General features: G+C 54.3%; 3 protein-coding genes across 6 annotated transcripts in view; all 3 read right to left on the bottom strand.

Moving 5' to 3' along the window:
* Positions 1-2,166: 2,166 nt before the first annotated feature.
* On the bottom strand, positions 2,167-43,170 carry PLS3 (plastin 3). Its single transcript, XM_029067937.1, is given in 21 exon segments — positions 2,167-3,484; positions 3,784-3,908; positions 4,045-4,168; positions 4,549-4,580; positions 4,582-4,683; positions 5,392-5,448; positions 5,450-5,512; positions 6,296-6,375; positions 6,585-6,780; positions 7,100-7,131; positions 7,134-7,180; positions 7,182-7,192; positions 8,768-8,910; positions 9,365-9,530; positions 9,709-9,790; positions 10,158-10,290; positions 10,639-10,768; positions 12,941-13,104; positions 18,263-18,348; positions 19,039-19,148; positions 43,110-43,170. Coding segments are annotated over 19 exon segments (1,950 nt in total). The 5' UTR covers positions 18,330-18,348; positions 19,039-19,148; positions 43,110-43,170; the 3' UTR covers positions 2,167-3,288.
* An 18,876-nt stretch (positions 43,171-62,046) lies between these two features.
* On the bottom strand, positions 62,047-65,233 carry LOC100088612 (40S ribosomal protein S23). Its single transcript, XM_001511220.5, is given in 5 exon segments — positions 62,047-62,239; positions 62,447-62,567; positions 63,122-63,186; positions 63,188-63,282; positions 65,230-65,233. Coding segments are annotated over 5 exon segments (432 nt in total). The 3' UTR covers positions 62,047-62,092.
* Positions 65,234-69,654: 4,421 nt separating this feature from the next.
* Positions 69,655-70,947, bottom strand: part of LOC103169924 (UAP56-interacting factor-like) — a 13,226-nt gene continuing 11,933 nt past the window's right edge. For all 4 annotated transcript variants that reach the window (XM_029067073.1, XM_029067075.1, XM_029067074.2 and 1 more), the window contains 2 exons: positions 70,359-70,470; positions 69,655-69,898 (listed from right to left, as the gene is read on the bottom strand). In XM_029067073.1, the coding sequence (XP_028922906.1) occupies positions 69,803-69,898; positions 70,359-70,470 (208 nt within the window). In that variant the 3' untranslated portion in view covers positions 69,655-69,802. The remainder of the gene's footprint in view (positions 69,899-70,358; positions 70,471-70,947) is intronic.

Here is a 70,947-nt window from a genome sequence, read left to right on the forward strand (position 1 = left end):
TAAGCCCTCATTTCCTCTTCTCCCAATTCCTTCTTCGTCACCCTTGCACTTGGATTTGCACCCTGTATTCACTCCCTTCCCTCAGTGCCAGAACATTTATGTCCATATCTGTAATGTATTTTTTTCTATTAATGTCCCCCCCGAGACTGTAAGCTCATTGTGGGCAGGGAACATGTCTACCAACTAGGTTGCACTGTGTTCTCCCAAGTCTTTAGTACAGTGTTCTGCAGACATACGGTGGACCAACTGATTCATCACCAAGGCTTTTCTGGGAGCCTACTTCCTCTAGGAGGCCTTTCCCAGCTGAATTCTACCACTCCCTGCTCCCCCACCCACCCACTCAGCCATTTCAACATTTAGGTGCACATTCAGTGCTTAGTATAGTGCCTGGCATATAGTAAGCCCTTAACAAATACCATTAACCCCACCCCCCCGTCAGTGACATGAATACTCAACTGTGCCATCGAGCTTTTACCCAGCTATTTCATCCAGATATGACTGTGGTATTTCCTGTTCTCCTCTTGCTTCAGCTTCCACTCCCTGGAAATAATCTGTGTTCGCCTGGAAGTTCCATGAGGGCAGGGGCTGTGTCTGCTAACTACTGTTCTCTCCTAAATGCTCATAATAGGGCTCTGCCCCCTCAGGTGCTCAGCAAATACCCCTGACTGATTGACCTCCATGAGGAGCTTGAGGCCAACCTTCTCAACGAGACAGGAGCCCTCAACCCCCACCCCCCCATCACAACTCAAAACCAAAGGTGGTGGACCAAGGCTCACGGCTGGATTGTAGAACACTTCAGCAGGCTCTATCTCTCCTCGGTGCCCACCTCCACCATTCTCCGGGACAGCAGCCCAGACCCCAGAAAGACCGATTGGTGCCAGCCCCAGACCCCCCTCCCGAACCCCCCAGAACCCTGGGTGGGGAGAAATGCCCAGCTGCAGACAATGCAACAGGGTGAGGAACACAAGCCCCAGAGGGCAGCAAGAGGAAGGGTGGCTGAGCGGGGAGCAGTCGGGAAGAAGGAAGAAGGGAGGGGAGACTGTCTTAAATGGCCAGTTTCCAGACACGCAGAGGGAGGGGAGCTGAAGATGCCAGACTTTAGGAGAAAGTCTGGGGGGACTGGCAGGGGGCCCGTGAGCATTTAGCAGCTGCTGGGGATACTCCACTGTTGATAGCTGCAAGTCACCAAGGTTGCTGGGCTGTGCGGGTACAGTGCTACAGTGCCCGCTGAGGTGCCGTGAGTCTCCATCTCCAATAGAGCCTGTTGACTGGAGCTCTTCCGTGGGCAAGCTGTCAATCTCTGCAGGGCAGGGGAAGGAGGTGCACTATTGTGATGGGTGGGCGGGGAAAGCGAGGCACTCTTATTGCACAGGGCAGGAGAGGGCATGGCACTATTACATAGAGCAGGGGAGGGGAGAGTGGGGCATCATGGGGCAGGGCAGGGGAAGTAAGGGCACTCTTGCTCAGGGCAGTGCTGAGAAGGTAAGAGTACTACTCCACAGGAGTGACAGAAGTGGGTAAGGTGCCACTGGGCAGGGCCCCATCGGTCGGGGGGGGCAGAGCCGGGTAGGGCACTCACACAGAGCTTCACGCACCGAGTTTTCTATGGGATGGCTGTCGGTTTCGGGCGCAGAGTAGAAGCTGGGTGCGGGTCTCCTTCCTAAACTAGTCTCTGATCCGGCACTCCCCCGGGGAGATCTCCGGGGAGCCTGCATCGGACCGTCGGCGTCCCCCGAGGGAAGCCTCAGCCGCAGAGGTCTGAGGGTCCCTGCCTCCAAGGGCAAAGGTCCCTATCGGCATCGCGGGTGCACGTGTGTGTGGGTGGGGGTCGGCGACGCCGAGTTGCCCACTGCAGCCTTGTCTGGGGAGGAACCGGGCCACGCCACGATGTGGACGACAGAGCTCATGAGAGCTGAAAGAGAAGCAGTGTGGCCTAGTGGATAGGATCCGGGCCTCGGGGGCACCTGTATTCTCATCTCGACTCCCACCACTTGCTCCTTCTCTCACCCCGGACAGTTCACGATTTCTCTCTGCCTCGGTTTCCTCATCTGTAAAACTGTTCTCCCTCCCGCTTAGACTGTGAGCCCCAAGCGGGACAGGGGCTATGTCCGACCTGTTGATTTTCTATCTCCCCGGCGCTCGGTATAGCCCGGCCCACGACACCACAATGATTAATACTGTTATTATTATGTTTTTACTTCAATGGATATGTTGCCACCATGCTACAGCAGCATCAGCAGCAGCAGCAGGAGGGATTCCAAGGCTGAGGAGCAGCGGCCCTGCCGGGACACCCGGCCGGCAGCGGCCGCCCCCGCTCCGGGTTCCGTTGTGGTGTAAAAATAATTTCATCTCTTTTCCCTGGAGGCTCCGAGTCGACCCGCCGGCTCTGCCCCCGCCGTACCCTCCCCCCACCCCCCCCACAACCCCTCTCCGACTCGTTCCAGTTAAGCAAGGGACCGAGCTCGGACCAACGGTGGACACAAAGCTCGGACCCCCGGGTTTCGCCGAGCGGGGACGTGGGGACCCCCGGGTGTCTCCGAATGGGGACGTGGGGACCCTGAGCGGGGGTGGGGGTCTCTGCTGGAAACACCTGGGTGTTAGCTGATACCGAGAAGATGAAGCGCAAAGGACTCCCTCATTATGCCGGGGATGAGGTCAGGGCGGGGGGGCGGGGCAAGGGCCCGGAGCAGGCCTTGAGGGTAGGTGTGGGCAGGATGGAGGTGGGATGCAGGCCGGGAGGAAGCCGCCAAGATCCCGTGGCCACGCTGGGGGCCGGCCAGCCGACTGCCATCGACCCCCGCGGGTGGATGCTCGACCCCAACGGGCCCCGACCCTCCGAAGGGTGGGGGGGGGGCCTGTGGGGGTGGGGCCGGCCCCCACCACCTTCGAGCCGGCCCCTGAAGGGGTGGGGCCAGGCAAGCTTGGGCAAGGGCGAACCAAGGGAGATGGGCGGGGGGCCGCAGGACAGCCACGATAGGAACGGGGCATGGGGTGCAGGGTCCGGTGGCCGCTCCTGCTGGCCGGCCACCAGGTCTGGGCTCGGACGGGGAGGGGACACAAGGATCTTGTTTTGCAAAGCAAAACTCAAAAGTCCTTTCAACGCTGACAGTTCTCAAGCCTTGGCACAGCCTTTGGGGCTGGAAACAGCCCCCGGAACACGTGGGCACGCCCAGGTGGATATGCACATGGGCATGCACACAGGCACATAAGGGCGGGACCACGTGGGCACACACAGGCGCACGAGGGCACGCGCTCAGGCGTGCGGGCACATGTCGGCAGGCACTGGGGCTATGGAGGGGGGAGCGGGGGCGGGAGGGGCAGTGGGGAGTTGGGAGGGGTCAGCCGGCCCCGCCTATGCCCGCTCATGCCCCGCCCCATCAGACAGGCAAACACGGTCATGACCATCTTGGGCTTGACCTCGACCAGATCCTCGGGCAGAGCGTACACACGGGCGCCGATCCTCCGGGCCATGGACACGGCATACCTGCGTGGGCACGGGATCACCGGTCAGTCTCGGCCAACCCCAACCCCTGCCTTGGGCAGGTCACGGCTAGACCCAGGGGTCACAGGCGCCAAAGGGGCAGATTTGTGAGCCAAACATGCGTACACGCAAACACATATTCTCTCTCCTCTCTCTCCCAGCCCCACCCCGCCCCGGGGCCAGACACTCAGGGTTCATCCACCCGCCATGACTTGCAAGTCCAACTCTTCCCCAGGGCTTCAGGGAGCCTCCACCCCCTGCTCCCATCCCCCCCCCACCCCCTCCTCGTCCCCACTGCTCACCTAGCGTTGCTGTGCTTGTCGTCGTCACTGAGGGTGCCCGTCTTGACAAGGTCATAGTTGATACAGCCAGGCTGGATGGCATCAATCAGGTCCACCACTGCCAGACTGGAGCTGATGGCTTTGTCCTGCGGGCAGAGTCGGGGCCGGGGCGGGGGGAGGTTGAGTCCGGAGCCTCCTCCCCCCTGCTCCTGGAGGTCCCAGCTGCTTCGGCTGGTCTGGCCACCCCCCACGCAAACATGCACACGCCAGACGGGACCCCACCTTGAAGCTCTGGATGGAGGTGGATTTCCCAGCCTCGCCCAGCGTCCGGTTGACCCAGGTGACAATGATGTCATCATTGGCTTTCTGGCCGTCACCAAGGTCTTCGAGCACGTTCAGGGTGTATCTGAGGGGGCAGCAGGAGTCACCAGGACCCCTCAGATGCTGGGTCCTCTGACTATGGCCCATCTCGGGGGTCTGACTGTCCCAAAGCCACACTTGGGGAGGGCAACGCTTCTCCCATTGACCCCATCCTGCTTGACTGCATCTCGCATGCTACCACCAGTGGCTTAGAATAGTGCCTGGAACATGGTAAGTGCTTAACAAATACCATAATTATTATTATTATTAATTCCCAGCAGTTCCTGCCCTGCCACAGGACCTGGGATGGGCTGCTGTCAGTATGTGCACGCATGCGCGCACACACACCTCACCATGCTCTCCCCCCCAGCCCCACCCACGGGGTGAATCCTGGGGCATTTCAAGGACACCGGCAGGGCACCCTACCGTCTCATCAACTGCCAGACCAACAAGCCAGTGCAGGGTTGGATTCCCATCATTCAGGTCCTGCCCGCCGATGCCAACCAGTGAGAATTTGGCTGGGTTCTTGCCCAGGTCCACGGCGTAGTTACAGTTCTCCAGCTGTGGGACCACAGACACACACACACACACACACACACACACACGGACAGATATCCAGATACGTGGACACACAGAGACACAGACCCACAGAGGTGCCGAGACACAAACATGCAGAGATACAAAGACAGATGCAATCATGCAGAGATACACAGAGACACAGACGCACAGAATCACAAAGACACACATACACAAAGACATAGATACACAAAGACCAGACAGACACAAGCAATCAGGTTGGTTAAGAACAAAAAGTTCCCTTTTCTCTCCCTCCATCCCTTCAGACAATCAACTGGCAGTACCCTGGGCTGGGGAAGGAGAGTAGGGGAAAAAATGGGGGTAAGATGAAGGGCGAGGAAGTGAGGAAGGGGAGACAGGACAGAGTTTGTAAATTTCTTGAGATCAGGGATTGTGTCTACAGCCTCTGTCGACGACCCCAAAGTACTTCATAACAGCTCTCTGTACAGGTAGATGCTCAGTTAATGATGACAAAAATAATAATGGTAATAATAAAGTTATATGTTGAGTACTTATTGTGTGCCAAGCACTGTACTAAGCAATGGGGTAAGTACAAGGTGATCAGGTTGGACACAGTCCCTGTTGTACATGGGGCTCACAGTCGATTGACTGATTGGCAGAGAGAAGCTGGAGAGGGGAAATGGGGAGGAGGACAGTGGTGGGGGAGGGGGCCAGGACAGGATTACCAGACACACCTTTTTTCATGTTGGCCCCGAGCTTGGGGTACGGGGCTTGTCTGACTTTGGTCCACGTCGACGGGGACTTTGATCCTCTCGTACAGCTGAAGGATGACCAGGGGGCGTCCTGCAAGTCCCTGATGGGGCGGGGGGAGCAGAAGGAGGCTCAGAGTGGGGCCTCGATGGCCCCCCACAGGAAACATTGCCGCAGATGCCCCCGGCCCTCACGCCCACCCTGCGCCCCCATAGACTGAGAAGGGCCGCCACCGGTCCAGCTGGGCTCGTGCCCATTGCCTGGTGGAGAGTATGAGGGCATGGGCCGGGGTAGTGGAAAGCCCCGGGTTCTAGTTGTGACTCCAGCCGGCCTGTTGTGTGCCCATCGGCACATCGCAGCACCTCTCTGAGCCTCCACTTCCTCATCTATCCAGTGGGGAGGACAGACATAAACCCTTCACTCTCTGGCACCCAGTCCTCAGGGTGCTCCCCGATACTGGGGGAAGCACTGAGCTCTGCTTTGTCTTCCAGGATGGGGGGTGATTCCAAGGTTCTGGGGTTTGGCTCTTTTGTCTAGTTCAGACCCTCAGCTTGCCGCCCAGTGTGGTGGTGTTTCCATGGCACCACAACATCCCAGCCCACCAAACCCAGGGAGGGGGGAAGCCGAGGCGAAAACGGTCTGGATTCGGGGAAGGGGAGAGGGGAATAGAAAGAGCCGCTAGTTTCTGTTTCTAGGAATGCCCAACTATTTATGCCCGAGGGCAAGAGGGGCCTGGTGCGCGCGCGCGCGCGCGTGTGTGTGTGTGTGCGTGTGTGAGAGAGAGAGAGAAAGGGACATGAGATGGCAGGCACTCTCTGCCCACCCAGCCTTCCCTCCGGGTGCCCCCTTTCTTGGAGCCCACCCCACGACCCCGGGCCCCACTCACGCCGTAGAGATGATTGACGTGGGACTCACTCCCAGAGAGTTCATCCAGTTGCCGGAAAGTCCTCTCTTCTCGGGTCTCCCCTGCCAAGCCAGCGCAGTGAATCCCGAGCCCCCAAACCTGGGGCCGAACTGTGCATAGCTCCACCCCTCCACCTGGCCAGGCCCAGGGGGCCCTGCAAGTGTGAGCTCCAAAACCCTCAACTCCGGAAGGAACCGCGGGGCAATGGGATGGGCAAGTGGGAGGGAGGGGACTTGGGGTTAAGAGGGGCCAAGGTCCACATGGCGGTCACCTTCCAGCAGTGTCCAGTCGATGTCCTGGCTGTCAGGCTTAGTGAGCGCCGGGTACTTATTGAACAGGTTGGCCACAAAGGCCAGGTTCAGCTTGGGGTTGCCGCTGACCACGTCTGTGGGGGTGACGAACTGTCGGCAGCCCAGCCGGTCCGCTTGCTGCAGCATGAGCTCGGCCCGCAGCAAGTCGTCCTTCTCCTGGGGGTGACGGGAGCTGGGTGAGGACACCCCTTGCCCACCTGCCCACCGCCCGCCTGCTGCAGCATGAGCTCAGCCCTCAGCAGGTTGTCCTTCTCACGGAGGAGGGCAGCCAGCTGAGAACATCCACTGCCCCTTGCCCCCTGGGTCGGCCCACCTCCCCCCCTGCTGCAGCACGAGGTATGTCTTCAGCCGGGGGTCCTCCTCTAGGGAGGGAGAGCAGCCACCGAGGATCCCATTCAGGCGGCTGCCCACAGGGTCAGCCAGCAAACACCATCACCCCCCCACGAATGGCCAGGCGTTGGCGTGGCAAACTCACGGCAAACCCAGACATGCTGATGGCGATGGGGTCTCTCCTTCCTTCTGGCCCTTGGGGGAGATCTGGTTTCAGGAGTGGAATAACCCGGGAATCCTGTGGGGAAGCACAGGGTCAGTCAGTCCTCTGGCCCCTGGCCAGGCCCCGCGACCCGAACCCTGGGCCTCAGACCGGGTCAGCCCCGGGCTGGCCCCTCTGACTTCACCGAGTTACTGAAGTCAACCAGCTGGGGTTGCTGGGAGAGAGTAAGCAAGGGAGCAGGGGTGGAAGCAGCAGTCCGGAAGCAAGAAAAAAAGAGAGAGTGCACCAAGTTCATCAATCATATTTATTTGACGCACCTTTGTGTGCAAAGCACTGTACCTAAGGCGTTTGGTTATTCCAGTTCCTTGGGTGTGACCATCCCAACGGCCGTGCTCGTTGCAGCCACCGGAGGGGCCAACCATGTGGACCCGGCTTCCAGCCCCGCATGACGTGACCAGGACTGACCCGTTGGCATGGACAAGTGGTCAGGGATGTGGGATCATGATAGGATCGCACACAAAGCATGTCCTGACCATGCACACACATTCCATTCATTCAGTAGTATTTATTCAAGCCTGTACTATGTGCAGAGCACTGCACTATTCAGACGCTTGTGAATGTACATTCAGCAACAGGATAGAGATAATTCCCTGCCCAATGACTGGGCTCACAGTCTAAATTGGGGAGACAGGCAGCAAAGCAAGACAGAACAAAACAAAAACAACATCATCAAGATAATAGAATCAAGGGGAGGTACACCTCATTAACAAAATAAATAGGGTAATAAATATTATACAAAGGAGCACAGTGTTGAGGGGAGGGAAGGGGGAAGAACAGGAGTGGGGGGCAAGGGAGGGGGGACAAGAGGGGGAGAAGGCCTCCTGGAGGAGGTGAGCTCTCAGTAGGGCTTTAAGAGGGAAGAGAGTTAGTTTGGCGGCTGTGAGGAGGGAGGGCATTCCAGGACAGCGGTAGGACATGGACTGGGGTCAACGGCGGGATAGGCATGAACGGGGAAGACCGAGGAGGTGAGTGGCAGAGGAGAGGCCCAGAAGCCCCCACACCAGCGCCCAGAGTGTGCAGGGCTTGCAGGAATTTTCTCCCTAAGAGGTGGTAACCAGAGAGGGGCGGCAGCTGAGCTTGGCATGAGGGGCTCCTGCAGCATCACCCTTCACCCCCTGCCCTACCACCCCCGGCCACCTCTCTGCTCTGTCCCTGGCAGATCCCATGGACAGCAGCAAGGATTCCCTGCAGTGCATTGGTGAGCATCAATGTCCACACACGTGTGTGTGTGCGCACATGTGCAGGCACCTGAACACCGGACCCCCGTGTTGGCACAAAGTGGGCACGCTGGGGTGAATGGCAGGGTATCTGCTGGGCAGCTGTGGGATGCCCCTGCCAGCATCCAGCAGGGGAGGAGAAGCAGGGAAGGGGGTGAGGGCTTCATAGGTGAGCTGGGAAGCCAGACCCAGCCTTCTGCCCAAATGACCATTTTCCTGTGTCTACAACTGGGCCTGTGCTAGGGTGGGGTCCCCTGGGACAGCTGAGGAGACTTGGCTCAGGAAGGTTGGACCCTGAAACTCCCAGCCCAGGGCTGGCAGGTGGTGTGTGTGTTGTGTTGTCTGTGCCTGTCCCCCAGACCGGGCAGCCCACCTTGATGTCTGAGCTAAAGTTGGAGATCTTGGTCCAGCCCGAGTTCTCCAGATGGAAGTTGGCCCAGCGCAGCAACAGCTCCTCGGGCGACAGCTTCATCAGCTCCTCCAGCGTCTCCCCGTCACGCAGCAGAGCCGCCAGTGCTGGGGCGACCACGGCACCGCCATCAGTGCCGCCTTCCACCCCGGCTCCCGGTCCCCCCGAGACCCGTTCCCCCTTAACATACTGAGTCTCCCCAACCCCCCAAACACTACAGCAATCACCCGCACCAAAGCCACGAGAAGACAGACGTCTCCTCCTCTGGCTGGGGGCGGCATGGATAAGGCGGAGGTGTAATTGGACCTGATGGGGGGAGGATGTGGACGGTGGGAAAGGGTGGCACCAGGTGGAAGTGTGGACAGAGTGGATGGATGAGGGGGTGGTGGCCACTGAGGATGGCAAGAGGCAGGGCCCAGCCACATCATCCCTTCTGGGCCCTTGGGTCAGCAGGGGCACTGAAGCTCTGGCCCAGCCCATCCTGTCCTTCCCACGGGCCGGTCAACACCCACCGTCTCCGCCCCCACGCCCAGCCCCCCAGCGGCTAAAGGGTCCTGGCACCTTCGTTGCGGCTGAGCTCGATGTCGGCGAACAGCCCAATCTTAATGATCTGCCAGAGCAGCCCCAGCACCAGGTGCGGCTTCCCGGCCCGCAGGTCCTCTGCGCCGATGTTCACCACGTGGCAGCCAATCGCAGAGGCCGAGTTCAGTGCCAGGTTCAGGTTCTCCTGTGGTGGGATGGCAGAGTGACCACTGACCTCAAACACCGGACCCCGGGGGGGGGGGGGAGGGGAAGCCCGGCACACGGCAGTCTGGCCGATCCAAAACGGACCGGGCAGGCGAGTATGGCAGGCCTCAGACCACCTCACCCTCCACCTCCACGGTCAAGCGGCAATCAGAGCCCACCTGGACGATGAACGGAGTCAGCTTCTTCTTGTTGATGGCCCGCTCGTCGATGGTGTCGGGCACAGAGAGGTTGATCATTTTACTAGGGAAGAGAGTGGGGCAGGAGGGACCCCAACAGCAAACCCTCAGCCCACCCCAGGGTTGAGCCCGGTCAGGCCCCAGTGCCCCCCATCACTGCTGCGCCTTCCCCAGGGAAGGAATTGGACCAGCTGCTGCTGGGGGATCAGGAGGGGATGCTGTGGGGAGCAGTCTGGGTGTCACTGGGGCCCAGGGGTCTAAGTTCGTTGTGAGCAGGGAATGTGTTTGTGGATTATTTTGTACTCTCCCAAGTGCTTAGTACAGTGCTCTGCACACAGTGAGGGCTCAATAAATAGGATTGAATGAATAATCCCTCCCTCTGGCCACAGCAGCAGCCCCAGTGCCCCGCAGGCGGTCCCACCGCCCCTCACCAGAGGACGATCCCGTCTCCAACGGCCTTGAACAGGTCATCCGTGTTGGGGTTCATGGGGATCACATGGCGGCAGTCCCCATCACTCTCCAGTGCCTTGTTGACCCAGTTCACAAAGGCAAATTTCTCCTCCTCTACAGCCGGGCACAGATGGAGTGGTCAATGCGCCAGGCAAGGGTGTGGGGCCAGAAGCCGGGTCCAGGACAATGGACCGGGGCACCAGGTCCAGCGGCTGGGCACGATGGACAGGGTGCACCATATCCACCGAGGTGCCCAGATTAGACTCCGGCCTGGCCCAGATACCCACCACGAAGAACCCGTCGGCCACCTCTCTTACCTTGCAGCCCACCCTGTTCAGACCGGGTGCCTGCACCTCCTCCCCCAGCTGCCCCCTGGCCATCTAGACCACCACACCCTGCCCCACCACACCCTGCCCAGAATTGTCTCAGCCTATGTGCCCCCCGCCCCCTGCCCCACCGCACCCGAGTAGGAATGCTGGGTGCCCTCGCTGGAGAGTTCAGATGTGCCCCCCAGTGCACAGATCCCCTCCTTCCTGTTGATGGCTTTGCGGAAGGTCTTGGCGATGTCGCTGCTCTTCACCTCCTGGAAAATCTGTAATGTAATGGTGGCAGTCAGCCCGAGGTGCCCCACCCCTTCTTTCTCCTCCTCCTCCCCGCTTTCTGCCTGACCACAGCCGGGGACCAGAGCCAGCTGACAGCTTTGGTCTGCCGGGGAGAAACCTTGGGCCACTTGAAGCCAAACGTTAAAGAGGAAGACCAGATGCTTCCTAAAGGAGAGGGCGTTCACCCCGGGACTGTGGGGGTCGAAATCAGGGTCTCGGGTCCCCGCTGAGCGCTGCACTAGCCTAACCATCGATAAACACTTGTTGGGGGGGACGGGGAGGGAGGAGGGCAAGGCAAGGGGAGCCCGAGGGCGAAGGGGCCGTGGCACAAACCAAGCGCGAGAGTGTGCACCTTCTCCCCCAACCTCCGCTATGAAGGAACTGCAGAGCCAGGGAAAGGGTCCAACCTAGATTTCCTGATGGGAACGTCACCTCCACCACAATGGGCGACTGAGGAGAAGGAGGGCAGTGCGGCCACAAGAGAGAGCAGGAGCTGGGAATGGAGATCGGGGTTGGAGCCCCACCTCCACCCCAGTCTTCTGGATGACCTTGGCTGAGTACTGGAACCTCTCTGGGCCTCATCAGTTCAATGGGGAGTCAGCACAGGCTCACTCTCCTGCCCTCTTAGATCAGGAGACACTGCAGAGCCCAGGACTTGGTCCCCAGTGAGCACCTATTTGTCCCCTCTTAGATCAGGAGACATTAGGGAGCCCAGGACTTGGTTCCCAGTGAGCATCTATTTGTCCGCCCGAGTCCGGGTCGGAACCGATCAATCACTGACTGACAGTGAGAGGTCGGTGTACTGGCTGTATGAGCTGGGGACTGGGGGGCCGCGGAGGAGGGCTGACCAGGCGGCCGGATTTGGGCTGGCCCATGCTGATTGACAGCCCTCCCCCTGGCAGGACGTAACGCTGGGCCGGCAGGCAGGTAGCTGTGCTTCCGCCCGTAAACGTCCCAGCCCACGCTTTCCCACGCCACAGTCCGGCTGGGCACGATAGCCAGCGGATCTCCAGAACCTGAGAGTCCCTGCCCCAAGGGCTCTGCCCAGCCTCCAGCCCATGTCAACGAGCTCAGGGACCAGTGTGCTCGATGGGGCTGGGGTGGGTTTGCTGGGGGGTGGGGGACCAGGGCCTGGCTTCAGTTTGAGCACAGAACAAGTTGTGGAAAAGCAGCTGGGGGGAGTAGGTGGGAGGGATGAGTTGGGGAAGGAGGGACAACTGGGAGGAGCAAGGGGGAAGAGGCATCCCTGAGCTGAATCACTTCCTGTCAGGCTGGGCTGGCACAGCTGGGACTTCCAAATCACCGGCTTCCGGAGGCAAATGCCTTAGGCAAATTGGGCTCAGATTTTCTGCCCCTGCCTGAGAACCACCTCCCACCCAGCCCCTTGACACGGCCCCTGTCTCTCTCATCCCCTCACTCCCTTCCACCCACCTGGGGATCCCAACCCTGCAGCTGTCTGCATCTATGCACAGTAACCGTCTGTGTTAGCAGGCAAGGAGGAGACAATCACACCCTCTAGAGTGGAAGCTTTTCTTTATGGTATTTATGAAGCACTTACTATATGCCAGGCACTGCACTAAGCACTGGGGTATATACAAGCTAATCAGGTTAGACACAGTCCATGCCCCACATGGGGCTCACAGTTTTAATCCTCATTTTACAGATGAGGAAGCTGAGGCAGAGAAGTGAAGTGAAGTGAAGTGAAGTGCCCAAGAACCAGCTTGTTCTGACTCCCAGGCCCCTAGTCTATCCACTAGGCAATGCTGCTTTTCTGGAGGGAAAGGACCCAGTCTACAAATTGTTCTGTGCTCACCCAAGTGCTTATACAGTTCGGTGCACACAGTAAGCACTCAGTGAATAATAATAATAATGATTATGCTATTTGTTAATCGCTTTACTACGTGCAGGCACTGTACTAAGCACTGGGGTTGGAGACAAGCAAATCAGGATGGACACAGCCCCCGTCCACATGGGGCTCACATTCTCGATCTCCATTTTACAGATGAGGTAACTGAGGCACAAAGAAGTGAAGTGACTTGCCCATAGTCACAGAGTAGACAAGTGGTGAGTCAGGATTAGAACCCATTACCAGGTGCAGGGCTGAGGCCAGGAGCCTGGCCAGGATATGGGGAAGGATGGGGGCAGTGGTCCGGGGCACTCACGGAGACGAACTCGTCGAAGCTGATCCTGCCATCCTGGTTCTTGTCGCCGTCCAGCACGAGTTTCTGGATGATCTCCCTCACCTTGTAGCCCGGCAGCGGCAGGTTGGCCTCCTTAAACAGCTCGTGGAGCTCATAGTCGCAGATGAACCCATTGCTGTTGAGATCTGGAGGAAGATTAACCACCTGCATCACCCAAAGCCCCGGGCTCCTCGGTGGTCAACTTCATCATCCACAACCCTGTACTGGGCACAGCCAGTCTGTAGACGTTATGTCTGCAGAGAGCTGTACTGAATGCCTGTCTACGGAGCACTGTACGGGGCACCCACTCACGGCAGAGTGCTTATACTGGGCACAGAATGTCCACTGAGCACTGTACTGGGCAACGCAAGTCTGCAGAGGGCTATGCTGAGTCCCTTCCGTAGGCTCACTCGAGATGCTTAATATATTCAGAGCAAGAGCCTAGAGTCAGAGGAAGCAGCGTGACTTAGTGGCAAGAGTCTGGGCTTGGGAGTCAGAGGTCGTGAGTTCGACTCCCTGCTCTGCCACTTCTCAGCTGTGTGACTGTGGGCAAGTCACTTAACTTCTCTGTGCCTCAGTTACCTCATCTGTAAAATGGGGATTAAAACTGTGAGCCTCACATGGGACAACCTGATTACCCTGTATCTCCCCCAGCGCTTAGAACAGTGCACATAGTAAGCGCTTAACAAATACCAACATTATCATTATTATTATTATTATTATTATTAATCCCACCTCTGTCACTTGTCCGCTGTGTGATCTTGGGCAAGTCACTTCACTTCTCTGGGCCTCAGTTCCCTCATCTGGAAAATGGGGATTGAGACGGAGCCCCACGTGGGACAGGGACTGTGTCCAACTTCATATGCCGTATCTACCCCAGCACTTACTACAGTGCTTCGCACATAGTAAGCACTTAACAAATACCATAATTATTATTATTATTTGGGCTCTGGTGCCACATCTGCTCTTGGTTTTCTGTATGATCTTAGACAAGTCACTTGAGCTCTCTGTGCCTTGGTTTCCTCATCTGTAAAATGGGGATAATAATCCCTGCTCCTCCCTGACTCACAGGGATGTTGTGAGGATAAAGTGAGATAAGGAATTTCAAAGGCTCTGGGAAAATGAACAGAGAGCTTTGCAATTCAAAGTATTAAATCCTGATGAACTTAGGACCAGGACAGGGAGTAAGGGAGGAAAGGCAGGGAGGGGGAGAGAAGGAGGACGGGGAAGATGAGGGAAAAGGAGAAGGGAGAAAGGGGAAGGAAGAAGAGAGGGAAGGAAGAAGAGGAACCTGCAGTGGAATTGGTGGCGGTCTGGGATTGAAAAGGGAACATAAAACCACACTAAGAACCCCAGGACTTGGCTCCATCTCCTTAGAGCTTCTAATTAGGGGGCAGTCCTGCCTTCAACACAGCCCAAGTCCTGTGAGGAGTCCTGTGAGGAGAGGTCCCTGCACTGAATCCCATGGGGAGAGGGGTTGATGGCCACCTCTGGGGGTCGGGCGCTATCTGGGGGCCAGGGAATAGCCGAGGAGGAGAGAAGGGGAGACTGCCAGACAGGTAGCTGCTCCAAGCCCACGGGTCCTGGCGTGAGTCCATGGGACAGGGAATGCATCATACTTTTATACACACATGCGTGCGCGCGCACACACACACACTCTCAAACACTCACATGCCCCCCTCCCCAAACACATACTCGTTAACATTTGGAAGAGTTGGGGAAAGGGGAAGGTCCTGCTGAAGGCCGGACAGAGCGTGTCCACCTGGGTCCCGACCCCTGGGCTGTGCCCACTGAGCCAAGGACTGGCCATCCTTTGGGATCGGTGGCCTTTTGACCCTAACCTGCCCACCAGCCCCTGCCGCTCCCAGCTATCTATTTCTGGGCCTCACGGATGGCTGGAAGGGTGGACAGAACAGTGGCACCCATTTCCAAAATCAATTCCACCACCTGCCCATGGGCCCAGAAGGGGTAGAAACGTGTCTGGGACTTCAGGAGGCTTGGTGCTGCCCTGCCCCCAGGTCCCCGGACCCAGGCCAGGCATCGGGGCGTCATGGAAGCACTCCACTGTACTACCACCTTCATGCTCACCATTTTTCCCCCTCCGATGTCCCCGGAAGCTAAGTTGAACAGGGATCATTATTGTCCCCAATCCTCAGATGCAAAAACCAAGGTCCAGAGAGATGTAGCGACTCTCCTGAGGTCACTGGGGAGTCATGCCAGAATTTGATTCCGGGTCTCTTGACCTCTGGGCCCATGCTCTCTCTACTGGGCTGTGCTGCTGACGACCAGTCAGATCTATTCAAGGAGCCTAGGGCAGATGGTGGCGCTGCTGCCTGGGGCTTCCTCATCTGGGGCTCCTGGGCCCCACTACCTAGCAGAATCCCACCCTTGGACCTCCGGGGAAGCTGAGGGCCACCGGTACCACTAGAAATGCCAGAAAATTCACCCCAGGGCATCTAGGGGAAGGTCCAGAGAGGCCTACTCCACCCCAACTCTGCTGGCCTGAAGTTGTGCCGGGTCTGCTGGGTCACAGGGCGGGGGCAGAGCGCCCATCTCTTCCCTCCCCACTTTTCTAACCTAGCCTCTGGTCTCCAGGACTCTGGACACTAGCAGGGGCCTGGGACAACCGAGGAGAACACAAATAGCCAATGGGCTAAGAGGGAGCAGTAGCAGGCAGCCAGGAGAGAGTCTCATTAAGGCAGCTGCCAACAGGGCATGGAAGTAACCAGGAGACTTCCATCTCCCAGGCAGAGGGTCTGCCCGGCATCAGCCCAGACCCAGGTGGAGGTCAGACCCCTTGGGCTTCTCTCTTTTGGGCCGTCTCTTAAAGTAATTGGAGATTTGCCCTCTGGGACCTGTTAAACATTTTATTCCAAGCAATGAGGAGTATGCAAGTCTGCCTCCCTCCATACTTCCCTCTGCCCCTAGCCCAGGAACTGTAAATTAAATAAACGGCGGGTGGGTAGGTGATCTGGACCCGTGGACGTCTCAAGCACACTGAGAGAACGGCCTTAAAAGGAAATGGGAAATGATTTTCTCTCCCTCCCTCCTCCCTCCTTCCTTGCCTCCTCCCATCCCTCCTCCCTCGCTCCCTCCCTGCCGTCCTGTCCCAGGCATCCTGTTATTGAAGCTATTTTAAGGCCCCGCCTGGAGCCAGCCGCCAGCCGCCAGCAGCCAGCCGCCAGCCGCCAGCAGCCAGCCAGCGCCCCAGTGGTTTGGATCCAGATTCAGATTCGAGGCCGCAGTCCTCCTAGCTTGGCCTGGCCCGGCCTAGCCTAGGCAGGTGGTGCCAGGGCACTCTAAGTAGAGGGGCGGGGAGGGGCAGGAGGGAAGGAGACTGAAGGGATGGAGGGGGGAGGGGGAAGAAGAGGAAGGAGGAGGAAAGGGAGAGGATAGGAGAGAGATGGGGGAAAGGAGGACATAGGAAGAGGGAGAAGAGGAGAGAGGGGAGGGGCCGAAGACAGGCGGGGATGGAAGAGGGAGGAGCGGGTGGGAAGGAGAGCTAGCTAATCACAACACTCATTGCAGTAGTCGGGTCCATTCCTGTGGAGGGCGGTCAGCCCGGCTAATGGGAGGGCAGATGGTGGCGGGGTGGACCTCGATGGGAGCGGGGCTGGGCTGGGCGATGCGGGGTAGGGCATGAGTGATGAGGCAGGACTTGGAGGGGCGGGGCAGAGGTAGATGAAGTCCAGCAGCATCACTGGTTGCCGAACTCCCTAACTACCTCAACAGAGTCATCAATCAATGGCATTTATTGAGCACTTGCTGTGTGCACAGTGCTATTCTAAGGCCTTGGGGGAGAAGGGCAGAAGTCGGGAGAGCTGGTGGAGCTTGGCATCAGGTGGGCTGGGGGTGGATGGGAGCGGGGCTGGGAGGACATATAGAGGCCAGATAGTGGGCAGAAAGCATAGTGAGCACCACCTGACCCATCTTTGCCAGTCCCAAGAAATCCAGCTCCTCGTCAGCCCAGCCTGGCTCTGAGAACCCCTTCTAGACTGTAAACCTGGTGTGGGCAAGTATTGACTCCCTCTATTGCTGAACAATACTTTCTAAGTGAGAAGAAACGTGGCTCAGTGGAAAGAGCCCGGGCTTGGGAGTCAGAGGTCACGGGTTCTAATCCCTGCTCTGCCGCTTGCCAGCTGTGTGACTTTGGGCAAGTCACTTAACTTCTCTGTGCCTCAGTTACCTCATCTGTAAAATGGGGATTAAAACTGTGAGCCCCTCGTGGGACAATCTGATGACCTTGTATCTCCCCTGTGCTTAGAAGAGTGCTTCGCACCTAGTAAGTGCTTAACAAATACCACCATTATTATTAAGCGCTTAGTACAGTGCTCTGCACACAGTACGGCTCAATAAATATGACAGAATGAATAAATGAACAAACCCAGAAACTAGGCCCCAATTGGTCTCTCAGCGAGCTGTGGGCAGGACGAGGCCCCGGTGGTCATTTGGAGCAGCCCTGGCCTCCCGGTCTTCCAGGGCATTGTGGGGCCTTGGGCCAGTCCCCTGCCTCCCAAACAGGTGAACTATATTTCGGGTTTGTGTTTTGTTTTTTTTTTTTTTACAGTATTTGTTATGTGTTTACTTTGTGTCAGGTACTGTTCTGAGTGCTGGGGTAGATGCAAGGTAATCAAGGTTGGGCACAGTCCCTGTCCCACATGGGGCTGATAGTCTTAATCCCCATTATATAGATGAGGGAACTGAGGCACCGAGAAGTAAAATGACTTACCCAAGGTCACAGAGCTCACAAGTGGTGTAGCTGGGATTGGCAAACCAGGTCCTTCTGACTCCCAGGCCCATTCTCTAACCACTAGACCACGACGCTTCTCTCACAGGCTGGAAACCCCCATTCCTCATTCCAGTGCTGATGTCAGGAGGATCTTCCTTATGTCCAGTCACAGTCCCTCCTGCTTTAATTTCAGTCCATTTCCTCTTATTTGGCCCCTGGGGCCACTGAAAAATCACCCACCCCTCCCTCCTCTGCTCCGGGGCCAATCTCAGAGCAGGTAGCCCGCAGACTAGGTCAGGCTATTTGTGGGTCAGACCAGAATCCCCCTAAAACTGAACCAGACTCCCCCTGAACTGGACTTGACCCTCCTCCTGCCGGCTGGGAAACAGAACAGCCTACAGGGTCCCTCCGTGCACGTGTGAGGCAGCCCCATTCCATTCCCACAGGTTTCAGAAGCAACCAGGACTCTATGCAGACAGGACTTAGAGCTCCATGGGCATCAGGGCCTCCCCACCTTCCCCGCCCAGATCCCTCCCCTCCCCAGCCCAGCCCCCTTCCCAAGCCGCGCTACTCACCCACTTTGTCGAAGGCCTCGCGGAGCTCCTCCAGCTCATCTTTGGAGATGTGCGCAGTGACAGCCATCACAGTGCTCGAGGGGGGCCTGGGGAACGTCAACCCCAGGATGACACCATCCTCCCTGCCCCCGATTCACCGCTCCAACCACCAGTACACCCTCAGTCTGACCACGAACAGGGACTGTGCGATAGTCCGATGAGGAGGCGGCTGGCAGGAAGGTAGAGGTCAATCAGGGAAGGTCACAGAACCTGTGGCCTGGTGGATTTGGGGGATTCTGGCCCAAAAGAACAGTGGGAGGAAGAGACTGGAGATGGAGGAGTTGAGAGGAGGGAAAGCTGGGAGGAGAAGAGTGTGAACTGGGGTGGAGTTATTGCAATAAGAGATCAGTCAATCATTGGTATTTATTGAGCACTTACTATGTGCAGGGCACTGTACTAAGCACTTGGGAGTACCAATAATTTGGTAGACACGATCTTTGCCCACAGGGAGCTTATCATCTAACGGGGGAGACGGACAAAATAAAATCCGGGTAGGGGAAGCGACAGACTATTAAATGAGGCACATAAATGCTGTGGGCTGCCTGGGGGTGGAGGGTAGGAGTGGAGTGGGGAAGCGGGGAGAGCAGTTGGCAGAGAGTTCAGGGGCCGGGGAGGCTGCTGGTGCTGCTGAGTCTACCAGCTCAGTGTGAGACCCCCAGGATGCTGCCCAGCAGAGCCCATGACATCAGGAGTTGATCCAGCCCAACCCCCAACCCGGAGACCCCAAACCTCCTTACCTGGGCGGAGCAAATGGCGATCTTCTAAACCCCCAAGCTCAACTGTTTCTCTGCTTTGGGTGGCAGCACTGTGGGACTCGTTTAGTAGCAAGAGTCAGTGGTCTCTGGATCTGTGGGGGATACGGGGTTGGTGAAGGAGGGTCTGAAGTCTCAGAGTCGGGGATGACCAGGGGAGGTCGGCAAAATCACAGAACTGAAGAATCCAGAGCTGCCATCAGCCTCTCCCTCCCCGGGGCAGCCTCAATCCAGTGGATTGTATCATAAGGTGTGGTGGGGGGTGAGGGGGTAGAGGGAGGCCTGCTTTGTCCCTTGCTTTCCTGGCTCCCCTGACTTGCCGAGATCCCCTCCCACAGCTCCACCCCACCTCACCCTTCCCGTTTCATGGCCTCCTAAGGAGCCCTCTCCTGCCAGAGGCAGCTGTGGCCCAGAGAGGCTGTGACTAACCTGAGCACCCCTGCCCCTCTACACCACCCGCCCTCCAGCACTTTCTGAACCCCTAAACCCGTGCCCTTTCCAGGATGGGAGCTCTGGCCTCTTGGGGGGTGGGGGACAGGCACCCGAAGCAAGTGCCCCGAGTGCTTACAGTGAGCAAGTGCACGCAGTGCCCAAGGGGAGTGTGAGCCCGGAGTGCACAGAGCAAGGGCCTGGAGCAAGTGCCTGGGGTGCCCAGAGCGAGTGAGCAAGCACCAGAGCATTGGAATACCCAGAGCATCCAAAGACCTGGGACACCGACGATGACAGAGCAGTGCCCAGTGGTCCCCAACTCTGACCCCCAGGCTGTGTGCCCACGCCTGGCAAACAGGTGAGTGGGAGGTTGCTTCACACTGCGCTGGGCAGGGTATCTGAGCAGCAGGGTTGGGAAGCACCTTGGTGGTGGGGAGGGGACCTGGCTGGGTGGGGGAGGGCAACAAGGCCGGGAGACACCATTTAGAGCCTCAAGGGCAGGGCTGGGTTGGGTCGCATCTACACTGGACAGTGGAGGGAGGGGGGCAGGGCAGCACCAGGCCTGATCCGGTTGGCCCAGACCAAGGCCTTCCTGTCCCTCACCTCACCCACCTCACAGACAACAACACAAGGGTCACCATTCACCCCTCCAGGCAAGGCAACCAGGTGACCAAGGCCAGGGCAGCCTCAGTTTTTCTTTCTTTCTTTTCTCTCTTTCTCTTTCTCTCACACACACAACCCCCCCCACCACACACACACACACACATACTCGTCCTCTTATTTGGGGAGAAAGGAACAGTCCCTGACCCACTCAGGCCCCTGTAGCAGGCACACACCTGTGCTAACAGCACTCACCCACTGGCCCAGCAGTAAACCTTGACACCTTGCGGGTCAGCTGCCAGGGCCCACTTCGGCCGTGGCACCGCCCAAATCAGGCCACCTTGCAGGGGCTGAGGGCTGGGGCGCGATCACACTCAACACCTCGGGAAGGAGCAACAAGGTTAACCCTTCGATCATCCAGCCAGCACGGCTCAGGGCGGAAGCTCAGACCTTCCCCGTGCCCAGCAGTCACATCAGTCAAATGCTTCTCCCCCGGCCACAGGACTCCAGAGACTCGGAGCATCTTAAGCCTGGCCAGACCGTGATGGACAAACTGCTGGGTGAACCCAGAGCTGCTGACCAGGCCTCAGTCCAAGAGGATGAATCGGGCCCTGGTTGCCCTATTCGACACCCTCCTTCAGAACTAGGGAGAGACCATCCCACACCCCTGACTCTCTGTTCTCCAACCCTGAACTCCTTCGGTGAGGCAGCACAGTCCATCTTGCACCCCATACTCTCTCTTCTGGTCCCTGACTCTCTCCAGTGACCCAACACAGACCAACCTACACCCATGATCCTGCCTCTCCATCCCTGACTCTCCCCCAGTGATCCAGCAAGGATCATCCAACACCCCCAATTCTTCTCTACTCCTGACGGTTCTCCCAGTATCCCAACATGAACCATCCAACCCCCCTGACTCTCCCAGCATGGCAAAGTGGATAGGGCACGGGCCTGGGAGTCGGAAGGTCATGGGTTCTAATCCTGCCTCTGCCACTTGTCTACTGTGTGACCTTGGACAAGTTACTTTAGTCTGGGTCTCCGTTACCTAATCTGTAAAATGGAGATTGAGAAAGTTAACTCCACTTGGACAAGGAACTGTGTCCAACCTAATTTGTTTATATCCACCCCAGTGCTTAGTACAGTGTCTGGCAGATAGTAAGCACTTAATAAACATTATTATTATTATTATCATTATCCCTGACTTTCTCTCAGTGACCCAGTACAAACCACCCTACATCATTTCTCTCCCCTCTCGGTCCCTTGGCCCCCTTAGCCCCTGAGGGTTACTTAAGGGTTATCTGAGGGTTAACCATTCCCACGTGAAGCCGTGCAGTCACAAAATACAGCAAGGCCAGGGTGGATTAGAACAGACGGGTCTGCAGATGAGCATCCAGGTTGGGATGCTGAGGGAGGTCAGGGGAGTGGCAGGGACAGGGTAGGAAGGAGGTGGGGTGGGCTCTGCTCCTCCAGGTGTCCTCCACCACAGCAGCTCTCGTGCACCCAAGTCCCCCTTCTGTGTTCAGGGTCCGGCACCCCGGCTGAGACCAGGCGGGACGGACACTGGGTGTTTTTGACGTCCCGCTGGCCTGGCCACCTGGTCGGGTGGCCTTCTAACAAGGGCAGAAACAAGGCTGGAGGCGGCTCAGTCTTCAACCCTTAAAGTGGTCTTCAGAGGGAAGGGCGGGGGTGGGTCTCCACAAGTTGGGCAGTGCCTACGAGGGGCGAGGCATGGCAGTGACCTGCCCATTGGCACCTGCTGGGAAGACAGCCTGGAGGTCCTGAAGGAGTGGCCCCTATTCCCCACCCTGAGGATCTGGTCTCCCACGGCCACGAGCCGCCTCTCCCCCCAGCCCCCGGCCTCAGACGCGTGGGCATGAGCTCCCCAGGCCTTCGCCCCGGCCCTGGCCCCGCCGCCCGGACGGGTCACCGGCCGCCTCGGACACCTGCCCGACCAACACCGTGAGCTATGTCAAAAATGCTCTCGCCACACGGCCCCGGCTGCTCCACTGGCTTAAGTGAAACTCAAACAGAACAAGAGCCTGACCGGGCCAGGCCAGAGCAGAACCCCGCAACAGCTGGGTGTGACACCTCCTCTCCCCCGCACCCTCCCTTCCCACTCTTCCCAGCCTCCCTCCCCCGCACCCTCCCTTCCCGCTCTTCCCATCCCCCCTCCCCATCCCCTCTCTCTGCACTCACCCTGCTCTCCCTTCCCCCCAACCCCCCTTTCCTGCATGCACCCCGCCCTCCCTATCTCCCCCCTTTCTCATCCTCTGTACTCTCCCCCCACCCCTCTTCTCCGGCCCTCCCCCCGCCGGGGCTGTGGGGATGTCTATCCAGGGCAGGGATGGGGGAGGCCAAAGCGTGGCTCTCTGGGACCCAGCCGGTCCTCAGGCCGAGGCGAGCCTGACCCTCTCTTTTTCGGCGAACCAGGCTGCAGGCCTGGCAGGGCAGTGGGTGAGGGGCGGTAGGCTGTGGGCGCTGATCCCGGGCAAACACCAAGACTTTTCCGAAACCCACTGGGGTGACTCAGCGACCCGCCTCCGGCGGCCCTGGCGGCCCTCTGGGACCGGAGCCAGCGCCAGTGGCTGAGCCAGGCTTCCCCGCCCACCCGCAGCTGGCCACCCCCAAGCCCGGCCCAGATTCTGGGGTCTACTGCTTCCAACAGTCCCCCCGCTCCGCCTCCTCCCTTCCCCTCCCAGCCCCCCTGGGGAGAGCGGCTAGGGGGGAGTCAACCAACCAGGACTATTTACTGAACTCCTACTCCTCCTACAGCTCTGCACTGAGCTGTTGGAGATAAACAATAACGATGATAAAATAAATGGTATTTGTTAAGCACTTCCTATGTGAGGGTGATGGTGATTATGTCATTTACACGCTATTACTAAAAAGTCAAGCACTGTTCTAAACACTAAAGTAGAGATGGGTTGAGAGCTCACCTCCTCTAAGAGGCCTTCCCAGACTGAGTTACCCCCTTTTCCCTCTGCTCCCTCTCCACCCTCTGCTCCTGCCCATTCATTTCCCCTCAGCTGAGCTCCCTTTCCCTCTGCTCCTCCCCCCCCGCCCATTCCCCCTTCCCTTCCCTTCCCCTCAGCCCTGTGCTCATTTGTATATATTATTTATGACCATATTTATTTTGTTAATGAGGTGTACATCCCCCTGATTCTATTTATCGTGATAATGTCTTGTTTTCGTTTCGTTCTGTTTTGCTCTGCCGTCCGTCTCCCCCGATTAGACTGTGAGTCCGTCATTGGGCAGGGATTGTCTCTGTTGCCAGATTGTACATTCCAAGTGTTTAGTACAGTGCTCTGCACATAGTAAGCGCTCAATAAATACTACTGAATGAATGAATGTAGAGAAGCGGTGCGGCCTAGTGGAAAGAAACTGGGCCTGGGAGTCAGAGACCTAGGTTCTCCCCCTCTACAGTGTAAGTTCCTTATGGGCAGGGAAAGCATTTGATAATTCTGTTGTACTCTCCCAAATGCTTAGTACAGTGCTCTGCACATAGTAAGCGCTCAATAAATGATTGATGGATTCTCATCCCAGCTCTGCCACTTGTCTGCTGTGAGACCTTGGGCAAATCACAATTTCTCTGTGCTTCAGTTGCCTCACCTGTAAAATGGGGACTGATACTGTGAACCCCAGGTGGACTGAGTCCAATCTGATTACGTTGTAGCTACCTCAATGCTTAGTACAGTGCCTGGCATAGAGTAAGTGCGTAACAAATACCATTAAAAAAAAAAAGTCAGACAGAGACTGTCAGTTTAAGTAAGAAGGAGAACAGGTATTGAATTCCCATTTTACAAATGAGGAAACTGAAGCTCAGATAATTTAAGGGATTTTCCCAAAGTCACACAGCAGGCAAGTGGTAGAGTCAAGATTAGAAACCAGGCCCTTCCAGGTCTTTGCTTTTTCCATTAGTCCACATTACTCCTTAAAAAAGAATCATGGGAACACATTTCCTGCTCTCAAGCTGTTTACACTCAAACTGGAGAGACAGACATTAAATAATTTATAGCTAGAAAGGTACAAATATAGCTGTCAGATGGTTAGCCCCTGCAAGATGCTTGGAAGAACCACGTATTGCTTGCCTTCCTGGACTCCCACTCTCACAGATGGACCACACATTACCCCTGACTCTCCCCTCTCATGACCCAGCATGAACTGTCCGACACCCTTAACTCTCCCCTCTCCATCCCTGACTCTGCCCTAGTGATGCAGCACAGACCATCTGACTCTCCTGACTCTCCACTCTCCATCCCTTGCTGTCCCCAGTGACCCGGCACAGACCATCACAAAACCCTGACTCTCCCCTCTCCATCCTTGACTCTCCCCCAGTGATCCAACATGAACTATCTGACACCCCTGACTCTCCCTGAGTGACCCAATACAGACCATCCGACACCCCTGACCCTCCCCTTTCCTACCCTGTTCTCCTCCAGTGATCCAGCGTGGACCATCTGCCACCTCTGACTCTCCCCTCTTGCTCCCTGACACTCCTCAAAAATGACCCAGCACAGACACTGGTCCAAAGTCCCTCTGGCATCACTGATCAGTTGGCCTGGCAGGAAGGGCCTGATTCCCAGCTTTTCCACATAAGAAAAGGTTTCATGGTCCACAGCAGAAACATTTGGGGCAGAAGACTCAAAGCCACTCAACACCACAGCTTAGGGGAAAGACCATGGGCCTGGATGTCAGAGGATCTGGGTTCTAATCCCAGCTCTACCACTTGTCGGCTGCGTGACATTGGGCAAGTTAACAACTTCTCCATGCCTCAGTTACCTCATCTGCAAAATGGGGATTCAATATCTCTTCTCTCTTCCACTTAGACTGTAAGCCCCATATAGGACCTGACTATCTTGTATCTACTCCAGTGCTTGCTACAGTGCTTGGCACATAGTAAGCGTTTAACCGATACCACAATTATTATAATGACCGACTCCCTTGACTGAGTTCTTTTATTAGGTGGATCATAACGGTGAATGTAAGGACACACACACTCAGACCCATCCTGAAAGCTACATACACATTCACAGACCACTCTGGCAGCCCCCCTCCCCGGCCAAACACACAATGTGCCTTGACCCACACTGTGGTCTAATGGATAGAGCATGAGCCTGGGAGTCAGAGGACCTGGGCTCCACTTACAGCTGTGTGACCATGGGCAAATCACTCTATTTCTCTGTGTCTCTTTTACCTCGGCTAAAAAATAGGTATTAAGACTGTGAGTCCCATATGGGACATGGACTCTCTCCAACCTGATTAACTTATATCTACCCTCATATTTAGAACAGTGCTTGGCACATAGTAAGTGCTTAATAAACACCATAATAATTATTACACAGCTGCCATGCATATGTTGACATACCCAGGTAAGCACACACGTGCAACTCTACACATTGATGAGCACAAGCAGACACACCTTCGAATTGACTTTCCTTTCCTCGAGTCTACTCCCCCTAGTGCGATGGCTCTGACAGGACGACACCTCCGAGTCTGACTCATTGGCGGGGCAGGCCAGGGAGCAGGGCCCGGGCCAGTTCTCCCAAGGCCACGTGTCAAACAGGGCAAAACATCTCCGGCCCACGACCCCACCGCCACCTCCTCCTCGGCCCTAGCATCATTTGGAGTCCAGCATTCCTCGGACAACAGTAGGCATGGGGCGTAGGGGCAGGGCCGGGCAGCAGGGGCAGGACCTAATGCTTTCTGCCAGGCGGCAGAGAGATCACGACAAGGACCCCGGCCGCTCCACCCCACCTCATCCTCAACACACACCCATACACACTCAGATGGGGAGAGATGGGTGACAGGCCCTAGGTGCCTCCAGCGTGAGCTGTGCCAGCACCTTCAGGCTGTGTCCCCGGGGGTGCCCACCCTCACCACCAATCCTTGTGGCCTCTTCTATCTGGGCTCTCAATGTCAGCCTCGCACCCCTAAATCTCCACAGCCAAAGCAGAGTGGAAGACTGTGCCTGGGCAGGCTGCGAGCTCGCTCCCCACCCCCTATGCCCATCTTGGGTGCTTCCTGGCACACTCAGGGAGCATGGGGGAGCAGGACCCCTCCCTGGGCATTCCAGGGGCCAGAGCCTCCAAGCTACAATGCCACCGGGTGAGAGAGCAGCTCATTCCCAGCCTGGGCAGGTGACAGGTGACTCACGAGCCCTACAAGCCACAGACCCGCTCTGACTGCCCCCGGCTCATCCCCTCATATCCGGTGGGACGCGGAACCCCAGGACCCCAGAACCTGGAGCTCTAGGCATTTCAGACTCTGGAAGCCACCAGCCACAGCCACCTCCCTACCCCGAGAGGAGCTAAGAACTCGGACTTTCTGTCCCAAGACAGGCAACTCACCCCCAGACACTGGCACTGACTTTGGACAGAAGCCAACATTGGCTTTCCTGATGGGGTCTCTGCTTCTTGTGCTCCAAGACTACCGAAACTCCAGGGAAGGGGGAAGTTCACCCTCTTGTCTGGGGACGACAAGGCACTACTCCATATTCCACTAGTCCATAGGACTGTAACATTTGCCCTTTTGATGGCACTGGCCCCTGGGGCAAGGGAACACCTGCCTTGATGGCAGGAGCTGCATCAGCTCAAAGCAGGCATCTGTTGGCCAGCCCTCGCGGAAGGGCCCAGTCATCTCCGCCACTCAACTGTCTTCAGCTAGGCCATCCATCCACAGTATTGAGGGAGCACCCACTGTGAGCACAGCATTGGACGGAGCTTTCGGAGGTACAGTAACAACAGAGATAGTAGACACGACCCCTGCCCATAAGGAGCTTACAGTCTAGAGGGGGAGACAGACTTTAAAGTGAGTTATATATATGGAAAGTGGCAGAATATAAAGACATGGACTCTTCTCCCACACCCTTCTGCATCACGTTTGCACTTGGATTTGCACCCTTTTTTCACCCCCCCCCTCAGCCCCACAGCACTTACGTACATATCCGTACTTTATTTCTATTAGTATCTGTATCCTCCTCTAGACTATATTCTCGTATGTGGGCAGGGGATGTGTCTGTCAATTCTGTTATACTGTAATCTCTCAAGCACTTAGTACAGTGCTCTGCACACAGTAAGCACTCAAATACGATTTATTGACTGATATGGGCATATATCCTGTGGGGGGTGGGGTGAGTAGCAAACTCAAGTGCATAGGTGATACAGAGGAGAGGGCTAATAGGGTGGGGAAAATGAAAGGTTAAGCAGGGAAGACATCCTGAAGATATGATTTTAGGAGGGCTTTCAAAGTGGAGAAAGCAGTGGTCTGTCCGATATGAAGAGGGAGGGAGTTCCAGACCAAGGGAAGGACTGTTATGTACATATATGTAACATTTATATTGACGCTATTGATTCCTGTCTACTGTTTTGTTTTGTTGTCTGTCTCCCCCCCTTCTAGAATATGAGCCCATTGTTGGGTAGGGATTGTCTCTATTTGTTGCCCAATTGTAATAATGATAATGTTGGTATTTGTTAAGAGCTTACTATGTGCAGAGCACTATTCTAAGCTCTGGGGTAGATACAGGGTAATCAGGTTGTCCCACATGAGGCTCACAGTCTTAATCCCCATTTTACAGATGAGGTAACTGAGGCACAGAGAAGTTAAGTGACTTTCCGACAGTCACACAGCTGCCAAGTGGCAGATCCGGGATTCGAACCCATGACCTCTGACTCCCAAGCCTGGGCTCTTTCCACTGAGCCACCCTGCTTCTCTAACTTTCCAAACATTTAGTACAGTGCTGTGCACACCGTAAGCGCTCAACAAATATGATTGAATGAATTATTTATATTAATGTCTGTCTTCCTCTCTAGGCAGTAAGCTCATGGTAGACAGGAAAATGTTATATTGTTATACAGTACTCACCCAAGTGCTTAGTACAGTGCTCTGCACACAGGAAGCGTTCAATAAATGACTGATTGACCGACATGGACGAGGGGTCGGTGGTTGGATAGATGAGAGCGAGGTACTATGAGTAGGGGTTAGAGGAGCAAAGTGTGCGACTGGGTTGTACTCGGAGATGAGCAAGGTTAGGTAGGAGGGGGAGAGCTGATTGAGTGCCATAAACCGATAGTAATATTTGATGCAGAGATGGATGGGCAACCATGGGAGGTTTTTGAGGAGTTGGGACAAGTGACTTGAACTGGTTTTTTAGAAAAATGATCCAGGCATTAGAGTGAAGTAAGGATTGCACAAGAGAGAGACAGGAGGCAGGGAGGTCAGCGAGGAGCTTGATATAGTAGTTGAGGCTGGATTTGGATCAGCATAGTATTCATTCATTCAATAGTATTTATTGAGCGCTTACTATGTGCAGAGCACTGTAGCATAGTAGCAGTTTGGGTAGAGAGGAATTCAATTGTTTATTGATTACCCCATTTGTAAACCCTTTGTATGTCAATCTCCCTGCTTGGAGTGGAATCTCCTTATGGCCAGGCACGCTGTCACTTACTGTGGAGAAGCAGCATGGTGTAGTGGATAGTGCATAGGCTTGGGAGTCAGAAGGTCGGTCATGGATTCTAATCCCAGCTTCACCACTTGTGCGCTGTGTGACCTTGGACAAATCAGTTCACTTCTCTGTGCCTTAGTTACCTCATCTGTAAAATGGGGATTGAGACTTGAGCCCCACGTGGGACAGGGACTATGTCCAAGCTGATTAACTCGTAACCACCCTGGCTTAGTACAGTGCCTGGCACATAGTAAGAGCTTAAAAAAATTCCACAATTACTATCCTCTACACTGAAAGCTTATTGTGGGCAGGGAATGTATCTGTTTACTGTTACAATGTACCCTTTCAAGCATTTAGTACAGTGCACTGCACACAATAAGCGTTCAATAAACACAACTGAATGAATGAATGAATGATTGAATGACTGCTTGCTTGCTTCTTTCATAGAGAACGTTCAGAAAATGCTATTCCTCCTCTTGGGTCACCAGACGGCCCCCAAGCCAGAGCCCCCGGTTAGCTCCTCCCCCTGGGGAACCCAGAACACCCCCGACCCCAGAAACTAGGGCTCTGGGGCTTTGGGATCCTTTCTGGGCCTATCAGTCCCTCTCCAGGCCCAGTTGGAAGAAGAGGGGGAAAGTGCAGAGGAGGAGCCTGGTTATCTGGGTTTTCCCAGATAAGAAGCCCAAGATAAAGGCTGAGGAAGCGGCCCCAGGCCCTGCAGGGAGAACCAAGGAGAGCCAGTTCGGATCTCGCCTCTGCTGGCACGGTCTGGAGGGTGTGAGCAACTTTGGGCCCTCAACACTCAATGGAAACTGCTTCTTGCTCCTTCTGGAGGGTTCCACTCCCCCCCAGCTCAGATGGAGAGACCCTCCAAACATTTCTTAGCCAAATTCCTTGAGTGCTGCCTCCACTCCTCTCTTCCAATTCCCTCCTTGACCAGCCGCCACCATCTGGCTGTCGCGCCCTCCACTTCATAGAAACAGCTCTCTCTAAGGTCACCAATGATCTCCTTTTTGCCAAATCCAACTGCCTCTACTCCATCCTAATCTTACTTGGCCTCTCGGCTGCATAGACACCCCTTTCTCCTGAAAACATTATCCAGCTTTGACTTCGCTGACACTGTCCTTTCCTGGTTCTCCTCTTATCTCTCTGGCTTCTCCTTCTCAGTCTCTTTCTTTTTTTTAATGGTACTTGTTAAGCACCTATGTATCTGTTGCCAAACTGTACTTTCCAAGCGCTTAGTACAGTGCTCTCCACACAGTAAGCACTCAGTAAAAACGATTGAATAAATGAATGTGTCAGGCACTGCACTAAGCACTAGGATAGATACAAAATAATCAGATTAGACACAGTTCCTACCCAACCTGGGGCTCGCAGTCCAAATTGAAGGGAGTAGGATTTAATCCCCACTTTACAGATGAGGTAGCTGAGGCATAAGGAATAAAGACAGTTATGGTACTTAAGCGCTTACTATGTGCCAAGCGCTGTTCTAAATGCTGGGTTAGATATGTTAGGTTGTTCACAGTATCTGTCTCACATTTGTAATCCCCATTTTTTTACAGATGAAATTACTGAGGCCCAGAGAAGTTAAGTGATTTGCCCAAGGTCACATAACAGACAAGGGGCAGACCTGGGATTTGAAGCCAGGTCCTCTGATTCCAAGGTCCATGCTCTTTCCACTATGCCACGCTGCTTCTCAGTTTCTCTTCCTCCTCTACCTCCAACCCCCTAAATGGGGCTAGTCCCTCAAGGTTCTGGGTCCTCTTCTATTCTCCATCTACACCCACTCTCTAGGAGGACTTATTTGCAACCATAGCTTCAACTATCACCTCTATGTGGATGATTCCCAAATCTATCTCTCCAGCCCTGATCTCTCTTCCTCTCTGCAGCTTTGCATTTCCTCCTACCACCTCTATTTGGATATCCCAACGACACTTCAAATTTAACATGTCCAAAACAGAAGTCCTCATCTTCCCATCCAAACCCTGTCCTCTCCATGCCTTTCCCCTCACTATAGACAACGCCACTATCCTTTCTCACAAGCCATCATTACCCTTGGCATTAACCTTGACTCCTCCCTTATTCAAACCACACACTCAATCGGCCTGCAAATCCTGCCCGTTCTACCTTCGCAACATCACTAAAATCCACTCCTCTCCAACCAAACTGCTACTATGCTGATCCAATCATTTATCTTATCCTGCCTTAACTACTGCATGAGCCTCCTTGCTGATCTCCCTGCCTCCTATATTTCTCCACTAAAGTAATTCAATCAGTCATATTTATTGAGTGCTTTCTCTGTGCAGGGCACTGTACTAAGTGTTTGGGAGAGTACATTATAACAGAATTAGCAGTCAGGTCCCCTTTTCATAATGATCTTACAGTCTAGAGGGGGAGACAGACATGTCAGGTCTCTTGATTGTTATGTATCTACCCCAGTGCTTAACAAATAGCAGAATTATCATTATTACTATCATTACTATTGCTATTATCATTAAATGTCTAATGACCACACCCCCTTGGCTGGGCTCCCAGGGCCTCCTGGAGCTCAGAACTGGGCCCCAAATCTCACAGTGGCAGAGCAACGAGGGCTCTGGGGCAGCCCCTGCCCATTTTACAGGTGGAGATACTGGTGGAAAGAGGGCAAGGATTCATGAGTGCCAGGCTGGGTTCCTGCAGAGTGGAGGCCAGAATCCAGACTGCAGGCTTTGGGTTCTCACCCCGTCATCCCCACTATTTATTTGGACACCTACCATGTCAGGGGACTGCATTGGGCACCTGCTGTGGGTGGGGGGCTGTACTGAGCACCCACATTATGCAGTGAGCTGCACTGAATACTAGCTGTACATGGAGCACTGGACTAAGCAGCCATTGTAGTGTGGCTCAGTGGAAAGAGCATGGGTTTGGGAGTCAGAGGTCATGGGTTCGAATCCCTGATCAGCCACTTGTCAGCTGTGTGACTGTGGGCAAGTCACTTAACTTCTCTGTGCCTCAGTTCCCTCATCTGTAAAATGGGGATTAAGACTGTGAGCCTCACGTGGGACAATCTGATTACCCTTTGTCTACCCCAGCCCTTAGAACAGTGTTCTGCACATAGTAAGCGCTTAATAAATACTAACATTATTATTATTATTAGGCTGCACTGGGCAGCTGTTGCAGCCAGAGTTCTGTACTGGGCACTACTCAGTAGTAGGAGTGTGTCCTAGTGAAATAATAATGTTGGTATTTGTTAAGCGCTTACTATATGCCGAGCACTGTTCTAAGCGCTGGGGTAGATACAGGGTAATCAGGTTGTCCCACGTGAGGCTCACGGTCTCAATCCCCATTTTACAGATGAGGTAACTGAGGCACCGAGAAGTTAAGTGACTTGCCCAAAGTCACACAACTGATAGATGGCAGAGCCGGGATTAGAACCCATCACCTCTGACTCCTAAGCCCGTGCTCTTTCCGCTTGAGCTACGCTGCTTCAAAAGAGCCCAAGCCTGGAAGTCAGGATATCTGGGCTTTAATCCCAGATCTCCCATTTTCCTACTATGTGATCTCAGGCAAATCACTTAACTTCTCTGTGCCCCAGTTTCCTCATCTGTAAACTGGAGATGAAATACCTATCCTCCCTCCACTCGTGAGTTCCAAATCGAACAAGGACTGGGTCAGACACGATTGCATTGAGCTTATCCCAGAGCTTAGCACGGTGCTTGGTTCAAGGTAAGCGTTTAACATGTTCCTACCCCGCTTGCCACGTCAGGAAGATTCCAACCAGCTCAGGAGCAGCCATAGCAGGGAGTAGGGAGAGGCCTAGAGACACCTGTAAGAAGCTCAGTCAGCCCTCCACGGGGTGGGTCCTCGGAGGGGGGCTAGACTACTGTGTCAGCCTTCTCTCTGACCTCCCTTCCTCCTCTCTCGCCCCGCTCCGGTCTATTCTTCACTCCGCTGCCCGGCTCATCTTCCTGCAGAAACGATCTGGGCATGTCACTCCCCTTCTTAAACAAATCCAGTGGTTGCCTATCGACCTCCGCTCCAAACAAAAACTCCTCACTCTAGGCTTCAAGGCTCTCCATCACCTTGCCCCTTCCTACCTCTCCTCCCTTCTCTCTTTCTACCGCCCACCCCGCACGCTCCGCTCCTCCGCCGCCCACCTCCTCACCGTCCCTCGGTCTCGCCTATCCCGCCGTCGACCCCTGGGTCACGTCCTCCCGCGGTCCCGGAACGCCCTCCCTCCTCACCTCCGCCAAACCGATTCTCTTTCCCTCTTCAAAACCTTACTTAAAAATCACCTCCTCCAAGAGGCGTTCCCAGACCGAGCTCCTCTTCCCCCTCTACTCCCTCTGCCATCCCCCCTTTACCTCTCCGCAGCTAAAGCCTCATTTTCCCCTTTTCCCTCTGCTCCTCCACCTCTCCCTTCCCATCCCCACAGCACTGTACCCGTCCGCTCAACTGTATATATTTTCGTTACCCTATTTATTTTGTTAATGAATTGTACATCGCCTCGATTCTATTTAGTTGCCATTGTTTTTACGAGATGTTCTTCCCCTTGACGCTGTTTAGTGCCATCGTTCTTGTCTGTCCGTCTCCCCCGATTAGACTGTAAGCCCGTCAAACGGCAGGGACCGTCTCTATCTGTTGCCGACTTGTTCATCCCAAGCGCTTAGTACAGTGCTCTGCACATAGTAAGCGCTCAATAAATACTATTGAATGAATGAATGACCATGGGCTGGTGGGGAACAAGACTGGCATAGTGCTGGGTGGGGGACACAGAGTGTGGCACCAGGCCGGGGGTGTGGCCAGTCCTCGGCCAGAGCACGCCCATTGGATCGGACTTCAAAGCTGCAGCGCTGGGCTGGTCCGGGGCCGAGCCAGGGGAGCCAGCCCAGCCGCCCTGCCCAACTGGCTCGGGGGCAGGGGCGGGGTGGCATGTCCCGTTCCCAGGCTCAGCCCACCTGCTTGGTCAGGGAAATGTCCACCCAAGCCCACAGGGTGCCCAACTCCTGCCTCTCTGCCTCTCCCCAACTCGCAAGGCTCAATCCTCCTCAGGGAGCAGCCTGAGCAGGGCCCCCGGGTCCCCCATTCCAACCTTGACCCGGCCCCAGAACCCTACAGTTCCTGACATACACACCTGAGGCCTATTCAGACCAGTCCGAGTCAGGGCCAGTGACACTCTCCCTCAATGGCCGGTGGAATTATATCCCCTCCTAATAACAGAAATCATCACTGGGGTCTTTGTTAAGTGCTTACTATGTGCCAAGCAGCATACTAAGTGCTGGCATGTATACAAGATCGTGTCAGACCCGATTCTCTGGCCCCTGGGGGCTTGCAGTCTAAGCATGAAGATGAAGAAGTGTTGAATCTCCATTTTACAGAGGACGAAACCAAGGCACAGAAAAGTTAAGTGATTTGCCTAAGTGGCAAGTGGCAGAATTGAGATTAGAACCCAGGTCCTCTGACTCTCAGGCCTATGTTCTTTCCATTAGGGCATGCTGCTTCTCCTGAAAAATACCAAAGGATTTTCCCTTCCTCAGAGCTGCATCAACCTCTAACTCCCCAATCCCCAACCCCCTTAGCTCCTTGGCACGGCCCTCCCACCTCCCCCGCCACCGGCCTCAGCTCTCCCAGGCGGCTGGCCTCTGCTAAGGTGGACATTTTGAAGTTGGGATGCTGGGATGGGAAGGAGCTTAGATGAACACTGGATTGGGCTTCGGTGAAAATAGCGGGGGACCTGGGTGACGTGGCCAACGCAGACAGAAATAGAAACTCAGGCTGAAAGGAGAGGGGACCATGGGGTAGAAAGTGGGGAGAGGGCAGGCTCTCAGTGGAGGGAGGAGAATCAGGCACCCACAGGGACATCCTGGGGAGAGCAGAAGGGTCTGGGAAAAGCCCTCCGTTGCCTGCTGCTTCTCCCCAAGGCCCCCCTGAGGCTGTGTCTCTCTCCAGCAGGGAGCCCCAGGCTGGACCCCAGTGGTTCAGCTTTAGTATCAGGCTTCGCCAGCTCGCGGGCTCCTGCCGCCACCGCCTCTCAGGATCGCACACAGTTAATGCCCTAGCCCTCTTCCTAGCGTCAGGAGCTGCTGTGCCACTCAGAGCCTCTGCTCCCTCCTCCTGGCTTCAGAGTTCAAGTCCCCAAGGAGTGACAAGTGCCAAACCCAGTCTCTCCAAACTGGTGGGAGCCATCCCGGGAACCCACTCACATTGACATGACACGCATAGGCACATGAAAGACACAGCCCTGCACACTCGTTTACATACACCCATGCACACAGGCACTCATGCAAATCCAGGCACACAGGTGGCATGTAGGCACATATGCAGCCAGGCTCATCTGTATCCCCACACACGTGCTCAGACACACTCATGCCCATATATGTGCACACATACGAAGACATGCACAGACATGCAGACACATAGAAACTCATGTGTGCCCAACCACCCAATCTCCCCCTCTACTCTTGGCCTGGATGGGGCCCACTTGAACCCTGGCCAGCTGGTGGTCCAGGGACATCACACACGGAGGCCCTGCCACCCACGGGGCAAAGCTGGAACCATAGTGTGGACACCCCACTGGGCACCATTCCACCAGGCATCCATGTGGAATCATGGCGGGGGCCATCCTGGAGCCCCAGAGTCCCCACCCCAGACAACATCCCCGCTGGACACTGGCCCAACTCTGGGCTCCTTGCACACAGGAGCCTTGGCTGCCCCATGCTCCCCCAAGGTCTACTTCCCTCCAGGGTGCCTCCCACCCATTCCTCCCCGGCATACCTCCAGGGCACCACCCCACTCCACCCATGCCCCCGGATGGTGTCACCCGGATGCCTGGGCCCTTCCAGGGCATCAATGGGGCACACAACAGTGTCTGTTTCCCCACACAATGGCCATTGTCGGCCCCCGGCCCCACGCCCAAGCCACAGCGCCAGGCCCCGCACACAGCGCAGTCGCAGACAGAGGGTGGTCCCTCGTCCTGGCCAGTTTGCGGCTCGTTTATCTGTTCCTCTGGGGAGCGGCATGAAGGGAGTGTGTAGCGCGAGTCAGGAGACCTGGCTCTATACTGGGCTGCTCTGTGACCTCAGGCCAGGCGCTGAGCCTCTCTGGGCTGCTGTTTTCTCCTCTGGAACGAAGTATCCCCCCACCCCGACAGGAGGTGAGAAAGGTGCAATGGAGACCCTTGGGGGCCGAAGGAGCCTCACACAATTCCAACATCGCTGCTCACCCTCTCCTGGACATCTAGCTACTCACCTCTCCCTCTGCCCATCTGTAAATCCAGCCAGTTATTCCTCCACAAAATTCCTCCCCACCCAAATGGCCACCACCCGGGTCTGGGCACCACATATCCCGTTTCGATGACGGCATCGGCCTCCTCACTGACTTCCTTGCCTCCAGTTTTTGTTTTTTTTTAAATGGTACTTGCTAAGTACCTTACTATGTGTTAAGCATTGAATTAAGTGCTGGGATAAATATAAGGTAATCAGGTTAAACACTATTCATGTCCCTCACGGGGCTCACAATCCCCATTTTACAGATGAGGTAACTGAGGCACAGAGAAGAAAAGGTACTTGCCCAAGGTCACACAGCAGACATATAGCGGGGCTGGGATTAGAACCCAGGTCCTTCTAACTCCTAGCTCATGCTCTATCTACTAGGCCAAGCTGATTCTTCAGTTCATACTTTCCTCTGCTGCCTGAAACATCTTTCTACGCCCGTCTCCCCACTCCTCAAAATCCTCCAATGATTCTCCATCCATCTCCGCAATAAGGTGAATCTCCAGCCTGTTGAGTTAAAGGTGCTCCAAAGCTCCCCGCTTCCCTTCCACTCTCTTCACCCATCGCTCCCCTGCTCATGCCCTTCCCTCCTGGCACTTGTCTTTTAGGGTTCTGAATATTTAATTCAGTGGTCCACCCAGCGTAGGTCCAGTCCACCTTGGTGCTGCTGGAGGGGGGTGGGAGGGAACTGGAGCTCACTCTTTGCAGTCAAAAACACCCTCAAACGGGGTCTTTTGTGCCCTTGGAGATTTGGGCCCAGGTGCCCACGCCCCCAGTGCCAATCAGCCAGCGGGGTCCTCAGAGGGCAGTTTATCCATCCCCATCTCCCACCCACCTGGCCAAGGCTCTCCCGGCCGGATGCACAATGGAATTTCCTTCGATTGATTCTCAACCCATGACCCCTTCCTCTGCTCCCTTACCTACTAATCTCATCACCAGCTTCAGTAGCACCCTGTCCACAGGCAGTTCCCAGTAGAGTACCCTACACTTGAGTGCCCAGTCTAGCACTCTGTTCACAGTAGGTACCCAATACAGCACTTTGCACAGAGTGCCCAGTTCATTATCCTGGGTCGAGTTCATTTGTTGCCAAACTGCACATTCCAAGCGCTTAGTATAGTGCTCTGCACATACTAAGCACTCAATAAATACTATTGAATGAATGAATGACAAAACTCTCTCCCTGCAACTTCCCATCACTGTAGACAATGGCACCCTCCTCCCCTACTTATCTCACAAGCCTGAAAGCTTAGCATTTTCTTCAACCCATCTTTCTCAATCCACATTGTCTGTTCTACCTTGACAATAATAAGTTGGTATTTGTTAAGCTCTTACTATGTGCAGAGCACTGTTCTAAGCGCTGGGGGTAGACACAGGGGAATCAGGTTGTCCCACGTGGGGCTCACAGTCTTAATCCCCATTTTACAGATGAGGTAACTGAGGCACAGAGAAGTGAAGTGACTTGCCCACAGTCACACAGCTGACAAGTGGCAGAGCAGGAATTCGAACTCATGACCTGTGACTCCAAAGCCCGTGCTCTTTCCACTGAGCCACCCTTTCCTCTCCAAACGGCTACCTCGCTGATCCAAGCAATCATCATTTTCCCCCTCTACTACTGCATCAGCCCTGTCTCTCCCAGCTCCGGTCTAAACTCTACTCTGATGCCTGGATCATTTTTCTAAAAAAAACCCGCTAAGTCCACCTCTCCCTTCTCCTCAAAAACCTCCGACGGTTGCCTATTCCTCTTCTCATCAAACAGAAACTCCTCACCATCTGTTTTAAGGCACTGCTTCAGCTCTTCCCCTCCTACTTTACCTCCCTGATCTTCTACTACGACTCAGGACGCAGCCTTCGTCAATCCACTTGCTGTGCCTGTTCTTGTCCATCCCACTACTGACCCCTCGCCCAATTCCTCTCTCCTGCATGGCACTCTCTCCCCCTTCATATCCAACAGACCACTACTCTCCCCACATTCAAAGCCCTCCTAAAAATCACACCTCCTCCAAGAAGCCTTCCCCATCTGACCTCTCATTCCCCTCTCCACCCAATTTGCCCTCTCCTCCATCACCTATGCTCTTGGGTCTGCACCCCTTAAGGACTTGGCTCCTTCCCCACGGCACTTCTGTCCATCTCCTTATACTCCGCCACTTCCCCATCTCATTTATTTTTAATGTCTGTATTCCCGACGAAATTGTAAACTCGCTGTGGGTAGGGATTGTGTATATCCACTGTTGTACTGTACTCTCCTAAGTATAGTAAATGCTCTATAAATATAACTGACCGTGGGGGACTGGTTTATGGACACGGAGGAGCTGCCACCCCTCAGAGAGGTTTCGACTCTCCAGCCCCTCCCACCCCCCCCCAGCTTCTGATCCCAGGTGCCCCAAAGAAATGGGGGAACCAGCCTACACACACCTCCCTTCGCTCATCCCACCCTCCCCCAGGAGGACGGTCTGCCTTGCACCCTCCCTATTCCCCTGCCACGGCTTGGGCCCCTCCAGCAGTCGGGGAAGGGGTTGGGCTCGCGGGTGGGTCCAAGGCGCATTTGTTTGAAAAGCCCCCCGGCCAGGTGGAGGAGATGGGGGTGGGAGTCTGGGGGACAGCAGACCCCCGCCGTGACCGGGGGATGGCAGCCCCTCCCCCAAGGCTGGGACGAAGCGGCAGTTGTTTTTCGGGGTCACTCGGGGGCGAAGGCACCTGACCCGCAGGCCTCTCCGTCCCCGTCCCCGCAGGGGCCTCTCCAGACACAAATCTTCAGCTGCCGGATCCGCTCCCTCCTCCCCGGAAAGGCGGGGCTCGAAGCGGCTGGACAATAGTCTAAACTGACCCACACCCCGGGGGGTGGGGGCTCGTCGCCTAGGGGTCACCAGGCCGCGCCGCAGCCCCCCGCCCCTGTCCCTCCCGTGAGCCGCCGGCGGAGATGCCAGTGGGCTGATGTCACAGGAATTCAGCTCATTTATGACTCAGGCGCTTCGCCCCGCGACGTCACGCCCAGCCAAGGCCCTGCCCAGCGAGGACCCTGCCCAACCATGGCCCTGCCCAGCCGGGCGGCAGAGGACTGAGGTCTCGGCTCTCCGACACGGGCCGCCCTGGACAACTGGGGCCCCCGTTGAAAGTAGCCGCCAGCTAAACTCTCCCATTCCCTTCCCTCCAGCCTCCCCACCGGCCTCCCCGGCCGCAGGCACTCCAGAAAACCCGCCCCCTCACGTCCTCCTTCCTCTGCCTAGTCTCTGCGGTTCGAGGCTTGGTCTTCTCCGAGATTTTTGTCACCACGCACACCACGCACATCTCCCCGGTAGCTCCAACAAGCCCCGGAGGAGCAGGGACATCCAGGCCTTTGTCCCCGTTTTCTAGATGAGGCCCTGAGGGGTCTGGGTGCCATGCCCGAGGCCGGTGTCTGGCAGAAGGGGTAGGATTCCGGTTCCCTGTCTCCAAAGAGGAAGGAATCCCGGTAGAGGGGTTTGACACGCCCATTGTGCAGACCGGGATGACTGAGGCCTGGGCTGGAGTCACCCCACCCATCGGTGCCGTCAACTAGGTCCGCACTAACCAGTTATCCTTGTAACTCAGGGCTTGAAAACCAACCTTGACCTCAGCTCTAGGGTGAGTTCTGCCCAACCCCCTCGAGATGGAGACCCAACCAAGAAGGCGTGGTGGTAGGGGGTAGGGAGGGGAGGCAGCAGGGGAGGCTGGTTGTTCCGCTGTCGGGGTCTCCAGGGAAGCCTTGACATGTTCAGGTTTCCAGACATCTGAGAAAGTGGGAAAGCCCAGGAAAGCAGGTGGCTAGGGGCCTCTCCTCCCTGAGACCGGACTGTTCACAATGCTGTACTGTTACTCTGTTCACAGCACTGTCCTGAGTGCTTGGGAGAGTACCAGAGGGTTAGTGTCTCCTGTCCTCAAAATTTACAATCTAGCCAGAGGGATGGATGTTTAAGTAATTACTGCAGGAAAGAGAAAGTCATATGGTTAAGATGTGGAGCTAAGTGCCACAGTGAGCTGTGAATACCCAAGTGTTTAGGTGGCATAGACAACGCAGGTGGCAGTTGGAAGATAGGAACTGGAGGGATGAGAAATTAAACAGGGAAGACCCTCCTGGATGAGGTTTGATTTCAGAACAACCAGCCTTTGAAGATGTGGAGAGCGGAGGTCTGGCAGGCTGACCGACCCTGACCTCCAGGTTCTCTCGGTCTTTTCGGTAGTTCTTCCGGGCCAGATCTGGGGGCCACTATCTTCATCTTTCATATCTGCTCTCCTCACGCACTGCTCACACTCCTCACTTCTCCCACACCTTCTAAGCACCTGGCACTCCCACTTCTGCCCCCAGCTCTGAACTCCTTCATCCTAGCTCCCCAATATATCACAGCTCTCCCCCCCATTCAAAGCCTGCCTCCTCCAGGAGGCCTTCCCCAATTAATTCCCCAGCCTCCATGCTATCATCTCAGCATGTTTGCACTCATGAACTTTTGAACATTCTGATTTACACGCTTTACCATTTGACCACTACTTCCCCTGTCTGTAAATTACTTTTCTGTCAGAGCGCTCCCTTAGACTGCAAGGTCCTTATAGGCTGGGAACTTGTCCACAAACTCTATCGTGCTATCCCAGGGGACTAATACAGTGCCTTGCCGTACACAGTCGATGCTCTGTAAATGCTATTGACTGATTGATTGGGGAAGGCCTCCCCAATTAGCTCCCAACATCCTAAGCAGCACCAACTCAACAGCCGGCCTTTGCACTTATGTATTTACTCCCCTGCTCAGCACTTTTGTCCACGTGTATACCCAGGCGTACATTCAATTATTTATTCTGCTCTTTCATCCTGATGTATTCATGCTGCTGCCTACTGAATCCCTTTTCTTCCTCAGGCTCCACTATTTGTAAATAATTTCTATCTGCCAAATTCCCCTATTAAATTTGCAAGCTCCTGGAGGGCAGGGAACCTATGTTTTGCTTTTGTTGTGCTCTCCCAAGAACTCAGTACAGCGCTCTGGACTCAGCAGGGGCTCACGCTTGGCATATGCCCCTCATTGACTAAACCAGCACATGACCCCGCCGTCTCGCCAGTACACAGGGCCCCTAGATCCCTGGGCTGTTTTAGGAGAAATCTCTGCTTGGGCTCTCAGGAACAGCTCCTCGTATGGCCCTCACCCCTGCAGGATTGGGGCTCCCCAAAGCCCCCCCCAACCCCCACCCCAGGAAACAGAGAGCCCATGAGTAAGAGGCCAGGGCCAAATCTGTGACTAAGGGGTTTTGCTTCTATCCCTGATTCTGAAGCTAGGAGGGGTCTCAAGAGGTCAGTTAGTCCAGTCCCCTGCTTTTGGGCAGATGAATAACCCCTGCCCACCACCACCACTCAGGACAGGCAGTTCATTCATTCAATAATATTTATTGAGCGCTTACTATATGCAGAGCAGTTAGCTTTCTACTCTTTGCTAACGGCCTCCTGGAGCAGAGACTCTCCTCAGGTTGCCTGGGTCGCTCACTCCCGTGTTTCAACCATAGTCGGGAAGTCCTTCCTTGTGTCTGACCACAAGCTCTCCTGCTATATGAGCCCTTTTCCTCTGTGGATCAGGGAAACAACAGATCAGACAGGGGCACATAATAATACTAACGATAATTAAGCACTTACTATTTGCCAAGCACTGTTCTAAGCGCTGGGGTAGATAAAAGCAGCGTTGCTCAGTGGAAAGAGCATTGATTTAGGAGTCAGAGGTCATGGGTTCTACTCCCGGCTCTGCCACCTGTCAGCTGTGTGACTTTGAGCAAGTCACTTACAGAAGAGGGAACTGAGGCAGCATGGCTTAGTGGAAAGTGCATGGGTTTAGGAGTCAGAGGTCATGGGTTCTACTCCCAGCTTCACCACCTATCAGCTGTGTGACTTTGGGCAAGGCACTTAACTTCTCAGTGGCTCAGTTACCTCATCTGTAAAATGGGGATGAAGACTGTGAAACTCACGTGGGACAACCTAATTACCCTGTATCTACCCCAGCGCTTAGAACAGTGCTCGGCACATAGTAAGCACTTAACAAATACCAACATTATTATAAAAGGTAATTAGGTTGTCCCACATGGGGCTCACAGTCTTAATCTCCATTTTACAGATGAGGGACCTGACAAGTGGCAGAGCGGGGATTGGAATCCACGACCTCTGACTCCCAGCCCGTGCTCTTTCCACTAAGCCACACATCTAACCTAAGGAGAGCCAAACAGGAGTCCATTTCAGGGAGGAGAGGGAAACCGCCCCCACTGCCTTTTGGAGGGACATCACTAATGAGTTTAGGTTAGATTTCTGGGGCTCTCAGGAGGAGAGAAATCATCTCCTCTGGAGAGCAAGTTTACCTCCTTGGTTTCACATGAAAACTAGCCCAGTCACCCCCACGCTCGACCCCCATTCCCAACAAAGCCCTCCACGTGCCCCACACCGGCTGGGTCGCCGGCAGCCTTCCCTTCTCCAGCCCTCACCCCCCGGGGGTCCTGGCCAGTTATCACTAACCACTGTGGGCTGGGTGGGGGCACCACCGAGGGGCATCAGCCAGAAGAGATGGACACCGGCGGGGGGGGGGGTGGAGATGGGGGGAAGGGGGTCTCTGCGGGCTGGAGGAGATGAGGGAGAGGGGGCTGAGCTCTGCAACTCCTCGCCCCCCGGTCCTGCCTCGGTCTCCGGCTGGGCCGTCCGGCCATGGAGTGGGGGAAACGGTTTGGCTTCCCGGAGGAGGTGTGGAGAGGGGTGGGGAGTAGAAGGAGGGAAGGAGGATTGTACCTCTCTCCAACTCCAACCCCCGAGCTGGGGTTGGGGGTTCCAAACATGCACGTGACAGACCCCCGCCCTCCCCCAAGCCTTCTCGGCCCTGGGGACCCTCCCCACTCTCCAGGACCTCGAGACACATTGGGCGGGGAGGGAACCGCCGGGCCCCTGCCCCCCTGCTCCTTCCAGGCCTCCTCCCTCTGGGCCCGCGAGCAGGGAGGGGATAAAAGCGTCTGTCCCGGCACAGGAGGGTCTGGGGGTCTGGGCAGGGAGTCCCCCACCCCTCCCCCGGGAAGCCGGAGGCGGGGAGGGGAGCGGGGGGCTGTGCGGGGCAGCAAGGCGGGGCTGGGGGCTGAGCTCAGACGCCGGGGACGCCTGGTCTCCAAGGCCTACCCTCGTCTGAGCCCCCGGCCCCCCGACCCAATCCCCGCCTCCCGGGACCCCCGGCCCATGGAGACTCCCGCCCCTGGCCCATGGAGACCGTCGGCCCGGGCCCAAGGAGACCCCCGGCCCATGGAGACCCCCGGCTCAAGGAGTTCCCCGCCCCATGGAGACCCCCGGACCATGGCGACCCCCGGCCCAAAGAGGCCCTTACCGTGTCCCTGTCCGGTGCGCCCCCAGCCCCGCTCCGCCCGCCTCCACGACTCCGACTCTCACTGGACTCCTCCCCGCCCCGCCCCGCACCGCCTCCTGGACGCCCTCCGCCCCAAAACCTACTCGGGATTGGACGAAGGGCCTGTGAAAACAAGGGGCGGGACGGGACTACAGAAGAGGAGGGGGAAGAGGCCGGGCCGGGCCGAGGAGGGGGTGTGGGGGAGAGAAGGGGGGATACCCTCCCCAACCCCCAATTCCTACCCCCCACCCTCCGGCCAGGGGCGTCGCGCTCGTTGGCCACGTGGAAAGACTGAAAGCACTGGATTAAAGGCAGCGGGCGAGGGATGGGGGCGGGGGGCGGGGACAGCCCCCGGCCTGGGGCGCCACCTCGGCGGCCACGTGGAGGGTTTAAAGGGCTAAGGATGTGGGTGGGACTGGGGCTGGGGGGTCGGGGTTGGGCTGGAGTTGGCCTCCTGCCAGCGAAATGGAGACCAGAAAACCTGGGACGGGTTGATAATACTACTAATAATAATTATGTTGGTATTTGTGAAGGGCTTACTATGTGCCGAGCACTGTTCTAAGTGCAGGGGGAGATGCAGGATCATCAGGTTGTCCCACTTGGGGCTCACAGTCTGAATCCCCATTTTACAGATGAGGGAACTGAGGCACCGAGAAGTCAAGTGACTTGCCCAAAGTCACACAGCTGACAGGTGAAGGAGTTGGCAGTAGAACCCGCGACCTCTGACTCCTAAGCCCGGGCTCTTTCCACTGAGTCTCGCTGATCTGCTGGCCGAGGCCCCCGGACCTCATCCTGGCCATCAGTCCTCACCCGATGGGAATTTCAGACTCCATGATTGCGGTACTGTACAATAATAAGAATAATGTTGGTATTTGTTAAGCACCTACTACGTCCCAAGCACTGTTCTAAGCACTGGAGAAGAGACAAGGTGATGAGGTTGTCCCAGGTGTGGCTCACAATCTTCATTCCCTTTTTATAGATGAGGTAACTGAGATATAGAGAAGTTAAATGACTTGCCCAAGGTCACACAGCTGACAAATGGCAGAGCTGGATTTAGAACCCACGACCACTGACTCCCAAACCTGGGGTCTTTCCACTGAGCCACGCTGCTTCTCCAATCAATCAGTCACTCAATCGATCGTATTTATCGAGCACCTATTGTGTGCAATGAACTGTACTAAGCCCTTGGGAGAGTACAATATAACAGACATATTTCCTGCCCACAACAAGCTTACAGTCTAGAGCATGGAACTGGAAGGCAAGAAGCCTGGGTCCTAGTGCCAGCCATGCCCCTGGCCCACTCAGTGACTTCGGGCAAGATATTTCACCTCCCTGGATCCCAGTTATTATTATTATTACAATTATTATTGCTTGTATCCACCCCAATGCCTAGTACAGTACTAGGCACATAGTAAGCACTTAACGAGTATCACAATTATTATCATCATCAGTATTATTATCATTGTTGTTGCTCAGTTTCCCCATCTGTACAGTGGAGATAAGATTCCTCCCCTCTTTTCAGCACTTAGAACAGTGTTTGGCACATAGTAAGGGCTTAACAAATGACATTATTATTATTATTATTATTCATTCAATCGTATTTATTGAGTGCTTACTGGATGCAAAGCACTGTACTAAGTGCTACCCTCATAGACCATGAGTTCCAAGTAGGAAAGGGACTGTGTACTAAGAATTGTGGTATTTGTTAAGCATTACTAAATATCAAGCACTCTGTTCAGTCCCGTGGTACATAGCAGATATTCTGAACCAGTGATCTTGCATCAATCCGGGGGCTGAGCACAGTGGTTGGCACAAAGTAAATGCTTAATAATATTATTATTATTATAGCTCGAGCACAGGAGTGGAGGAAGCATATTGCGAAGGTGATCCAAGGTTGTGGGTTAGTGGTTCGAGATTGACAGAGGGACAAGGGAATGAGGGAGCTGAGCTCAGTGGAGAGAGAGGTGTTGAGGACATCAATTTGTGCATCAAGAGAAAGTAGTTTCAGTATCAGTTCTACCTTCACAACATTTTCAGTGCCACTACACTGATCTAAGCACTTGCCATATTTGGCCTCCGCTGTAATTTGCTCCAGCTTCTCCCCTCTCCAGTTGACACTCCACCGAACTGCCTGGATCACTTTCAGGAAAAAAAAGTAGTTCCGTGCACATCTCCCCAATCCCTCAAACCTCCAATGCGGGTCTATTCCTCTCTACATTAAAGTAAAACTCTTGACCAACAGCTTTAGGGACTCCATCAGCTCTCTCCACTTACCTATCCTCTTGCCCCCGCTACACCCCAGCTCACACACTTCACTCCTCTAATGCCAGCCTAACAATCAATCAATCAATCAATTGTGTTTATTAAGTGTTACTGCATGCAGAGCACTGTATTTAGCGCTTGGGAGAGTACAATATAACAGAGCTGGTAGATGCATTCCCTGCCCACAACAAGCTTTCAATCTAGAGGGGGAGACAGTCATTAAAATAAATAAATGTTAAGAATACATATATAGGTGCTATGGGGCTGAGGGAGGGATGAATACAGGGTACAAATCCTAATGCAAGAGCGACACAGAAAGGAGTAGAAGAGGAAATGAAGGCTTAGTTGGGGAAGGCCCCTTGGAGAAGATGTGCTTTTAAATAAGGTTTTGAAGATGCAGAGAGTGATCGCCTTTCAGATATGAAGAGAGAGGGCGTTCCAGGCCAGAGGCAGGAAGTGGGAGAGAGGATGGTGGCGAGAAAGATGAGATCACGATACACTGAGTATGTTGGCATTAGAATAAAGTGTGAGGGCTGGGTTGTAGTAATAATAATAATAATGTTGGTATTTGTTAAGCGCTTACTATGTGCCGAGCACTGTTCTAAGCGCTGGGGTAGACACAGGGGAATCAGGTTGTCCCACATGGGGCTCACAGTCTTAATCCCCATTTTACAGATGAGGGAACTGAGGCACCGAGAAGTTAAGTGACTTGCCCAAAGTCACACAGCTGGCAAGTGGCAGAGCCGGGGTTCGAACCCATGACCTCTGACTCCAAAGCCCGTGCTCTTTCCAGTGAGCCACACTGCTTCTAGGAGAGCCGCGAGGTGAGTTAGGAGAGGCAAGATGATTTAGTGCTTTAAAGTTGATGGAAAGGAGTTTCTGTTCGATGTGGAGGTGGAAGGATAACCACTAGAGGTTCTTGAGGAGTGGGGAAACATGGACTGAACGTTTTTGTAGAAAAATGATCTGGGCAGCAGAGTGAAGTATGGACTGGAGTGGGGAGAGACGGGGGTGGGGAGATCAGTGAAGAGGCTGATGCAGTAATCAAGGCAGGATAGGATAAATGCTTGCATTAACATGGTAGCAGTTTGGATGGAGAGGGAAAGGGCAATTTTAGCGATGTTGTAAGGCTTGAACCCACAGGATTTAGTGACCAATTGAATATGTGGGTTGAATGAGAGAGATGATTTGAGGATAACCCCTAGGTTATGGGCTTGTGAGTAGAGAAGGATGGTGGTGCTGTCTACAGTGACAGGAAAGTCACAGGGAGGACAGGGGAAGAAAGATGATCTTGATGATGTTGTTTTTGTTTTGTTCTGTTTTGCTTTGCTGTCTGTCTCCCCCATTTAGACTGTGAGCCCGTCATTGGGCAGGGATTGTCTCTAACTGTTGCCAAATTGTACATTCCAAGCGCGTAGTATGGTGCTCTGCACATAGTAAGTGCTCAATAAATACTATTGAATGAATGAATGTTTTGGACAGAACCTACTTACTGTCCCTCGAGGTCTTCACCTGCAATCGACCCCTTTCTCATGCCCTCTCTCGGGCCTGGAACTCCCTTCCCCTTCTCATCTGACAGACCACCACCTTCCCCACCCTCAAGGCCTTTCTGTAATCATATCTCCTTCAGGAAAACTTTCTTGACTAATCTCTCATCTCCCCACCCTATTTTCTCTCCCTTCTGGGCCACGTATGCACTTACTTGAGGAAGCACTAGGGCCTAGCGGAAAGAGCACAAGCCAGGAGTCAGAAGGGCTGGGTTCTAATCCCAGCTCTGCCACCTCTCTGCTGTGTGACCTTGGGCAAGTCACAAGTTCTCTGGGCCTCAGTTATCTCATCTGTAAAATAGGGATTTAACCTGAGAGCTCTATGTGAGATAGACTCTGTGTCCAAATTCATTATCTTGTATCTACCCCAGTGCTTGAAAAGTAGTAAGCACTTAACAAATACTATAAAAAACTAGGGTGTTATCCCCTAAACACTTTGGTACTCACCCTCCCCCCACAAAATTTATGCATGAGTTCCTTGTACTCAGGTATTTTCCCTACCTGCCATTTATCTTAGTATCTGTTTCTTGCTAAAATGTAAGCTCCTTGAGGGCAGGGATCATGTCTACTAACTCTATGGGACTCTCTGAAGTGTTTAGGACAGTGCCCTGCACAAAGTGTGCACTCAATAAATACCATTGATTGATTGCACTGGATTCCCACCTTTCAGGGGTCTCTCCTCCTTGGGTGAGGAGCCTGGGAGCCTGGATCAGTTAACCAACTAAGAAGCTGCGTTGGCCTAGCCGAAAGAGCACAGACCTGGGAGATGAAGGGCCTGGGTTCTAGTCCCTGCTCCACCTCTTGCCTGCTGTTTGACCTTGGGCAAGTCACTTAACTTCTCCGGACCTCAGTTTCCTCATCTGTAAAATGGGGATTCAGTGCCTATTCTTCCTCCTACTTTGACTGTGAGCCCCACGTGGGACCCGATTATCTTGTATCTGCTCCGGCGCTTATATGGCGCTTGGCAAGTTGTGGCTTATTGTTGTATTTAAACTGAATGGAACGTGGTCTATCCCGACGACTAAGTTTGACTGACTTTGCTTCAACGTTTAGAAGAGTGCTCGATTCGAAATAAGTGTCTGTAAATACCATACCATTAAAAAAAAAATATCAAAAACCCCCGTTATTTGTCCATCAGTCATGCTGACTGCCCGCCCTCTGTCCGTGGAGCCTGGTACTACACCCGAGAATGGGAGAGCCAGAAGAGTAATAATTGTGCGAGACAATAATAATAATAATAATGATGGCATTTGTTAAGCGCTTACTTTGTGCAAAGCACTGTTCTAAGCGCTGGGTAGGATACAAGGTGATCAGATTGTTCCCCGTGGGGCTCACAGTCTTAATCTCCATTTTCCAGATGAGGTAACTGAGATCCCCATTTTTTTTTTAATGGTACTTTTTAGCGCTAATTGCCAAGCATTGTGCTAAATGCTGGAGTAGGTATCAAATAATCAGATTGAACACAATCCCTGTCCAACATGGAGCTTACAGTCTAAGTAGGAGGGGGTAGGATTTAATCTCCAATTTTACAGAGGAGGTAACTGTGGTACAGACAAGTTAAGCAGCTTGTCCAAGGTCCTCTGACTCCCAGGCCTGTGCTCTTTTCACTAGACCATACTGCTTTCCCTTCCCCTTGCATGTGTAACATGGCTTTTCCCCTTCTCATTTGCTGCCAAGATTTTGGCGGCTGGTCTCTCCGGCTTGGGTCTGCAGCAACAACCCATTACCTGGGTCTGCACTGGTCCATTACCCAGGTCTACACCATCCCATTATGTGGGTCTACACCAATCCATTGCCTGGATCTACATCAGCCCATTAAGTGGGTCTAAAATGGCCCATAATGTGGGTATTCAACAACCCAGCGTGTGGGTCTACGCCAGTCTATTGTCTGAGTCTACACCAAGCTATTATGTGGGCCTACACCAGTACGTTGTCTGGACTTACATCCACCCATTATGTGGATCTACTCCAGTCCGTTGTCTGGGTCTACACCAGCCCATAACATGGGTATTCACCAACCCAGTATGTGGGTCTACACCTCTCTATTGTCCAGGTCTACATCAAGTCATTTTGTGGGTCTACACCAGTATATTGTCTGGGTCTACCCCGGCCCATAATGTGGGTATATGCCAGACCATTATATGGGTCTACCCCCACCCATTATGTGTATCTTCACCAGCCAATTAATTATCTAGGTCTACACCAGCCCATTATGTGGGTCTACAGCAATCCATTATGTGGTTCTACACCTACCCATTATTTAGGCCTACACTAACACATTATATGGGTCTATACCAGCCGATTACATAGGCCTACATCAACTCATTACATGCATTTCCACTGGCCCATTATCTAGGTCTACCCCTTCCCATTATGTGGGTCCATGTCGGCCCACTGATTGGGTCTGCACCAAGCCCCGTGGCTTCAGTTGCCACATGGATCCAGGGAGTGTATCCCCTGTTGGGATCCGTCAGAGCGGCCAGTCTGCATCTCTCTGCCCCGCCACTGGTGCAGCTCGGGTCCCTCCCTGGGGCAGCTCGGAACCGTCCCCGGGGCAGCTGGGAGCCCTCCGGTCCCTCGCTCCTTTCCCTGTTCTCCTGGGCACAGGGTGGGCCCAGCCAGCCAAAAAGAGCTCTCACCGGCGTGGCCGGGCAGGCGCAGGCGGGCACGGGCAGGAGCCGGCAGGAGCACAGCCTCCCACCTGCTCCTGGGAACCCAGCAGCAAAGGAGGGCTGTGATCTCTCTCCTGCCAGCGCGCTCCCCGGCCCACGGTGCCACTGACTCAGAAGATCCCTGCTTACCCGTCCCTACACCCACCCCGCCGGTAGCTTATACTGAGATTTGCTGCATCCCCCAGGCCGGGGACCCCTCCTCCCCGTGCCTCTGGCCCTCTATCTGTCTCTGGATATGTTCCTCTGAATCCCTGGGCCTTCCTGCCCCAGCCCGCTCCTCCCTCCCAACCTCTCTCCAGTGTGCAGCGGGCGGTGGGACGGCTTGGGGATTGGGAGGCTGACAGTTTGGAGGCCCAAGTAGCTGTGGCTACAATTCGGGAGCATGCAGGGAGCGGGACGAGCACTGGGATGCAGCACATTGGTTCCGCTGGGCTCTTTCGTTCAGAGACGTCTCATATAGGAAACTCAGAAACTCGTGCTTAAGGAAGCTGGTCTCCATCAGGTTCCTTGTCCGAGAGTACCCACCAACATGAAACCACCCGGCAGTTCTCCCGATTACTCTCCCGGGGAGATGATTCATCCTCTCTCTACTTCAATTCCCTCTCCCTCTCCTTCCTTGTCCTAACATGTAGGGATGTGGTCATATTCCTTTCCCAGAACTCACCTGTCCTCAATCCACTGCTCTGACTGACTGATTGTCTAGGGTTGCAAAACGAGTTCCCACAAGTTTCAGTGAGATCCCTCCACACCCAAGGTGGTGACACAGGTCTGGGAGTTTTGTTTTTTTTAATGGTATTTGTTAAGCGCTTACTATGTACCAAGCACTGTACTAAGTGCTGAGGTAGTTACGAGATAATCAGATTGAATGCAGTTCCTGCCCCACATGGGATCCCAGTCTTAATCCCCGTTCTACAGGCGAGGTAAGTGAGGTACAGAGAGGTGAAGCAACTTGTCTAAAGTTACACTGCAGAGGAGTGGAGGAGCCAGGAGTAGAACCCAGGTCCTTCTGACTCCCAGACCTGTATTCTATCCACTAGATCATGCTGCGTCTCTCGTCCTCATTCCTCTCACTTCCAGGCCAAAATTTTGTCCTAACACTTTCCTCTTAATGGTGGGTGAAGAGTTGGATGTGATGTCGGGATTACAGCGGAAGTCTTCAGAGCCAGTTATGTTATTATAATTGTGCACACCATAGGCACCTAGTTCAGTGCTCTGCACAAAGTAGGTGCTTAGTGAAGCACTCTGCACACAAAAGGTAGACAGGACAGTTCTCAGCATAGTAGCCACCCAGTACAATACCCTTTTCATGGCGCAGTGGATGGAGCACGGGCCTGGGAGGCAGAAGGTCATGAGTTCTAATTCTGCTGCCGCCGCTTATCTGCTGTGTGACCTTGGGCCAGTCACTTCACTTCTCTGTGCCTCAGGTACCTCATCTGTAAAATGGGATTGAGACTGTGAACCCCATGTGGGACAGAGACTCTGCCCAAACCGATATGCTTGTAGTAACAGTGCCTGGCACATAGTAAGCACTTAACAAATACCATCATCATCATCATCATTATTATTATTACTATTATTATACGCAGTAGGTACCTGGTAAGGCACTGTGACCACTGCAGGCACATAGCCCAGCACTCTGCCCACAGTAGGCACCCAGCCTAGGACTCAGTACCAAGCAGGCACTTGGTACTGCACTCTGCCCACAGTAGGCACACAACTCAGCACTCTGCACCCTGAAGGCCCCCCCCAGTGCAGAGGCTGTGCCCAGGGTCTGTCCCACCTCTATCACCAAGCTTGGGAGTGAAGGCCAGTCAGCAGGTGGGAGGCCCTCCGGTTGGCCCTCTGGGGAGGCCATCGGGTCCTCCCTCCCTGACAGACCCCTGTGCCCGGTCCAAAACTGGCACTCTGGTTCAAGGAGTGGGAGGGGATGCTGGCATTTAATGATGGCATTTGTTAACTGCTTACTACATGACAGGCACTGCACTAAACCCTGGGGTGGATACAAGTAAATGGAGTTGGACATAATTCCTGTCCCATGTGGGGCTCACAGTTTCAATCCCCATTTTACAAATGAGGTAACTGAGGCACAGAGAAGTGAAGCGACTTGCCTAAGGGCGTATAGCAGACAAGTGGCAGAGCTGGGATTAGAACTCATGACTTTTTGACTCCCAGGCCTGTGATCTATCCACTACACCGTGCTGCTTCTCGGCCGTTGGCATCAAGGCTTGGAAACGCAATCCCAGTCAGGACTGAACTCTGCCCGCAAAACAGGTACCCTTCAGGGAGAGCGCAGAGGGGACGAGAACGCCACAGAATGTGCCTTCTCAAAGGTCACCAATGAGCTCCTTCTTGCCAAATTCAATGACCTCTACTCCATCCATCCTAATCCTCCTCTATCTCTCAACTGTCTTCTACACTGTGGACCACCCCCTTCTTCTAAAAACATTATCCAACCTCGGCTTCGCGGACACTGTCCTCTCCTGGTTCTCCTCTTATCTTTCTGGACGATGGTTCTAAGTGTCTCTCTCGGGCTCCTCCTCTGCCTCCCATCCCCTAACTGGGCAATCAAGCCTCAGTTCTGATCCTCGTTCTCTTCTCCATCTACACACACTCCCTTGGAGAAATCATTCACTCCCATGACTTCAACTACCATCTCTATGTGGATGATTCTCACTTCTATACCTCTAAGCCTTGACTATTGCTTCTCTGCAGTCTCACATTCCTTTATGCCTTCAGGACATCTGTGCTTTGATGTCCCACCAACCCCTCAAATGTAACAGGTTCAAATCAGAACTCTTCATATTCCCACTTAAATCATATCCTCCTCGTGACTTACCCATCACTGTGGACAGCACCACCATCCTCCCTGTCTCACAAGTCTGTAACCTTGGCATTATCCTCAACTGATTTCACCCATTCGACCCACATATTCAATCTGTTCCCAGATCCTGTTGGTTCTACCTTCACAGCATCGTTAAAATCTGTCCTTTTATCTCCATATCCAAATTGTTACCAGGCTGATCCGAGCACTTCTCCTACCTTGCCTTGACAACTGCATCAGCGTGTCTCCGTGCCTCCTGGCTCTTCCCATTCGAGTCCCTACTTTACTCTGCTGCCCAGATCTTTTGTCTTCAACAGTTCAGTCCATTTCTCTCCATTCCTCAGTAACCTCCAGTGGTTGCCCTTCCATCTCCACATCGAACAGAAACTCTTTACCATGGGCTTTAAAGGACTCAATCACCTTGTCCCCTCCTGCCTTATCTCACTGATTTCATACTGCAACCCCACCTGCACAGTTTGCTCCTCTAATGGCAACATATTCACTGTACCTCGATCTCAGAGGAGCAGCATGGGCCTGGGAGTCAGAAGGTCATGGATTCTAATCTTGGCTCTGTCACTTGTCTGCTGTGTGGCCTTGGGCAAACCACTTCATTTCTCTGGACCTCAATTACCTCATCTGTAAAATGGGGATAAAGATTGTGAGCCCTGTGTGGGACAGGGACTATGCCCAACCCAATTTGCTGGTATCCATCCCAGAGTTTAGTACAGTGACTGGCACATAGTAAGTGCTTAACAAATACAATAATAATAATAATAATAATACTTATTATCTCACTGCCAACCCCTTGCCCATGTTCTGCCTCTGGCTTGGAACACCCTCCCTCTTCACATCCGACAGATGATCGCTCTCTGAACTTTCAAAGCCTTATTGAAATCCAATCTCCTCCAAGAGGCCTTCCCAGACTAAGCCCTCTTTTCCCCCACTCTCTCTCCCTTTTGTATTGCCCTTGCACTTAGATTTGTACACTTCACTGACCCCTCCTTCAGCACTTCAGCACCACAGCACTTATGTACAGATCTGTAATGTATTCAGTTCTGTAATGTCTTTCCCTTTCTAGATTTGTAAGCTTGTCGTGGGCCCGGAACATGTCTACCAACTCTTTTCTATTTTATTCTCTCGAATGCTAAGTACACGCAATAAGCAGTCGTTAAATGTTCTGCACCCAGGAAGCACTCAATCAATATGATTGATTGATTGGGAGCAGGCGGGGAACACATTTTGGTGGAGGGATGGGGACATTTGTGTCCAGGCATCCCAGGGCAGCTGCTCCCGTCTGTCCTGCTGTTGGTCTGTGTCGGCAGCTGCTCCCCATCCCTGGGGGGGAGGGGGGAGACTCACGACCCCCGGAATGTCCTGGCCAGAGAGGCCTGAGCACAGGATGAGAAGAGGGGTATCTCTCACACAGCTGCTGTGGCCACACAGGAGGCAGTAACCTGAGACGTCTCCCCAAGGACCCAGGGTGCGAGGGGCATAGGGGGTGTGGGGGACACGGGAGACACGGGAGACACGGGACCCCTGCTGAGGCTCTTATTTTCCTATCCACGTGGATGCAACATGGCACAGACAATCAGGTTTCTCCCCTCACCCCTCTCCCAAGGGTCTTCCCCCAACAGTGCCCGCACTAGGTGAGGAACCCAGGGTCTGGGTGGCCCCCAACCCAAGTCCACTTCCTTTCTTTCTGTCAAGGGAATAAGGAGGACCTATGGGGTATGGGTTCTGGGCAGCCTGTCAGCCTCCAGTTAACAGTCCAAGGCTCTTTTCACAGAAGGAATTTTACATGCTTGTCACCCCTGCCCCCTCCCATAGCCACATTTCCCTCCCTTACCCTACAAACATCCAGACACACCCCGCTGACACCCCACCACTCTGACACACACACCCAGAAACACACTCCTCCCCCCCCCACCCAGAAACACATACACACACGCCCAGACACACCCAGCAATGGGAGATGCAACCGTGGTCATTTAGCCATTCGCATCTTTGGGAGATTCAGGCCTGTATCTACCACCTTTCGATGAGTCGTGCTTTCAGGGCTTTTGTCTTGAAGGAGAAACAGTCCAGAAACCCCAACCCCGCCCACCTCCGAGCCCAGAATCAGGATCGCTTTGCTGAGACAGACCAGGGAACAGAGACAACAACAGAGACAGGCAGAGAGACTGAGATGGGGGAGGGAGGGAGGCAGAGAGACAGAAATAGGAGAGGGAGACATCGAGGCAGAGGTGGGGGAGGGAGATCCAGTAAGAAAGATGGGGGAAGACACAGAGAGAGACAGAAGAGGTAAGGGAGGGACAGAGAGAGAGATAGAATTGAGGGAGGGAGACAGAGACGGGTGGGGGAGGGAGAGACGAAGAAAGAGAGGAGGGGGAGGAAGAAAGAGAGAGGAGGGGAGGGAGGAGAGAGCAAAACATCACCGGCCACCTGCCCTTCCCGGGCTACCCCAGCTGTTAAAAGGAGGAGATTGGCAGGACAGGCTGGAGGGGAGCAGGTGGGGGTGGGGGGCTGGCTCTCAGGCTGGAATTGCAGCAGGGGTCTGCTGCCCCTCAGACTGGCAGCTGACAGCCACAGGGGCCCAAAGTCTGGTCCTAGAACTGCCCTGCCCTGCCCCCGCTGATTTATCCGCAAACAATAGTAATAATAATAGTAGTATTTGTTAAGCTCTTACTACTCATCAAGCACTCTTCTAAGCCCCGAGTCGACACAGGGTAATCAGGTTCTCCCACATGGGACTCACAGTCTTAATCTCCATTTTACAGATGAGGTAACTGAGGCACAGAGAAGTTAAGTGACTTGCCCAAAGTCACACAGCTGACAAGTGACAGAGCAGGGATTAGAATCCACAACCCCTTTCCGCTAAGCCACGCTGCTTCTCGCAAAAGAGCAAAGGGAGAAGTTTAGCCATTCGTCCTGGGTCCCACAGCTGACCCGAGGCCGGGACTCCTCTCCAGCAGGAGTTCGGGGATGGGAAACGGTCCATGGACTCTGTACCCGACCCGTCTGTCCCCACGGTGGATGGTCACTCCACTCTTCGGAGTTGGTGAAGGGCACACCTTCTGCTAGGCCGCCATCGATTAATCAGTCAATCAACCGTATTTCATCAGTGCCTACCATGTGCACTGCACTGTACTAAGCGCTTGGGAAATACCTCGAGGGCGGCTGCCCAGGGGATGTGGGGGTGTGCCCCCGGCCCCCGTTGGGGACGTTGCCTCGAGTCCGGAGGGTCTGGGTGCCCCCTCGCCTGCTGCTCCGTGTCCGGTTCTTGTGGTCCGCTCCTCCCCATGCCAACAGACTGGCCGCCAGCCATCATCAGCCCGGCACATGGTCCCTGTGGCCGAGGTCGATGCCCACTCTGACAGCCCGGCTCTGCCTGTCAACGTGCCCAGGATGCCCGTCTCTTGGTGGGGAGTCCAGGTCCAGTGGGGTCCCCAGTCTCGTCCGACCGGTGGCTGGCGCAGGAGGTCCACAGGTCCAGGTGGGCCCTGCTTCAGAGACCAGAGGACTAAGGTGGACGAGGATAGGACAGGGACTGCCCCACAGCACTTAGGCATATTCGTTCATTCATTTGTATTTATCTAGGGCTTACTGTGTGCAGGGCACTGTACTAAGCACTTGGAATGTACAATTTGGCAATAGATAGAGACAATCCCCACTCAAAAACGGGTTCACAGTCTAAGTGTGCCTAACTATAATTCTATTTGATTATTTTGATGCCTGTTTACTCGTAGATGTCTGTCTCCCTTCCCCCAAACCCCCAAACTGCGAGCCCATTTTGAGCAGGGATTGTCTGTATTGCTGTATTGTACTTTGCCCCACTGTGACCTCCTTGCTAAATCCAATGGCTCCTACTCTCTCCTAATCTTCCTCGACCTCTCAGCTGCCTTTGACACTGTCGACCATCCCCTCCTCCTCAACACTTTATCCAACCTTGGCTTCACGGACTCGGTCCTCTCCCGGTTCTCCTCTTATCTTTCTGGCCATTCACGGTCTCCTTTGCGGGCTCCTCCTCCCCCTCCCATCCACTATCAGTAGGGATTACTCAAGGGTCAGTTTTTGGTCCCCTTCTGTTCTCCATCTATACTCACTCCCTTGGTGAACTCATTCGCTCCCACGGCTTCAACTATCATCTCTACTCAGATGGCACCCAAATCTACATCTCCTCCCCTGTTCTGTCCCCGTCCCTCCAGGCTCATATCTCCTCCTGCCTTCAGGACGTCTCCACCTGGGTGCCCGCCCACTACCTAAAACTCAACATGTTCAAGATTGAGCTCCTTATCTTCCCTCCCAAACCCTGTCCTCTCCCTGACGTTCCCGTCACTGTGGACGGCATTACCATCCTTCCTTTCATTCAATAGTATTTATTGAGCGCTTAATATGTGCAGAGCACTGTACTAAGCGCTTGGGATGAACAAGTCGGCAACAGATAGAGACAGTCCCTGCCGTTTGACGGGCTTACGGTCTAATCGGGGGAGACGGACAGACGAGAACGATGGCGATAAACAGAGTCGAGGGGAAGAACATCTCGTAAAAACAATGGCAACTAAATAGAATCGAGGCGATGTACAATTCATTAACAAAATAAATAGGGTAACGAAAATATATACAGTCGAGCGGACGAGTACAGTGCTGTGGGGATGGGAAGGGAGAGGTGGAGGAGCAGAGGGAAAAGGGGAAAATGAGGGTTTAGCTGCGGAGAGGTAAAGGGGGGATGGCAGAGGGAGTAGAGGGAAAAGAGGAGCTCAGTCTGGGAAGGCCTCTTGGAGGAGGTGAGTTTTAAGTAGGGTTTTGAAGAGGGAAAGAGAATCAGTTTGGCGGAGGTGAGGAGGGAGGGCGTTCCAGGACCGCGGGAGGACGTGACCCGGGGGTCGACGGCGGGATGGGCGAGACCGAGGGACGGTGAGGAGGTGGGCGGCAGAGGAGCGGAGCGTGCGGGGTGGGCGGTAGAAAGAGAGAAGGGAGGAGAGGTAGGAAGGGGCGAGGTGATGGAGAGCCTCGAAGCCTAGAGTGAGGAGTTTTTGTTTGGAGCGGAGGTTGATAGGCAACCACTGGAGTTGTTTAAGAAGGGGAGTGACATGCCCAGATCGTTTCTGCAGGAAGATGAGCTGGGCAGCGGAGGCCCGCAACCTTAGTGTCATCCTTGACCCTGCCCTCTCATTCACCCCACACATCCAATCCATCACCAAAACCTGCCGGTCTCACCTTCACAACATTGCCAAGATCCGCCCCTTCCTCTCCCACCCAAACTGTTACCTTGATGGTACAATCTTTCATAATATCTCGACTGCATTACTGCAGCATCCTCCTTTCCGATCTCCCATCCTCCCGTCTCTCCCTGCTTCAGTCTAAATTTCACTCCGCTGCCCAGAATATCTTTCAGCAGAAACGCTCTGGGCATGTCACACCCCTCCTCAAAAATCCCCAGTGGTTGCCTATCAACCTTTGCATGAAGCAAAAACTCCTATTGACTTCAAAGCTGACCATCCCCTTGACCCCTCCTACCTCACCTCCCTTCTCTCCTCCTACAGCCCAGCCCGCACACTTGCTCCTCTGCCGCTTACCTCACTGGGCCTTGTTTCCGCCTGTCCTGCTATTGACCCCTGGCCCATGTCCTACCACTGACCTGGAATGCCCTTCCCCCTCACATCCACCAAACTCTCTTCTCGTCTTCAAAGCCCTACTGAGAACTCACCTCCTCCAGGAGGCCTTCCCAGACTGAGCCCCCCTTTCCCTCTGCTCCTCCTCCCCTCCCCATTCCCCCCTCTCCTGCCCTCTGCTCTTCCCCCTTCCCCTCCCCACAACACTTGTCTATATTTGTACATATTTATTGCTCTATTTATTTTATTAATGCTGTGCATTTATCTACGGTTCTATTTATCTATTTTGATGGTAGTGATGCCTGTTTTGTTTTATTGTCTGTCTCCCCCTTCTAGACTGTAAGCCCCATGTTGGGTAGGGACTGTCTCTCTTACCCAACTGTACTCCCCAAGCACTTAGTAGGGTGCTCTGCACACAGTAATAGCTCAATAAATACGATTGAATAAATGAATGGAGGAAGGGTAGGGCTCCCTCAGGAAGTAGCAGGATGGGGAGGGGGAAGGGGACAATGACACCTTTGGAGAATGTTGGTATTTGTTAAGCGCTTACTATGTGCAGAGCACTGTTCTAAGCACTGGGGTAGATACAGGGTAATCAGGTTGTCCCACATGAGGCTCACAGTCTTCATCCCCATTTGACAGATGAGGGAACTGAGGCCCAGAGAAGTGAAGTGACTTGCCCACAGTCACACAGCTGACAAGTGGCAGAGCCGGGATTAGAACCCATGACCTCTGACACCCAAGTCCGGGCTCTTTCCACTGAGCCACGCTGCTTTGGGGGCCAGTGGGACTCCCCAGGCCAAGACCCAGCCCCCCGGACACTCACCACTACTGGCCACCAGCTGGCCACCACCTCAGCCCCACTGCCAGTCCATCGCCAACTATCCTGACTCGGGGCCACATCACGCCACCAGTCCCGCTGCCAGCCCGGGCTGAGCCTGCTGGACTCCTCTCACCTGACCCCCTGGGCACCAGGGAATCAGCATGGCCTAGTGGATAGATAATAATGTTGGTATTTGTTAAGCGCTTACTATGTGCCGAGCACTGTTCTAAGCGCTGGGGTAGACACAGAGGAATCAGGTTGTCCCACGTGGGGCTCACAGTTTTCATCCCCATTTTACAGATGAGGGAACTGAGGCCCAGAGAAGTTAAGTGACTTGCCCACAGTCACACAGCCGACAAGTGGCAGAGCTGGGATTCGAACTCATGAGCCCTGACTCCAAAGCCCGTGCTCTTTCCACTGAGCCACGCTGCATGGTCCTGGGAGTTAGAAGGACCCGGGTTCTAATAGCAGCTCTACCTCTTGTCTGCTGTGTGATCTTGAGCAAGTCATTTCACTGTACCTCAATTACTTCATCTGTAAAATGGGATTAAGACTGTGAGCCCCAAGTGGGACAGGGTCCGTGTTCAACCCGTTTTGCTTGTATCCACCCCAGCACTTAGTGCAGTCTAGCACAGAGTAAGCGCTAACAAAGACCGTTATCATTATTATCACTGGGGACACCCTCCCGCCATGCAGCAGAGAAGCAGCGTGGCTCAGTGGAAACAGTGCACGCGTTTGGGAGGCAGAGGTCATGGGTTCGAATCCCCCTCTGCCACCTGTCAGCTGACTGTGGCCAAGTCACTTCACTTCTCTGTGCCTCAGTTCCCTCATCTGTCAAATGGGGATTAAGACTGTGAGCCTCACGTGGGACCACCTGATGACCCTGTATCTACCCCAGCGCTTAGAACAGTGCTCTGCACATAGTAAGCGCTTAACAAATACCTGCATTATTATTAGGGAAGCAGCGTGGCTCAGTGGAAAGAGCCTGGGCTTCGGAGTCAGAGGTCACGGGTTCGACTCCCGGCTCTGCCACTTGTCAGCTGTGTGACTGTGGGCAAGTCACTTAACTTCTCTGTGCCTCAGTTACCTCATCTGTAAAATGGGGATTAACTGTGAGCCTCATGTGGGACAACCTGATTACCCTGTACCTACCCTAGCGCTTAGAACAGTGCTCTGCACATAGTAAGCGCTTAACAAATACCAACATTATTACATTATTAAAGAGCCCAGGCTTGGGAGTCAGAGGTCACGGGTTCTAATCCCTGCTCCGCCACTTGTCAGCTGTGTGCCTTTGGGCAAGTCACTTTACTTCTCTGTGCCTCAGTTACCTCATCTGTAAAATGGGACTAAGACTGTGAGCCCCACTGGGACAACCTGATCACTTTGTATCCCCCCCAGTACTTTAAGAACAGTGCTTTGCACATAGTAAGCACGTAACAAATACCATTATTATTATTATTATGCAGGCACAGACTTTGCCTGTTCCTCCAATTCCCAGAGGGCAAGGGGCTGTGCTGGCACCCGTTATGGTCGGCACACTGCCCATGGCCAACCCTGCTCGGCGGTCCCAGTTTCAGTGAGAGACTATGGTTAAAGTCCCGCCGGAACCCACCGTTTCTTGGGCGAGTTGGTCAGCGGCCTGGAAACCGTCAGGCCAGGGTCGCTGAAGCCACTTGCGAAGATCCGAGTGCTAAACCCCTGCGGGACGCCGCTGGGAGAATGCTGCCACCTGCAGCCTGCGCCGCCCTTAACGGTTATATTTAACCATTACGGTACTTGTTAAACGTTAAATGCCAAGCACTGTTCTAAACGCTGGAGTAGATACAAGCTAATCAGGCCAAACTTAATCTCCGACCTACAGGGGGTTAATATTCTCAATCCCCATTTTACAGATGAGGTAATTGTGAGGCAGTGAAGTGACTTGACCAAGGTCACACACCAGACACATGGCAGAGCCAGGATTAGAACTCAGGTCCTCACCCACCGCTTTCTCAACATCATAGGCTCCAAGCAGCCTTGTTGGCCACACCCGACTTACAGCGAGCTAGTGGACCTGGGCAGAGCTGGCCAGCTGGGGTCCGTCCTATGGACGGAGCACGGGGCTGGAGGCCACCAGATCTCCGTTCACATCTCAGCTTTGCACCCTGGAGCCAGGCCCTGCCCTCTTTGGGTCCGTAGAGGGGAGCCAGGGTCCCCTCTCTCTGAGCAGTCGCTCAAGACTCACCCATCTGGGGGAGGACGCTCTGCCAGATCCCAGGAAAACACCTCTCCACAGGACACCGCCCCTTGCTAATCAGCCAGCCGGACCACAGCTATCCCCACCACCTCTTGGAAACCTTCTCAGATTAATTCCCCACATCCCCCCGACTTTAGTTCCTTATACAAATATTTACTTGACCACAGTTTGGGTTCTAATCCCTCCTCCACTTGCATGCTATGTGACCTAGAGCAGGATACAACTTCTGGGCCTGTTTTTTCATCTATAAAAGGGATTAAATATCAGTTTTCCCTCCCACTTTGACCACGAGCTTGGGGTGGGACAGGGACCTCACCGCTGCGACCAACACTGGCTAACTTGGAGTGGATTGTGACCAACACTGGCTAACTCGGAGTGGACCAGAGAAGCGGCTTAATCGCACCGCCACAGCAGACGGGTGGTGTCCGGCAGGTTAGCCTGATCACTGCTCATTAGATTCCAGCCCCTGCACCTACTCTACTGGCCCTCTGGGTGCCTGTGGCCACTGATACAGACACACATATACGTGCTTGTGTCACAGTCGGAGCTGGGGCAGATGAACCCACAGCGGTTTGGAGTGAAGAGGCTACCCCCTCTCAGGTGGAGGATGTCAACGAACAGGCAGCTGACTGGCTTGGTCTGAGCATCTAACTTCTCCTTGATGCGGGAGACCAAGGTGGAACCCGGTCCTGCACCCCCCCGATGCCCCACTGGGTCCTGCTCCCACCCGAGGCGAGCTGGGCACTGGGGCCCGCAGCCCCTGGCAGGAACGTTACTCCGTATCGTCGTGCCACGAGGCTGAGCTTATCAGTCTGTGTGCGCTCTGACCGGCCCCGAGCCCCTTCTCTGGCTGCTTGTTTCCAGTACTACCCCACATGGACTCGCGTGACGATGAGGAGGAAGAGGGAGCCCAGCCTCGCCTCGGCCCAAGACCACAGACGCACACTTCCCGAAAGAATATTTATTGAAGTCCCAATGCCATTACAGAAAACTCATGACCTGGGTCTCTCCTTCTTGCCTTTGTACAGAGCCAGAAGAGAGACGTTGGCGACCTTGACCACCTTGAAGCGGACTCCGGGAATATCTCCCACGGCGTGGCCTTTCCGGCCGAAGCCGGCTACCAGAACCTCGTCGTTTTCCTAGAAACAAAGACGGTGGATGCCTCAGCTCCTTGTTGGCCGGGACCAGCAGAGGAGTCCGGCTACTCACCGCACCCCACTGTCTGGTCCCCCTCCCCACACATACTCCCCGACCGGCTAAGTGTCAGATGAGCTCTCGGATAGTTGGTGAACTATCGTTAAACCCCATCCCTCCTCTAGCCCCACGGGACAAAATGGGTTGACCACCTCAATGAAGTTCAAGCAGCCATCGTTGGGAACAAAGGCCGTGATCTTCTTGCCATTCTTGATCAGCTGAACTCGTACGCACTTCCTGATGGCAGAATTGGGCTGTTTGGCCTCAACGCCCCTGCAATAGAACAGAACACTCTCATAGAACCACTGCAGCCAGGCCCCCCTGAGTTGATTACTCCCTTCCTACCCTCATCGTGTTTTGATTTTTCACACTGTTTGTCTTACCCGCTCTCCAGAGGTGTTCCCCCCCAAACTATATATTAGGAATTATTTGTTTTCACTAATGTCTGTCTCCCCCACTAGACTATAAGCCCATTTTGGGCAGGGAATATGCCTACTAACTGCTGTATGGCACTCTCAAGAGCAGAGCTCTGCATACAGTTCAATAATACCACGGGAAGTGACGACAATTTTTAGGGGTCTTCCCTCCTGATCTGCAAGTTTCTTGTGGGCAGGGATCCCGAACACTTAGTACAGTGCTCTACACACCAGAAGACACTCACTAAATACTATTAATTCACTGACTGATGTAAGCTTCCTGAGGGCAGAGATCGTGTTTGGCTCCAGCCTCCCTCTCTCAAACGCTCAGCAAAAATCACCCCGGAAACTGCTGCAACAGGGCCCGAGTGGCTGAGGCCTGCGCTGGGCCCCGGGAGTCCCCGGACTCACACTTTCTCCAGGACGATGCCCTTGGCGTGGGAAGCGCCCCCGAAGGGGTTGGCCTTCAGAGCGGTTACCCAGGTGAGCCTTCTTGTACTGCTTGTCGTGCCACTTCTGGTCTCGCCGGTGGCTGCGTAGCTTCCTGGCCGTACGGAGTCCTCGGCACTTCCCTGCAGGGCAGAGACCCTGTTTTTTTGTTTTGACGGTATTTGTTAAGGGTTTACTACGAATCAAGGACCGTTAATCAGGTCGGGCACCGTCCCTGTCCCATCTGGGGCTCACTGTCTACGTACCAACGACGACAATAATGATGGCATGTTAGGCGCTTACTGTGTGCGAAGCACTGTCCTATGCACTGGGGTGGAGAAGAGCAAATCAAGCCCTATCCCACTTAGGGCTCGCAGTCTCAATGTAGGAGAGAGAACAAGTACTGAACGCCCAGTTTTACAGAAGAGGGAACTCAGGCAGTGCGGCTCAATGAAAGAACCCGGGCTTAGGAGTCAGAGGTCATGAGTTCTAATCTGGGCTTCACCTCTTATCAGTTACATGACTTTGGGCAAGTCACTTCACTTCTCGGTGCCTCAGTTCCCTCATCTGTAAAACGGGGATGAAGACTGTGAGCCTCACGCGGGACAACCTGATTACCCTGTATCTACCCCAGCGATCAGAACAGTGCTCGGCATATAATAAGCGTTTAACAAACACCAACATTATTATGCTTTGTTTTCTGTCTCCCCTGTTTAGCCTATGAGCCTGTTGGGCAGAGATTGTCTCTGTTGCCGAACTGTACATTCCAAGCGCTTAGTACAGTGCTCTGCACACAGTAAGTGCTCAGGAAATGTGGCTGAATGAATTATTATAAAGTAAAATGACTTGTCCAAGGTCACCCAGCAGACAAATGGCTGCACCGGGATTAGGGACATGGTGCCGAGTCCCGGGCCCAAGCACTAGCCACAAAACCACACTGTTGCTCCCTGCACGGCCCTGAAAACACCCTCTCTCTGGGCCAGGCCAGGCCAGATCAGACCGGACCAGACCGAATCGGGTCGAGCCAGACCAGATCGAATTGGACTGGAAGAAACCAGACCAGACTGGACTGGACCAGACCTAACTGGGCCAGACTGGACCAAACCAAACCAAACCAGCCCAGACCAAACCAGACCAGACTGGACCAGACCTAACTGGGCCAGACTGGACCAAACCAAACCAGCCCAGACCTAATTGGGCCAGACTAGACCAAACCAGACCCAAACTGGGCTGGACCAGATGAGACCTAATTGGGCCGGACTGGACCAAACCAGACCAGACCGGGATGGACCAGATCAGACCTAATTGGGCCGGACTGGACCAGACCAGACCTAATTGGGCCAGAGTGGACCAAACCAGACCAGACCGGGCTGGACTAGATCAGACCTAATTGGGCCAGACTGGACCAAGCCAGACCAGACCGGGATGAACCCCAGACTAGACCTAATTGGGCCAGACTGGACCAAACCACACCAGACTGGGCTGGACCGGATCAGACCTAATTGGGCCGGACTGGGCCAGACCAAACCAGACCAGGATGGACCAGGTCAGACCTAATGGGGCCTGACTGGACCAAACCAGCCCAGACCGGGATGAACCAGCCCAGACCTACTTGGGCCGGACTGGACCAAACCAGACCAGACTGGGCTGGACCGGATCAGACCTAACTGGGCCGAACCGGATCGAACCAGACCAGACTGGGCTGGACCAGATCAAACCTAATTGGGCCGAACTGGACCAAACCAGATCAGACCTAATTGGACCGGACTGGACCAAACCAGCCCAGACTGGGCTGGACCGGATCAGACCTAATGGGGCCGAACTGGCCCAAACCAGACCAGACCAGGATGGACCAGATCAGACCTAACTGGGCCGGACTGGACCAGACCAAAGCAAATCAGACCGGGCTGGAACAGACCAGACCAGACTGAACCGGTCTAGCCCAGCCCGACTGAACCGGACCAGACCGGACCAAACGGAACCGGCCAAGACCAGACTGCAGCAGACCAGACATAATGGGGCCGGCCCGGATCGAACCGGATCAGACCAGATCGGAGCGGACCAGGCCCGTCCTCGCGCGCGTAGCTCACCCATGGCGCCCGCTCGCGCGCCGCAGCAGCGCAAAGAAAGAAGGCCGCTCCCACAAGCCCCCGCGGCGGCCGGCCTGCCGGGGCTGCCCCGCCGCGCGCCTGACTCCGCGAGGACCCCCCCCCCCCCGCCGGGGCTGCCCCTCCGCGCGCCTGTCTGCCCGCCGCCGCAGGGACACCGCGGGCGGCGCCGCACCCGGCCACTAGGGGGCTCCCGCACCCCGCCCTGCCCTGGGTTCAAGATTCATTCATTCAATAGTATTTATTGAGCGCTTACTATGTGCGGAGCACTGGACGAAGCGCTGGGAATGTTGGTATTTGTTAAGCACTTACTATGTGCCGAGCATTGTTTTAAGCGCTGGGAGAGATCCAGCGTCATCAGGTTGTCCCACGGGAGGCTCATAGTTAATCCCCATTTTACAGATGAGGGAACTGAGGCCCGGAGAAGTGAAGCGACTTGCCCACAGTCACACAGCTGACAAGTGGCAGAGCCGGGAGTCGAACCCATGACCTCTGACTCCCAAGCCCAGGCTCTTTCCATTGAGCCCTTCCCCAATGAATGGGGAATGGACAAGTCGGCAACAGATAGAGACAGTCCCTGCCCTTTGTCGGGCTTACATCATCATTACTCATCCTGATGGCAGGTGTTAAGCGCTTACTATGTGCGAAGCGCTCTTCTAAGCGCTGGGGGGAGACGAGGTCATCAGGTTGTCCCACGGGGGGCTCCCAGTCTTCATCCCCATTTGACAGATGAGGTCACTGAGGCCTAGAGAAGTGAAATGACTTGCCCAAAGTCACCCAGCTGACAAGTGGCGGAGCGGGATTAGAACCCACGACCTCTGACTCCCAAGCCCAGGCTCTTCCCACTGAGCCACGCTACTGAGCGCCCCTGGACTGCAGAGACCTTGCACTTCCACGGGCTTTGGAGTCAGAGGTCATGGGTTCGAACACCGGCTCGGCCACTTGTCAGCTGTGTGACTTTGGGCAAGTCACTTAGCTTCTCGGTGCCTCACTTACCTCATCTGTAAAATGGGGATTAAGACTGTGAGCCCCACGTGGGACAACCTGATTCCCCTGTGTCAACCCCAGCGCTTAGAACAGTGCTTGGCACATAGTAAGCGCTTAACAAATACCAACATTATTATTATTATTGTTAGCCCTCAAGGGACTGCCGATCTAACGGGGAGACAGACAGAAGGACTTGGTTTTGAATCACAACCCTGCCACTTGTCCACCGCGTGACCTTGGGCAAATCTCTTCTCTGGGCCTCAGTGACCTCATCTGTAAAATGGGGCTTAAGACTGTGAGCCCCATGTAGGACAGGGGCTGGGTTCAAATTGATTAGCTTGTGTCAGCCCAGCAACTAAAGAAGCAGCGTGGCTCAGTGGAAAGAGTCCAGGCTGGAGAGTCAGAGGTCACGAGTTCAAATTCTGGCTCCACCGCTTGTCAGCTGTGTGACTTTGGGCGAGTCACTTCACTTCTCTCAGCGTGGTTCGGTGGAAAGAGCCCGGGCTGAGAAGTCAGAGGTCATGGCTTCTAATCCCCACTCCGCCACTTGGCTGTGTGACTTTAGGCAAGTCACTTAACTTCTCAGTGCCTCAGTTCCCTCATCTGTAAAATGTGGATTAAGACTGTGAGCCCCATGTGGGACAACCTGATTACCCTGTATCTCCCCCAGCTCTTAGAACAATGCTCAGCACATAGTAAGCACTTAACAAATACCAACATTATTATTCTCTGTGCCTCAGTTACCTCATCTGTAAAATGGAGATGAAGATTGTGAGCCCCACGTGGCACAACCTGATCACCTTGTATCCTCCCCAGCACTTAGAACAGTGCTTTTCACATAGTAAGCACTTAACAAATGCCATCATTATTAGTATTATTATTATTGTTAGAACAGTGCCTGGCTCATAGTAAATGCTGAACAAATACCAATTTTAAAAAAAGGTGGAATGTGAAGGTAGTCACAAGATCTGAGGCTGGCATAAATCCATGAATAATAACAACAAATGTGATATTTGTTAATCTCTTACTATGTGCCGGGCACTGTAATAATAATGTTGGTATTTGTTAAGCGCTTACTATGTGCCGAGCACTGTACTAAGTGCTGGGGTGGGTACAAGCAAATCCGGTGACACGCAGTCCCTGTCCTGCATGGGATGCATAGTCTTAATCCCCATTTTACAGATGAGGTAATTGAGACACAGAGAAGTAAAAGTGACTTGCCCAAGGCCACAGAGTGCACGAGTGCAAGCAAGAGGTGACTGAAGGGTTAAGCTGCAGCTAGTGGGGCAGGGCACAGCTTTCCTGTCACTCCGTTGTTTTCAGGGTCCTATGTTGGGACACCTTGGCTTCTTCCTTCTTGCCCCGACTCCTGGGGCCATGAAGGTCCCAGGGGAGACTCCCTCTAGGCTGGCCAGGAGTCCAGTTTTGCACCAGTGAAAGTCCGGTTTTCAGTCCTTAACCCTGGCGAATATGGCAGTGGATGGCCTAATATGTGGGAGTTTAATTTTCAGGGTTCCCAGAAGGTGTTCTTCTCTCTCTCACTGTCTTCCCAGTTTGAGTCTGAGCTGCCTGAGGCCAAGGAGCCTGAGTCATGCCTCTGGTGTACTCTCCTGCACCTTTAGCACAGTGCACAGCCTGTGACGATGATGAGAGATGAGCCAGGTGTGCGTGGGCAGTGGGGGGAGGAAGGAGGGGTCCCCTGAGAGACATGCTGCATGTTCAGCTGGACTTTGCAGAATGTTGTGTCTAATGTCATCATGTTATTTGGGGTGCCTGTCTCAAGCCATGCTGTCACATCCGTCTGTCTGGTATCTGTGATGGCCAGCTGTGGTCATCCTAAGGCCTAGCAGATACAGCACAGACCTGGGAGTCAGAAAGTCATGGGTTCTAATCCTGACTCCACCACTTGTCTACTCTGTGACCTTGGGCAAGTCCCTTCACTTCTCTGGGCCTCAGTTCCCTCATCTGTAAAAAGGAGCTTCGTGTGGGACAGGGATTGTGTCCAATCCAATTATCTTATATCTACCCCTGTGCTTAGAACAGTGCCTGCCACATAGTAAATGCTTAATAAATACCATTATTATTGTCATCATCATCATCATCATCATCTTCCCTGGCCTCCTGGGGTGCTGATTTTTAGCCCACTCCCACCCAGTTGCATCTATGATTTCCCTTTTGTTCCCACTGGATGCATACAATCTATGTTCACCTGAGCTTACTTCCATTGTATGTTTCCAAACATCCAGGACAGAACCTTGATGATGATGATGATGATGATGATAAGGTATTTGTTAAGTGTTCACTATGTGCCACCAATGTACTAAACACTAGGGAAGATACACTATAATCAGATCCAGCAGTCCCTGTCCCACAACTGGAGGGGGCCACTACAGTACTCTACACACAGTAGGTTTCTAGTCCTCAATTCTACAGCCAGGGAATGCTCCATCATCACTGGTCTCCTGGGGCCAGACCCTCCTGTCCCTCCCCACCATGGTTACCCCTGTTGGTTCCGTTGAGGCTTTTTCAGCTCCTGAAATAGTTTCCCCAGCACTGCAGCCCAGTAGTAAACCCCCTCCATGGCTGAACCTGGAGCCAGGCACTTTGTCAAAGTTCCCAGGATGCCCGTGTGTCCTGACCCAGCTGGGATAATCCCAGGTGGCAGCAGGTCATCCCAGGTAAGGAGAGAAAACCTGTCCCAACATCCTATTGCTGATCTCTGAGCTGCCCCGTTCAGTGGAAATACCCTAGTGTTCACATCTGGGACGGGGCGGGGGTTCTGTCACACTGAGTTTTGGTTTCAGAGTGTCAGGTCTCCATAGCCTGGAATGGACAGACAACCAGGGGCAGGGACAGAGCAAGACCCCAGTGTGACCAGGGGACCGAACAGCTTCTGGGAAGGACCGACGGGGAGGATTTAGAACTCCACCGGCTGGAGAGATGCAGGGTGAGAGGGGTCGGGGCTGGAGTTCAAGAGCAGGGAAGGGGACGGCAGACCATTGGTTTGGCACAGTCTGGCTGTGCTGACACTGGTTTTCACAGTGGTTTCTTTGTGATCAAGGACTCCAGAATGAAGCAGTTACCTAATAATAATAATTGTGATGTTTGTTAAGCTCTTACTATGTGCCAAGGCCTGTACTAAGCATTGGGGCGGATAGAGGATAATCAGTCCTGGTTCTACATGGGCTTATGGTCTAGGAGTGGGAGGAGTGCAGATATTGAATCCCCGTTTTACAGATGAAGAAATGGAGGTGCAGGGAATTTCAGTGACTTGCTCAAAGTCACACAGCAGGCCAGGGGTGAAGAAGCGGCATTAGAATCTGGGTCTTCTGACTCCCCAGCCTGCAAGTGCTCAGGTGGAGGCCAGAGTCAATTTTCTCTTTACCTTGTGAAAGCCTGGTTGTCCTGAGACAAAGCTCCAAGAGGTTGTGACTCCTCTTTTAATGAGTGGTAAAAAGAGATCGGCCACAGCGCTAAATGAAAAGAACAGAGGAAATGGCATTGGGCCAGAGGCCCAAAGGCCTGCCAAGTGGAGCAGTGAGTGTCCAGATGCCATTTCTGCAGCTATTCAGGGGAGGGTCACGGTCCGGCCTCCAAGTCTCGCGGTGGGCAAACGTCCTTTAATCTCCAAGCCAGAGAACCGCTCATTCAGCGTCAGCGTTGTCTGTGGGAGGGAGAATGAAAACAGAATGGCCTCAGGGATTTTGTCATCTTGGGCCAATCAACAGTGCCACCACCCATGCTGACGCCCCAAATGCCCAGTCCCTCCCATCCAGCGGCCTGATAGCCTGACCAGTGTCGCTTTCCACAGCTGTACCTCTCCCCCTTAAGCCAAGCAGCCTTCCCCACATCCCCCAACCATGATGCTCAGTCATCCCTGATAAGGAAAATAAAAGGATGCTCTCCCCTGTCCTCTTCACCAAATTGGGACCTTCCCCTCAGGCTCTGGCTGACTGGGGAGCACAGACCTCATGAGAGGGACGAGGGCCCCAGAAAACTCTATGATTCCTACCACTGCTTCCCTCTAGAACTAACACGGAGATCGGAAAGGACATGAACCCCCCAAACACACACCCGACATCCCTCTTTAGGCCTTGCACCCACCAGATTTCCCTGCTCCGTACCTGATTGGCCATGGCCCGGAAGTTGAATCTCAGGGACACGCCTTTGGGCTGGGGTCTGGTTGCCTTTGGGACAAATGTGCCAAATGGGGGCTTCAACCCTGCTCTTCCGTATCTGGCGATTCAATACAGGTTGTCGAGAACCAAAAAGGAAAGGGGATATCTGTTAGCCGAGAGACTTGTCTGCCCCAGTGAGGAGTGGGGTGAGCACAGAGAATCTGTTCCCATGGGGAGCTGTATAGCCAGAAACACTGGCAGATCCAAGGAACAAATTTCCCTGTTTGTTCATGGTGGGGAGAGTTCGAGATGCGGGGGGGAATCAGGAGTGATGGACACAGTCCATGCTGGGTCACTGGGGGAGTGTCAGCGATGGAGAGGGGATAGTCAGAGGTGTTTGATGGTTTGTGCTGGGTGAGGAGGGAGAGAGTCAGGGAGGGAGAGGAGAGAGTGAGGATGCTGGATCATTCAGCCCTAACCGTGATGTTGAGTATCCAGGAGAGCAAGTGGGACACATTTCCTTCAAGTGCCCTGGTGCTCCTGTAAAGGATGGAGTTCTGGGCTGGGGGGATCATGAGTCTGTCCTAGAAAGGTG

The sequence above is a fragment of the Ornithorhynchus anatinus genome, chromosome 6 (genome assembly GCF_004115215.2).
Source record: "Ornithorhynchus anatinus isolate Pmale09 chromosome 6, mOrnAna1.pri.v4, whole genome shotgun sequence".
Lineage (NCBI taxonomy): Eukaryota > Metazoa > Chordata > Mammalia > Monotremata > Ornithorhynchidae > Ornithorhynchus > Ornithorhynchus anatinus.